General features: G+C 38.1%; 1 protein-coding gene across 6 annotated transcripts; it reads right to left on the bottom strand.

Annotated features, from left to right (window-relative positions):
• Positions 1-36,862: 36,862 nt before the first annotated feature.
• Positions 36,863-54,887, bottom strand: LOC149257363 (uncharacterized). 6 transcript variants are annotated; one of them, XR_016256732.1, is made up of 6 exons: positions 53,531-54,887; positions 53,181-53,239; positions 52,784-53,025; positions 51,264-52,311; positions 38,839-38,892; positions 36,863-38,732 (listed from the first exon to the last, which is right to left on the bottom strand). XR_016256732.1 is itself a non-coding variant. In XM_089414160.1 (3 exons), exons 1-3 carry the CDS (start codon positions 54,296-54,298, stop codon positions 38,724-38,726), a joined length of 831 nt encoding a protein of 276 aa, XP_089270286.1. In that variant the 5' UTR covers positions 54,299-54,886; the 3' UTR covers positions 36,863-38,723. The 6 variants fall into 6 exon arrangements, 1 of the variants encoding a protein (XP_089270286.1); XR_016256730.1 differs by lacking the exons at positions 52,784-53,025; positions 53,181-53,239 and having other exon boundaries at positions 36,863-37,561; positions 37,709-38,732; positions 53,531-54,885; XR_016256733.1 differs by lacking the exon at positions 53,181-53,239 and having other exon boundaries at positions 52,784-53,135; positions 53,531-54,883.
• Between the last annotated feature and the right edge of the window lie 17,202 nt (positions 54,888-72,089).

The raw sequence follows: 72,089 nt of genomic DNA, 5'->3' as shown, positions 1-72,089 counted from the left end.
CCCGATCTTGGTATGAAAGTTTGCCCCTTGCTTGTATTTACTGTTTAAAGGATTTTCATACCATGTTCTTTGAAAGGTATAAAGAATCTTATCCATCATTAAATTTGGTTCAAAATTGTTGCAAACATGTTTATAATTTTATTGAACATATTGAGAAAGTTTATGAAGATGATGATTTCATGGATGATGAGATCATGGAAGCCCTGTATGAAAATCCATTTCAACAGCAGAAAGAGAGTGATACTTATCAAGATGATCAAGAAAATTTGCAGCAGGATCAAGATCTTAGTACGATGGAAGATAATGAAAGAGAAGGTTTTATTTCAGATCTGTCCATAGAAGAAGACAACATGCAGGAAAGTCAAGTTTCAATCTTAGAATGTGATAAAGTCAAGTTGGTTATTTCAGATCTAGATTCATATCATGATGATCAAGACAACCTTGTTCTAAATCCCATGAAGGAGAGCTCTGCTGTTGAGATCATCTGGAATGAAGAAGACAGAGTTATTGAACAAAGCCTTCATGAGGAGGTAATCCAGTCATTTGATGACAAACAAGATGAAACCTTTGTTCAAGTAAGTGAAAAATCTTCTTTTGATAATTCAATGGTAAATGATAATTTGGATAATTTGGTTGCCATGTCATATTAAGATGATCAACAATGTTTCCAAATTTCAGAAGATCAGGACTGTCATTCAGATTTTTCATGTTTTGAAATGTTATTTCAAGAAGACAAAAATCACTTGAGAAAAACAAAACAGAAAGTATTATCTCCTCTGTCTGAAGATGAGATAGATTGACTCTTAAAAGGTCGGGTTATAGCCAAAGCTAATGCAAGTCTGTAGTGTGCACATGGTGAAGACGGTGTTGGTGAAGCTTCTTCTTCTTTTGAAGATGATGACAGTCTTGACATTAGCCTTATAGATCAGTGAATAGATAATATTCTCTTTCATGAAAATGATAAGGCTGTCATGTTTGATAATCTTGAAGATTGTTATCTGTTTAAGAATGACCTAGACCATGAAATTGAGGAATGTGAGTCTGAGAGACACAGTAAGCCAGAATTCACGTCAGTTACTATCAATCAGCAACCCACTGTTCTTTCAGATCAGAATAAAGGGAGTACTTGTATTTTTGCTGCTGGATCTCAAGATAAAATAGTGCTTCAGGATTATCAAGATCCCTTTGGCATTCTTTTGCAAGCATTAGAGAAGATAAATGTTGCCTGGTTCATTATCATAAGCCTTGGTTTTAGTGGTTATTGTGAGTTGCCTACATGTACATTGTTCTACCTGCTCGGGGAAAGTGAGAGCAGAATTTCATTGAGTAGCCACTTGTTGGATTGGTTACATTGGAAGGCTCACTACACATGATTGTACATATTTCATCAGTAGGCAAGTGGTTGTCATCATGATTTGAAGTTCTCAAATCTCGATGGTCTGCTGCCATTTAAAAGATTCGTAAGTACTTGTTTCAGTTAATTCAGTCTTGAGTCATTTTTTGTTTCATTCAGTTTAAAGATAGTTTCAGCTAAGTGTCCAGTTTCAGCTTTTGAGAGTCTTGTTTCAGTTTTGGATTAGTCAGTTCTACTATAAGCCTTGAGTCGAAGTTTTGTAGTAATTGGTTTTTGGGTGTTTTGAAGTTATTAACTCCATAGCCCAATGGACAAAGTCACTGCTTGCTTTCCCAGAATCTGTAGTTCTTGGCACCTTCAAGGAGCTACCATCCCCATTGGAGCCCATGTTAGTGTGGGTATCTTCATCCCTCCATCAGAGATCAAATCCGCTTGTTGTATTGCATATTAGGTATCCCGCCCACTCAGCTGCATTCCATTAGGTGCATGGATCATCCGACGATAGTGGATTTCCTACAGTTTCCCTCATGTTATCTACCTGCTGGCTCATGTTTGTTCATTTCAAAGCATATACAGTCATCTTTTGTCTTAAAGAATTGCAGAAGTCTCTACTAGGGTTTTATTGTCATTAGGTCTAGGGTTTCATCAGAAAAGTGTTTCAAAGTGTCCAATAACAACCAGCAGGCCATGAGGAGGTTCCAGCATCAATAAATTTCATCATCCAGTGCTCAGAATTGTGTCTTTCCTCAATACTCTATTTTGAGGAAAAACAGAGTATTTTTTCTTTTATGGTACAAATTTATGTAATTTGATTTTCTTCATATGTGAATCACTCCATCTGTAACCCTGGTCTCTTTCCCTAGCCCTAGTAGCTCCAACTACCTGAAAAACAAACAAAGCACAAGTCATTCATTCCATCACAAGTTTTAATAAAGTGAAAAAATTCCAAAAACAGAGTCAGAAACAAAGTCATTTTCAAAACATTGCAAAAATGGGTTTTATGAGCCAAAAATTTAAAAGCTCCATATATAAGTTATTTCTTCATTTGAAACATTCATTGTCACTCCAAGACAAAGTGGAAGAAAGGCGAATTCGTGTTGGTGAACATGTGAGAGGAATTGGTGAAAAATTGGCCAAAAATAGGGGAGCGACGCACCAGGCAGGTGGCACGGCGCACATAGACAGTGCGGTGCATAGAACCATGACATCCAGCGCAAATTAACACAGGTGCGGCACACTCAGCAGGCGCGGCGCATTGGGTTTGATGCACAACACATATAGTCGGCAAGCTGAAAACTCCAAAAACTTGCTCCAAATCGCCCTAATCTCGTGGATCATCACTTGTACAAGTAAGTTGGGCTTCCATCATTGCTTTTCATCCAAGGTTAGTGCTTGTTGATGGTGGTTGTCTTATGGTGTTGGATATAAAAAAAATAAAAAAAATCAAACCCTACCAAGGAAAACAGTGCTAGGGTTTTGTATTCACTAGTTGGCTACCAAGTTATTCCTCCCACCTCACATTCCCTTGCCCCATTATTCCTTTGATTTCCCTATTCCCTAAAGTCACAAACCCTTATATTCACTAATTCCATATCCCAAATCCTCTTTCCCAAAGTCCCAAAACTCCCAAACCCTAGTCCTATACAAAAACTCCCAAATCATTCCATAATCCCCTATTTCGCTAATTAAACCTGTCCTAACAGTCCCTAAATCCCTCATTGTTTCCCCTCCCTCATATCATTGTTTCCCTTGGTGGCAACAATCAAACACATCACAACTCACCTATTTCTCATCAAGACAGCTCTAAAACAGTTCAATCACTAGCAGACATGGCATCTCATCCTTCTTATGATTATGAAGAGGAGATCCACAGTGACTCACTTACAGAGGTACATGCACCTAGGAGGCCTCATAGAGGTGGCAAACATATTAGAGAAGAACCAACCACTCTTGCTGAATTATAGGCCTGCCCTCTTGCCATCTCTTGTTTCCAACACCAGTCTTGCTATGAATTTTGTGAGAAGGTTGCTAGCATTCATTTTCATCATGATTTGGCTCGCTTGTTTGTGCTACATTTACATGATGGTCAAGCCACTCTAGCTGGTGTCACCTTTACATTAACACCAAAATCCATTTCACTAGCAACCGGTATTCCCAACATTGGAGAGCAATGGAACAAGAGGCAACAAATTGACCGACAGCATTATGAACCATACATCAAACCGGGCTATTTGAGACAACTCAGCAGAGCATTTCCTTTCCAGTACCTCAAAGATGCTTATGCTCCTTTGATGAAATTGATCATGAGGTATTTCAGCTGTGAGGGTCGTTTTCACGTTTGTATGCTTATCATATTAGGCTACTGATGCATTTTACCAGGGTAAGGATGATGAAAATCCCTTACTTCATGTGCCGAAACATAGAGAAGATGACCACCCTAGTGCAGCACAAGACTCCTCAGCAGCAGTTCAACAGTATTTACCATTTTGCTCTCATTAAAATTGTGGTCATTCATCAGCTTGGCTTACAGGGAACCACTTGGGAGGACTTCATCTCTCGTGATTTTTTTAGAGCTCCTCAGGGACCTTCAGAGGCTTTGCATGAGATAGGTGAACCTTCTTATCAACATGAGGGTAACGAGACACAGACCGCTAGCATGCCGGTGTTTATCACCTATCAGAAGGGTACTAGACAGTTATTTGCAGCAGCAAAGCGAGTGTTATCTCCACCCAGGGTGGAAGGGGCCTCACTTCCGTCATCAGCACAACAGGTTCAGGACAAAGGCAAGAGGCCACTACAGGAGGAAGGACCATCAGGTGAGCGGGAGACTGATTTCATTCTCATTGAGGGTGATGATACTAATATGGGCCTGCAAAGCACAAATCATAGTGAAATCATTCAGGAGTGGCAGGCGGACATTGATGCCTTGTCTATCAATTTGGATAGAGCCCAATGGAAAATACAGTACTTGGAGAAAAGGAATAAATAGCTAGAGGACCAGCAGGTGATTATGGAGTTGCAAAACATTCGGGAGAATCGCCAAGCTGTCCAAAGGAGGAGAGTGGAGTTCACTTCACTTGAGCAGGAGATTAATGCCGATAGGGAGTCATGGCTTGAAAGAGCCAATATCCACTTGGAGAGGAAGTTAGAAAAGGCCATCAATGAGAAGAATATGCTTAGAAACCTATCATATCATTACTTGTCAAGGAACTTGGTGTGCCAAGCGAGAATCAGGAGTTTAAAGGCAAAGTCAAAGAGAGCATCAAGGAGGCAAAAAGAGCATGAAGGACTTCAGATATTGGCGGAGGCTTCCTTGGCCCAACACAATGTTTTATGGAGAAGACTCAACCCAAATTTCAAAAAATTTGGAGCACTTTTTGTATTTTTGAAATTTTTGGCACAAACAATAGAATTTTCTGCCCTATGCGCCACGCCACGTGGTGCTCGCTTTTGCTAGGAGCCTCCAAAGCACAAAAAATTAGCATTTTTGGATTTGGCATGAAAAAATATGCTTTACTACCAATGGCCAAGAAATTTGGACAGTTTTTGAGCCCTCAAAAAGGTCAAAAACACTCAAAAAATGACCTCACTGCCCCTATTTTGATACACAGGAAGCAATGTTGGAAGAACTGACTTTTGGGGGGCAAATGGAGGCCAAATTGAAAAGTTCCACTTGGGTTGGAAAGTAGACAGGCAGACCTTTCCAACAAGAACACTTGGAGGTCATTTGGACACCGAGAATGCCTCTAAAAGTGGGTCCAAACAAGCGCTACGCATAGAGAATCAGGCGCGACGCATAGAGAAAAATTGCCAGTTTGACCAAGTATTGCTCTGTTTCTCGCCCAGCCTTGGCCAGTTTGACTTTTTCACTTTCCTAATGGAAAATTTATGATGTAATTTAATGTACATTTATGGATCATGATGTAAATATGTCAAATGTTCACTTGTAGAGGTAGATTCATCAATTTAAAAATTGTCTGAAACTGAATGAATCAGTTCCCTTGTTTCTAGAGGCATGCTGTTCTATTGCCTAATTTCTAGTTCTTAGTTTAAAATTAGTTGAAACAACTCCTAAACATGTGAGCTCGACCCCTAGAGGCAAGGATGAGCTATGGTTGTCTATATTATGTTGTTTTTTAGTCATTAGCATGGTTGGACTTTTGAGAAAGCCTTGAGCTTCATTGTACATTCATATCAGCATTTTGGCTAAGGAATTAAGACCAAGATTTGCAACACTCTTTGGGATCCCTGTGGCATTTTGTTTTGGTATAGTGCTTTTCTCTGTAATTGTGAATTTATTTATGTGATTGTATGCCATTATCTCTTTTATTTCTTCTTAGCTAAATCAAACAAGAGTGTAACTAGAATCCATTGAAATTGCAGTGATCTACTTGAGGTTTGCTTTAGTCTTTGATGTTTTCAGCTGTTTGGAGAGGATCAATGAGTTTTCTTCCCTCTTCAACTCCTCACCTGTCTAGTCCTTTCATCTCATTCAATTTTAAGTGCCAAAAACAATTTCCTACCTTGCCCCATTGAGATCTCTGCAAGACTGAGCCTCAATCCCCGCATCCAAAATCTACCTTTCCATCTGAGCCAACAAAAACATTATTTTATTCAATCAAACTTTTTCACATATATACCTAGCCTAAGGTCAATATTTCTATCAATCATCTCAAGCCCTCATCGATCATAATTTGCTAAGATTGACCTGGAGAGAGCCCTCTCCTGACCTAGTAGGGCTAGCTACTAGGCTGAGCGTAGTTTGATGTTGGCCCTGGATCCTAACTTTTCAGCCTGAGGTAAATCTAGGCACTAACATGCCCATTCTTGATGGTCATAGTCCCAGCTCTGCAGCTAATGTAAGCATCAGTTGTGTCCAACCATGGCCTCCCAAGGATGAGAGGGTAACCAGTAAGCTTAGCCTTAGGCTAGAGAACTAGGAATTCTGCAGGGTACTCCCAAGATTCAATGGAGACCATCACATCCTCCACAATTCCCTTAGGGGTGACTGTGGAATGGTCTGCAAGTGCAGAACTCTTATGGTCTTCCTCAATGACCATTGGAGGTTGAGCTTGAGCATGGTGTCCTTGGTTATCACATTAATGGCAGCCCCAAGATCAATCAAAGTGTGTGGTATGTTAGTTTCGGTCTTCGCAGCCTGTCACCAGAGATCAACATGAGCTCTTACTATGTCTGGTTTTGTTAGATGTTTTGCACATGATTTTCAGCACAAAACATGTCACAAGTGTGTCCATCAGAAGATGCTCGGAAAAATATTTCCAACGGTATATCACGCTTCCATAACCGGTTTCTAGATTAGAAGATATGATCGAAATGAATGAGTGATTCTTGGTTATGCATGTTTTGAGGTCAGTTGCTGCGCACAATGACAAGTTTAGTAAAAAATTAGTTTCTGAAAGAATGGTAAGGAATTTTTCAAAAGTGAAAGAGGTTTTTGTTCACCACAAATCTAAAAACAAAAACCTCCTTCATTTTATGCAAAGGTGCTACTATGTGGGAGATATACAAAGATATTTGGAGCCTACATTTAAACAAAGAAAAATTTTCATATTTTTTATTGTTTAAATCATTTTAGGGCGGGGCCATTTTACAATAGATGGAAAGTAATTTTGAGAAACCCAAAGAGGTTTTTGTTAAGAAAGAACCATATAACAAAAAATTCTTTTAGTTTATTCACAGGTGTCATGGATTTGGATATGTGACTAGATCTTTACAACTCATTTTCACATATTTAAATTTTTAATGATTTTCTATTTTAGAGATTATTTTGTGGAACAGATTGCGAGCAACTGGAAATGAATTTCCCAAATTTGAGAGTGTTTTTTCTCCAAAATGACCTTATCTACAAAAAATTCTTTCCGTTTTGTAACAGGTGCTATGGTTTAGGAGATACGAGTTCATCTTCAACACCTATTTTCAGAAACTCGGCCCAAGTTTAATGTAGGGGTTGGAATTTGGCAGAAGGTTGGACTTTTGAGAAAGCCTTGAGCTTCATTGTACATTCAAATTAGCATTTTGGCTAAGGAATTGAGACTAGGATTTGCAGCGCTTTTTGGGATCTATGTGGCAATTTGTCTTGGTACAGTGCTTTCCTTTGTAATTGTGAAATTATTTATGTGATTGTATGCCATTATCTCTCTTATTTCTTCTCAGCTAAATCAAACAAGAGTGTAAGTAAAATCCATTTAAATTGCAGTGCTCTACTTGAGGTTTTCTTTAGTCTTTGATGTTTTCAGTTGTTTGGAGAGGATCCATGAGTTTTCTTGCCCTCTTCAGCTCCTCACTTGTCTAATCCTTCCATCTCATTCAATTTTAAGTGCCAAAAACAATTGCCTACCTTGCTCGATTGAGATCTCTGTAAAACTGAGCCTCATTCCCTGCACCCAAAATCTACCTTTCCATCTGAGCCAACAAAAACACCATTTTATTGAATCAAACTCTTTCACACATATACCTAGCCTAAGATCAGTATTTCTATCAGTTATCTCAAGCCCTCATCGATCATAATTTGCTGAGATTGACCCGGAGAGAGCCCTGCCCTGACCTGGTAGGGCTAGCTACCAGGCTGAGCGTGATTTGATGTTGGCCCTGGATCCTACCTTTCCAACCTGAGGTAAATCTAGGATCTAACATAGTGGCAACCATACTGGGGAAGAAAAGTTTATTTGTTTGTTAGTGTTCTTTGTTTTATAGACTACAGATGGAGCCTGAAGTTATCAAGGAAGCCTTCAAAATACTCTTGCTTTGCATTAGCGAAAATAGATAAAAGCTACTTCAGTCAATCTCCGGTCTAGTCTTATAAATGGAATATCTAACCTCCAAATTTCCCCAGTACATGTATCAAGTCAGATCTGATTGTTGATGGTGGAAAACAGTCAGACACATATGAAGACTAAAATCATCTAACTGGTGACTCCACTATTCGAAGTCCCAAGTTTCAAAGTATTGATGGTGGCTCCATTGGCTAAATGAAGGACTCAAATGTTGCTTCTATTTGTTCAAGGCATTCATGTATCAATTTTTCTAATCTTCTTGGTTTTCCTAATCAATTACCAAAGGATGCATACATTTTGAGTAATGGCCCTAAATTCAATGGGGAAGATCTGACTTTGACTCTAGAACATATAGAAAATTTTAAATCATTTGTGGACATTCTTAGAGTTAAAAAGGAAGATGTCTTCATCAGATTGTTCTTTGATTCATTTCAAGGCAAATGTAAAAAATGGATTGAAGGTTTTCCTATCATATCTATTAAGTCCTTTGCAGATTTTTGTCGTATATTTCTTGAAACATGGATGGAGAAAGAGGAAGAATTCAAAATAGAGGTGCCCTCTATTCAATGTTTTAGAGAATGGGAAGACATGTGCACGACTGATGAGGTAGATGAGAACTTTGCGTCATCTCTTTCTTCTTATTTGAAATCCTGTCAATGCAACCATGAAGTTAAGCTCAATATTTTGCAAGATTTTTCCATCAAAATTGAAGGAGATCTAACTAAATTGGAGACCCAAATACAGTCCCAGGATCTGGATTGTGGAGTCTCATTCTTTGGGGACCTTTTTCAGCAGAAGAAACAGAAGGTAAGGCTGCCCGTGGATATTTGCATTAATAGTTTGTAGCTGGAAGCATGTATTGAGGAGTTGGGGCAGCAAACAGAGTTTGGTTTCTTTGATCCTATTGCAGTGTACATGGAAATTTTTTCAGTTTGAATGATAGATCATATTGCCTTTTACACAACCAAATACATTATGTGCATGTATGGCTACCAGCCCTTTCTAGTTGTGTCTTGGTTCGAGCACTTCCAAGTAGCATCCTTGTCACAGTTACTTGATTGGTTGATCTGGCATTACAACATTACTTGATCTATCAATTTTTCAGCAAAGTAGGTTAGATTTGTACATAAATAAGTTGCATGAGGCAACATTTTAGTTTCGGTATTTCTTTATGTACAGGTTGCAGTATGTATATGTTTTTGGATTGGTATGAGTTGTTTTGGGTTTGCAGTTGTTTGACTCCATTCCCAATGGATGAGGCACTTGGTCTACAGTTTTCTTGACACCTCTAAGGAGCTGCCATCCCCAATGGAGCCGATGTTAGTTCCAGTCTTCGCAGCTTGTCACCAGAGATCAACATGAGCTCTTACCATGTCTAGTTTTGTTAGATGTTTTGCACATGATGTTTAGCACAAAACATGTCACAAGTGTGTCCATCAAAAGAAGCTCAGAAAAATATTTCCAATGGTATATCACACTTCCATAACCAGTTTCTAGATTATAAGATATGATCAAAATGAATGAGTGATTCTTGGTTATGCATGTTTTGAGGTCAGTTGCTGCGCACAATGACAAGTTTAGTAAAAATTCAGTTTCTGAAAGAATGGTAAGGAATTTTTCAAAAGTGAAAGAGGTTTTTGTTCATCACATATCAAATAACAAAATAGACCTTTCGTTTATGCACAGGTGATACTATGTGGAAGATATACAGTGATATTTGGAGCCTACATTTAAACAAAGCAAAATTTTCATGATGATGATGATGATGATGATGATGATGGTTAACGTCCACTGAGACCAAATTGGTCTATCGGACCTACAATTTTCTTAATTTTTACTTGTCTGGCTCCTCGTCTTTCTTGGCGAGACTGGTGTTGTAGCTTTCTTTCTTTTCTCTACGGTCTTCCAACTTCCTTTGTCTTGCATCTCCTTCATCTCTTCTGGTTCTTGGGACATTGGTGTCTTAGCTTGATCTATAGTCGGAGAAGTTTGGTTTAGGAGATCTGCTTTGCTGTTAAATGAAGATTTATTTTCTGCGGTATTCAAATCCTCATAACTGTTGATTTGTTGGGGCGGGCTTTCTCCTTGCTTGCTTTGAGAGTTGTTTCCTTCTTCCTTGATTTCTTGTGACTCAGAGTTTTCTCTAGAATATTCTTCTTTGATGACAGTGTAGTGTTCTTTTTGTGCTCCTTCCCACCATGTAGATCTGTGGTGGTTTTTTCTAGCAAAATTTTTCTCAGAGGCTTTTGGGCAATTTTTGGCTAGATGCCCCGTCTCAAAGCACGATCAACATCTGAAGAGGACACTTTCATAATAAAGCTTCTGGTTCCACACATAGTCTTTACTTGTTAGGTTTATTTCAGCTGAATCTGGCACTGAAATCCATTTCCACACAGATGCGTGCATAGGTGGTTCTGGCATATTCCTCTGTTTCTGGGCACCTGCAGTAAAATTTCCCAATTGCATTTCCGATGGCTTTTAGCGAGGAGAGATTCCAGAGATGCAAGGGCAGGCTTGGCAATCTCACCCAAACTGTGCTGAGGTTATCACTGCTGTAGAGGGATCGAATGATGGGTTCCATGGCTTCATGAATAGGCCTGATTTTTCCCAAAACCAAGGGCCGGAATCTAGAATACATTGTCTGCTTTCAGATTTTCAAAATCTACTATAAAGAAACCTCTAGCATAGATATTAATTTCATCAGAAATGATAGGTTTCCATACCTCCGAGATCCAATTTTGGAGTGTTATCAGCCGCGGCCAAAAACCATTTAGGGCACTTTCAGAGAACTTCAAAGCTTCATCGAGTGAGTCCTGGACCACTTGGATAGTGGGAGCTGGGGCTTCACTCACGATATGGGCAGGAGATTGCCCTCCAGAGGCGGATGAGCCACCAGTTATTTTTGCGAAGCTTGGAGCCATATTTTACGCAGATCTGCACCAGATCTATACCGCAGATTCAAACCCTCTGAGGGCTATAATTGACTGAGATCGAGGAGTGATTGCATGCGCTCTGAGCCCGTGATTTAAGTTCCAGTGATGAAACCCTAGCAAGCTCTGGAACCGCCACTGATCGCCTGCGAAAGACGAGGTATTTATAGATTTTACGGCCTGAGAACCGGTTGGAAGCCCTCTAACGACTGCAATTGACGGAAATCAAAGAGAAAACGAGGAAGATGTGGAAGAAAAATTGGATGTCGAAACAGCTCGAGCTATGGAGGTATTTGTGTATATCCGAAAGACCAAAGCTGTAGAAATCTGAACATATATATAACCGAGACAGTTCAAATTAGAATGCGAGACAGTTCAAATTTTTACTGTTTTAGTCATTTTAGGTCGGGGCTAGTTTACAACAGATGGAAAGTAATTTTGAGAAACCCAAAGAGATTTTTGTTAAGCACGATTCATATAACAAAAATGTCCTTCATTTTATTCACAGGTGTCATGGATTGGGATATGTGACTGGACCTTTACAACTCATTTTCACAGATTTAAATTTTTAATGATTTTCTGTTTTAGAGATGATTTTTTGGAACTTATTGCGAGTAACTGGAAATTAATTTCCAAAATTTGAGAGAGGTTTTACTCCAAAATAACCTTATCTACAAAGATCTCTTTCAGTTTTGTAACAGGTGTTGTGGTTTAGGAGATACGAGTTCATCTTCAACACCTATTTTCATAAATTCGGCCCAAGTTTAATGTAACTGATTCTATTTTGAAGAAAATGGTTGAGCTCAATTCCTTAGTACAAGGATGAGGAAATTTATATATTTTATGAATTTCATAGTGTAGGGGTTGGAATTTGGCAGAAGGTTGGACTTTTGAGAAATCCTTGAGCTTCATTGTACACTCATATTAGCATTTTGGCTAAGGAATTGAGACCAGGATTTGCAGCACTCTTTGGGATCCATGTGGCAATTTGTCTTGGTATAGTGCTTTCCATTGTAATTGTGAATTTATTTATGTGATTGTATGCCATTATCTCTTTTATTTCTTCTCAGCTAAATCAAACAAGAGTGTAAGTAGAATCCATTGAAATTGCAGTGCTCTACTTGAGGTTTGTTTTAGTCTTTGATGTTTTCAGCTGTTTGGAGAGGATCCATGAGTTTTCTTGCCCTCTTCAGCTCCTCACCTGTCTAATACTTCCATCTCATTCAATTTTAAGTGCCAAAAACAATTTCCTACCTTTCCCCATTGAGATCTCTGCAAGACTGAGCCTCATTCCCTGCACCCAAAATCTACCTTTCCATCTGAGCCAAAAAAAACATCATTTTGTTCAATCAAACTCTTTCACACATATACCTAGCCTAAGATAAGTGTTTTTATCAGTCATTTCAAGCGCTCATCGATCATAATTTTCTGAGATTGACCAAGCCCTCTCCTGACCTGGTAGTGCTAGCTACCAGGCTAAGAGTGGTTTGATGTTGGCCCTGGATCCTACCTTCTCAGCCTGAGGTAAATCTAGGCTCTAACATAGTGGCGACCATACTGGGGAAGAAAAGTTTATTTTTTTGTTAGTGTTCTTTGTTTTATAGACTACAAACGGAGCCTGAAGCTAGCCAGGTAGCCTTCGAAATGCTCTTGCTTTGCATTAGCGAAAGTAGATAAAAGATGCTTCAGTCAATCTCCGGTCTAGTCTTATAAATGGAATATCTAACCTGCAAATTTCCCCAGTACATGTATCAAGTCAGATTTGATTGTTGATGGTGGACAACAGTCAGACACATATGAAGGCTAAAATCATCTAACTAGTGACTCCACTATTCGAAGTCCCAAGTTTCAAAGTATTGATGGTGGCTCCACTGGCTAAATGAAGGACTCAAAGGTTGCTTCTATTTTTTCAAGGTATTCATGTATCGATTTTTCTAATCTTCTTGGTTTTCCTAATCAATTACCAAAGGATGCATACATTTTGATTAATGGCCCTAAATTCAATGGGGAAAATATGACTTTGACTCTATAATATATAGAAAATTTTAAATCACTTGTGGACATTCTTAGAGTTAAAAAGGAAGATGTCTTCATCAAATTGTTCTTTGATTCGTTTCAAGGCAAATGTAAAAAATGGATTGAAGGTTTTCCTATCATATCTATTAAGTCCTTTGCATATTTTTGGCATATCTTTATTGAAACATGGATGGAGAAAGAGGAAGAATTCAAAACAGAGGTGCCCTCTATTCAATGTTTTAGAGACTGGGAAGACATGTCCACGGCTGATGAGGTAGATGAGAACTTTGAGTCATCTCTTTATTCTTATCTGAAATCCTATCAATGCAGCCATGAATTTAAGCTCAATTTTTTGCACATGTTTTCCATCAAAATTGAAGGAGATATAACAGAATTGGAGACCCAAATACAGTCCCAGAATCTGGATTGTGGAGTCCCATTCTTTGGGGACCTTTTTTAGCAGAAGGTAAGGCTGCCCGTGGATATTTTCATTGATAGTTTGCAGCTGGAAGCATGTATTGAAGAGTTGGGGCAGAAAACAGAGTTTGGTTTCTTCTATCCTATTGCAGTGTACATGGAAATTTTTTTCAGTTTGAATGACAGATCAGATTTCCTTTTACACAACCGAATTCATTATGTGCATGTATGGCTACCAGCCTTTCCAGTTGTGTCCTGGTTCGAGCACTTCCAAGTAGCCTCCTTGTCACAGTTACTTGATTGGTTGATCTAGCATTACAACATTACTTGATCTATCAATTTTGTAGCAAAGTAGGTTAGATTTGTACATAAATAAGCTGCCCGAAGCAACATTTCAGTTTCGATATTTCTTTATGTACAGGTTGCAGTATGTATATGTTTTTGGATTGGTATGAGTTGCTTTGGGTTTTCAGTTGTTTGACTCCATGCCCAATGGATGAAGCACTTTGTCTACGGTGTTCTTGACACCTCCAAGGAGCTGCCATCCCCAATGGAGCCGATGTTAGTTCCAGTCTTCGCGGCCTGTCACTAGAGATCAACATGAGCTCTTACTATGTCTGGTTTTTTTAGATGTTTTGCACATGATTTTTAGCACAAAACGTGTCACAAGTGTGTCCATCAAAATAATCTCAAAAAAATCTTTCCAACGGTATATCACACTTCCATAATTGGTTTCTAGATTAGAAGATATGATCGAAATGAATGAGTGATTCTTGGTTATGCATGCTTTGAGGTCAGTTGCTGCGCACAATGAAAAGTTTAGTAAAAAATCAGTTTTTAAAAGAATGGTAAGGAATTTTTCACCACATATCAAATAACAAAAACCTCCTTCAGTTTATGCACAAGTGCTACTATGTGGGAGATATATAGTGATATTTGGAGCCTATATTTAAACAAAGCAAAATTTTCATATTTTTTACTGTTTTAGTCATTTTAGGGCGGGGCTAGTTTACAACAGAGGGAAAGTAATTTTGAGAAACCAAAAGAGTGTTTTGTTAATAAAAATCCATATAACAAACACCTCTTTCCATTTATTCATAGCTGTCATGGATTTGGATATGTGACTAGATCTTTACAGCTCATTTTCACAGATCTAAATTTTTAATGATTTTCTGTTTTAGAGATGATTTTGTGGAACATATTACGAGCAACTGGAAATGAATTTCAAAAATTTGAGAGAGGTTTTTCTCCAATATGACCTTATCTAAAAAAACCTCTTTCATTTTTGTAACAGATGCTATGGTTTAGGAGATACGAGTTTATCGTCAACACCTATTTTCAGAAATTCGACCCAAGTTTAATGTAACTGATTCTATTTTGAAGAAAATGGTTGAGCTCAATCCCTTAGTACAAGGATGAGAAAATGTATATATTTTATGAATTTCATAGTGTAAGGGTTGGAATTTGGTAGAATGTTGGACTTTTGAGAAAGCGTTGAGCTTCATTGTACACTCATTTTAGCATTTTGGCTAAGGAATTGAGACCAGGATTTGCAGCACTCTTTGGGATCCATGTAGCAATTTGTCTTGGTACAGTGCTTTCCTTTGTAATTATGAATTTATTTATGTGATTGTATGCCATTATCTCTCTTATTTCTTCTCAGCTAAATCAAACAAGAGTGTAAGTAGAATCCATTGGAATTGCAGTGCTCTACTTGAGGTTTGCTTTAGTCTTTGATGTTTTCAACTGTTTTGAGAGGATCCATGAGTTTCTTGGCCTCTTCAGCTCCTCACCTATATAATCCTTCCATATCATTTAATTTTAAGTGCCAAAAACAATTTCCTACCTTGCCCCATTGAGATCTCTGCAAGACTGAGCCTCATTCCTTGCACCCAAAATCTACCTTTCCATCTGAGCCAACAAAAACACCATTTTATTCAATCAAACTCTTTCACACATATACCTAGCCTAAGATCAGTATTTCTATCAGTCATCTCAAGCCCTCATCGATCATAATTTGTGGAGATTGACCCGAAGAAAGCCTTCTCCTGAATTGGTAGAGCTAGCTACCAGGCATAGCGTGGTTTGATGTTGGCCCTAGATCCTACCTTGCCTGAGGTAAATCTAGACTCTAACATGGGACAATGGTGCCATTGATGTGCACATCTACTAGAGGGCTTCTAGGGTCCAAATATTTTGGACATGTTGGGTTGTGTTATATTCTTTGCACGTAGTTAACAGGGAGTTTGAAGGGCAAAGGTAACCCCACTTTATGGGGTCCGGGGCAGCGCCCCAGAAAATTTTGGTTTTGAACCCTATGTTAGGTTGGGTGGACCCACCTATGGTTTTGTGCAAGATTTTCACACATTTTTTTTGGACGCGATGGTTTTCCGGTCCATGCCATTGGATGCTTCGGCATGTATAAATATGTATTGTAACATTGAAAGGAATATAATGAAAAATCAAGCTGGTAGTCCCGATTTTGGGATCTAGGGGAAAATCTCTGTGTATATGTGTTATGATCTCGCATTGTTTATTTTTTGTGTTCTAGAATTTGTATGCAGGTAATTTCTGTACGGGGTTAAAACCTACTTTTGGTATCAGAGTTGTTTTGGCTTCAAGGGAATGCCTTTGTTGCTGAGGGGTTTCGCTCAGACCTGTGGTAGACCCTGTTCAGTGGGAGATCTGCAAGATTAATTCTGGTGATGAAAGAAGATGGCGAGCAGTGGAAAGATAGAGATCGAGAAATTTAACGGTCAGAGTTTTGAGTTGTGGAAACTCAAGATAGAGGATCTGTTGGTGGATAAAGATCAGTGGATCATGGTAGATCCGGGTACTAAACCAATAGGAGTGTCGGTGAAGAATGGAAGAAGTTGGATTGGAAGGAAAAGAGCACAATACGATTGTGTGTCTCAGATTCAGTATTGCTGAATGTATCAGGGGAAGCTACGGCTAAGGCTTTATGGGACAAGTTAGGGACTTTGTACCAATCTAAGTCCTGGTGAATAAATTGTTCCTGCGGAAAAAGTTGTATACCTTGAGGATGAAAGATGGAGACTCGGTGACAGAGCATCTAAATGCATTTAATACTGTGGTAAGTCAGTTAGCATCTGTTGATATTAAAATTTCAGATGAAGTTAAGTGCATCAATTTGTTGTGTTCTCTACCAGATTCATGGGATAGTCTGGTTATTGCAATAGGTAGCAATGCAACTGCCTTGCATTTTGATGAAATAGTCTCATCCTTGCTGACGGAGGAGATGAAACAGAAAAATATGGAGAGCTAAAATGGTGATGCCTTGTCTGTACGAGGGTGGACCCAGAATAGAAAAAAAAATAAGTCATCGAGTGGGAGATCTAAATCTCCAAGAAAACCTATAAAGGTGGTGTGCTGGAAATATGGAAAGGAAGGGCACTAGAAAAGGGACTGTAAATCTAAAGCTCTTGACAAAGGAAAGGGATCTGATGAGGCTCCTTCTGCAGAGGTGAAAACCACCTCAAATAAAGGTGGGGATGTGTACTTGGCTTCTTCAAGTACACATGTAGATCATGAGGCATGGTTGATTGATTCAGGTGCATCCTTTCACTTCACTCCCCATAGAGAATGGTTCTGCGAGTATGAGAAATATGATGGTGGTGATGTCTTCTTGGGGGATGACAGGAAGGCTAGAATCATTGGTCACAGAAAAGTAAAGTTGAAGTTGCAAGCTGTAAGGGTTAGAACACTTCCAGGTGTTCTACATATTCCTGCATTAGCTAGAAATCTGATTTCCGTTAGCAAGCTGGATGATGTAGGTGTAAAAACAGTGTTTGAGAAGTATACCTACAAGATGGTTTGGGGAGCACTGGTATTGATGCGGGGAGTTCAGATTGGAACTCTGTACAAGTTGCAAGGTAGCACTGTTATTGATGGGTGCAATAGTTCTGTGGTTCCTAAAAGTGGAGCAAAAAATCTAGTGGTCTCTGGAGAGAAGACCATGCTGTGGCATCAAAGGCTTGGACATATTGGAGAAAAAGGCCTTCGGATACTTCATGGTAAAGGTATGGTAGAAGGTATGAGTAATAGTTCTCTGGATTTTGATTTCTGTGAAAATTGTGTATATGGAAGCAGAATTGGATGAGTTTCCCCTCTGGTAGTAAGAGGGCGAAACATATATTAGAGCTTGTGCACGGTGATGTGTTTGGACCTGTGAAAGTTCCATCACTGGGTAAGTCTGTGTACTATGTATCATTTATAGATGACTTCTCAAGGAATACATGGATTATTTCCTTAAGAAGAAATCTGAAGTCTTTGACAGGTTTAAAGAATTTAAGGCTCTAGTGGAAAACCAGACAGAGAAGAAGATAAAGGTGTTGAGGATCGATAATGGTGGGGAGTTTTGCAGTAAGGAATTTGAAGAATTCTGCAAGAAGTGTGGTATAGCATAGCAGAAGACTACTCCATATACACCTCAGAAAAATAAAGTTGCAGAAAGAATGAACAAGACGTGATGGAAAGGGCAAGAAGCATGCTCAATGGTGCCGGGTTAGGACAGGAATTCTGAGCAGAGGCGGTGGATACTGCATGTTACCTGGTCAATAAGTTACCTTCATCAGTGTTGGAGGATAAGACTCCACAAGAGGTATGGACTGGTAAGAAACCCTCTCTTTCACATCTGAGGGTATTTGGATGTGATGCATATGTACATGTTCCAAAGGAGAAACAAACCAAGTTGGATAGTAAATTTGAAAAGTGCATCTTTATTAGGTATAAGGATGGTTTAAAGGGTTATAAGCTTTGGAACCCAGTCACACAGAAGGTTGTGTATAGCCGAGATGTGGTGTTCAGAGAGGTGAAAGATGTTACTAAACATGAAGTCCAACGAAAGGAACCTGAGAAGATAGAGTTTGAGCTAAAGGAGGAAGAATCAGACTCTACAGCAGAGGAGGAATCAGAAGATGAAGAGCCACAAACTCCGATTGTGAGAAGATCAATTCGAGAAAGAAGGCAGCCTAAAAGTTATAGTCCATCTGATTTCTGTTCAAATTTTTCTTTATCTATTACTAATGATGATCCCAGAACTATGAAGGAAGCAGTAGATTCAGAGTATGGAAAACTCTGGAAAGAGGCCATGGTTGATGAAATGGCATCTTTGCACAAAAATGAGGCTTGGGATCTGGTGGAGTTTCCAGCTGGGAGGAAACCCATTGGCAACAAATGGGTGTTCAAAAAGAAGACAAATGCAAAAGGAAAAGTGGAGAAATACAAAGCTCGGTTGGTAGCAAAAGGTTATTCCTAGGTGCCGGGAATTGATTTTGGTGATATTTTTTCTCCTGTTGCCAAGGTAACTTCTATTAGATCACTTTTATCTATTGTTGTTGCTTTTGATTTTGAGGTAGAACAGATGGATGTGAAGACAACATTTCTTCACGGGGATCTGGAAGAGGAAATCACATGAAGAAACCTGAAGGCTTTGCAGCGAAGGGTAAGAAAGAACTGGTATGCAAGTTAAAGAAGTCTCTGTATGGGTTAAAACAGTCACCAAGGATGTGGTATCAGAAATTTGATACATTTATACGAGGACTTGGCTTCACCAAAATCAAAGCAGATCACTGTGTCTATTTTAAATTAATTGGTGACCATGTTATTTATCTGGTCTTGTATGTGGATGATATGTTGCTGGTTGGAAATGACAAAGAAATTATCCAGGATTTGAAGTCCTAATTGTCCTCCAAATTCGACATGAAAGATCTTGGTGCTGCAAACTATATTTTGGGCATGGAAATTAAAAGAGATAGGGCAAAGAGAAAGCTCTGGTTAAACCAGAGGAAGTATGTGGAGACAATGTTGCATAGGTTTAATATGCAGGATAGTAAACCGGTGAAGGTTCCTATTCCTATAGGTGTGAGGTTATCTGCTGAACGATGTCCCAAGACATAAGAACAGGAATAGGACATGTCACGTGTTCCATATGCAAGTGTAGTCGGTAGCCTGATGTATGCAATGGTCTGTACTAGACCAGACATTGCACATGCAGTGGGAGTATTGAGCAGGTTTATGTCAAAACCAGGAAAGGAGCATTAGACAGCAGTGAAGTGGGTTTTCAGGTATTTGTGTGGCACTAGTGATTATGGTCTGTGCTACCAAGGAAGACCAGGATTGGATAGAGTGTTGGATATTCGTGGCTTTCTTGATGCAAACTGAGCTGGAGATCTGGATCAAAGAAGATCTACAAGTGGGTATGTGTTTAACCTATTTGGAGGTGCAGTCAGTTGGATGAGTAAGAAACAATCTGTAGTGGCACTATCAACTACAGAGGCAGAATACATGGCAGCCACTCATGCAAGCAAGGAAGCAATTTGGTTGCAGAGATTGTGTTCAAGTATGGGGTTAGTATAGGAAGCTATAAGAATAGACTGTGACAGCCAAAGTGCAATTTTCTTGGCAAAGAATCCTGCATATCATTCAAAGACAAAGCACATTGATGTTCAGTATCACTTTGTGAGGGATATGATAGAAGACAAAATGATGTTGCTGGTAAAGGTGGACACTTTGAAGAATACTGCAGATGCATTAACAAAATATTTGAGCTCTAAGAATTTATCTTGGTGTAGAGAGACAATGGGCATTTCAGGGCTGAGAAAATGACTAAGCTCTCTTGTGGCCCCCTGTGGAAAGAAAACAACAAGTGGGAGAATGTTGGGTTGTGTTATATTCTTTCCATGTAGGTAATAGGGGGTTTGAAGGGCACCTGTAACCCCACTTTATGGGGTCTAGGGCAGCACCCCAGAAAATTTTGGTTTTGGACCCTATGTTAGGTTGGGCGGACCCACCTATGGTTTTGTGCATGATTTTCGCACATTTTTTTTGGACGCGATGGTTTTCTGTCCATGGTATTGGACATAATGATTTTTCGATCCATGGTATTGGACGCGATGGTTTTCGGTCCATGGTATTGGATGCTTCAGCATGTATAAATATGTATTGTAACATTGAAAGGAATATAATGAAAAATCAAGCTGGTAGTCTCAGTTTTGGGATCCAGGGGGAAATCTCTATGTATATGTGTTTTATGTGTTATGATCTCGCATTTTTTATTTTCTGTGTTTTAGAATTTGTATGCAGGTAATTTCTGTACGGGGTTAAAACCTACAGGACATATTACCTGCCCCAGCATTAAGTCAGACAACTGCCCAATCACATAATGATAGGGGCGTCCATTTTTCTTCTTCTTGGATGCTTGAAGCATTTCTCCTTAATCAACTTATTGTAAACGGGAACATCTTTGATTGCCTGGAGAAGGGGTATCTTTACACATAGATTTTTCAATTCTCCCAGAAGTTCATTTTCTTCTAGGGTAGGCTGGAGTGGTTGGGTTAATCTCTCAGGAAAGGGTGGTTTTACTTTAAGGTTGCTTTCCTCTCTTTCTTCCTCAACCTCCCTATGTGGAGAGGGAGGTTGGTTATCAAGGAGAATTCTCCCAGATCTTAGGTTTATCTCCTGGATTTCTACAGCATAAGCTGGGTATGATGTTTCTCCACTATATGCTTGTTAGGCCTACCTATTGTTTGGGTTCAGATTTTGTTGGGCAGGCATCTGGGGTTGCTTGGGTGGAGCAGAGTGCAGGAATTGTGGTTGGGTAGGTGGTGGAGGCAATAGGGCTAGAACATTGTTGAATTGGGGCCTCCACCCTTGGAGTGGGGTATTCCACTGATGTTGTGGTTGAACATAAGGTTGAAATGACTGGTTGGTTGGCTGGGAATGATACTGAGATGCATAGGACTAAGGAAGTGGTGTATACCAGGAAGGATGAGCAGGGGATCCCTAAGAAGGTATAGTTGTGGTCTGGTTGGAGTTGTAATATGCATGGGATGACGCTTGCATACCCTACTGTTATGGTCTAGGCCCAAGAGGTCTCCTTTATTTGATGTAGCAAAGTTGCTCAGTGACCCCTTGAACACCTTGATATACGACTTCGAGTCCAGGTAAAGAAGGGAACTTGTCTATGGAGTGGTTTTCTTCATAGACTGAGAAAATCTTAATACAGTTCAATGGAAATTCGTTCCTAGGATGCCTCCTAGTGCATCTAGGACAAAAGATGGCCAAGGCTCTTTCTACTTCCTCTTGCTTCCTTTTGATGTTCATGGTGTCCAATTACAAGGCAAGGATTTGCAACATATCGCTTTTGAAATCTTCCAGAATATTTCCAATTTCACCCTTGATGGATAAGTTGGAGGATGATGTACTCGCCATAGGTTGACTACCCCTACCCGTTTTCCTGGCTGACCTAGAATGGTTTCTAAAGCCAGTCTTGATATCCTCATAGGGAAATTGGTAGATATCTCCTCCTACTATCATATGTAAGGTATTCAGAAGATCCTCCCTTACTCCTCTAAGCAGGACCAACTTTAGTGACTCAAGGTCAAGTGTACACCTGGCCCTTTTGTAACTGAGCTGGAATCTTTCTTCATAGTCCTCTAAGGATTCATCCTGGACTATGGTCATCCTGAAAATCTCTTCTTTAGTATCCTTTGATCTATAGTAGTCCCTATATTTGTTGTTAAAATTTTGTTGCATCTGAGCCCAAGTTGTGATGCTATCTCCAAGTAAACCCATGAACCAGCAATGTTGCATCCTAGAGGGTAGATGGAAATAATTTTAACTTTTACTCATCATTTGTATAGACATAGGTTCGGCATATAACATCAAACTCAAATAGGAAAGTGTCAAGGTCCTCTGTGGTTAGGCCATGGAAATGAGGTAGAGCAGAGGGGCTTATATTCTTCATTTTAGTGTCCCCATTGGTCTCCTTAATGGGGAAGGCACTCTCAATTCTCTCTCTATTTCCTCTGTCATGTTGGTTTTCAGCCATTGGTTCAGTAGGAAAGGGTTATTCCTATTATTCTTCCCCTGTAGATTCTTCAAATATGTAAGGTTGATCACCTAAAGGTTATTCCACTTCACAGTCACCGAAGAAGAGAGAAGGTTGACTGTTGGATGCACTGGTGGTATTTGTCAAGAATTTCCCTAAATTGTCCCTATTCCTACTGGGCATGAAAAGAAATGTTTTTGGGTTGGTTTTTGTAAGATTTTCTTTAAAGCTAGAAAGTACTTGTAGAATGGAAAGGAAAGTAGATAATGACAAATAAAAGAAAGGAAGCTACTAGATTACTTTTGCAGAAATAAACTAATGGAAGAAACTTGAAGATAAGAAGTAGAAGAAAAGAAAGATGGAGACTAGAAATAGAAGAAAATAGTGATCACATTCTACTTAGACACCTCCCCGGCAACGGCGCCAAAAAGTGATGAGCCTAGGTATTGCAACAAGAATGTTGCAACTCCTAGGGCTACCGGCTTTACTTATCAACCTGGGATTCATACAAACTTGAAGGTGATAGTGCTATATGCACAAGTAGAAGTGAAGGTCCTACCTGTTGTCATTGTTTATCTGGAAAGAGACCCCAGGGGTTCCAAGCCAGAATTTTATAGGGTCAAAAGAAGCTTAATTCTTTGATGGGATAAGAGAAAACCTATTCTAAGGGAGAGCTACTCTACTGTAGTAATGAAGAAAACAACATGTAATGCTAAACCACACCATAACCTAATTAACCAATAAAATAGTTATGCTAAGCAGAATTGCTAAAACAATCACTAACCTAATGCTGTTATCAAAGTTGTAGAAGGTAAAGAGCATTAAACTATACTAAGGTGTAAGCAAAGAAACTTAAGCTAAATCAGTTTTCAAGCGGAAGAGCAATCGAAGGTCGAAATCAATGAAAGGAGGACTTAAGGATGCAGTGGCACATAGGGATCGTTAGATCGATCAACAAGCAGAAGATGGATGGTGGAGATCTTATCGCAGGGGCTTAAGCAAATAAATGGATGAATAGGGTTAATCAAGCATATGAATGACAAAGATCTTATCACGAAGAATTAATTCAAGATATGGGTGGACAGGGTAACGAAGCAGATGAATGGCGGATATCGTATCGCAAGGGATTAAGCGAAGAGATGGGCGAACAGGGTAATGAAGCAGATGAACGGAAGAGATCTTATCGCAAAGGCTTAAGTGACTAGATGGTTGAACAGGATGACTTGTTGAGGTCTTATCGCGGAGGTTAAGTCAAGAGATGGACAGACAAGGTAACGAAGCGATGAATAGTTGAGATCTTATTGTGCGGATTAAGTCAAGAGATGGACGAACAATATTAACCGGAGGATGGATGGCGGAGATCGTATCATAGGGAAAATAAATGTGCAGAAATTATGGAGCAGGTTTCTAAGGCGGTAAGTAGTTTCTCGCGCGCCCTCAAGGCCATAAGTCGAATTCTGAACTTTCACGCAATTATCCTTACTGCACGACACGTAGCATGAGAAAACCACTTTTCTTGCATGCTCTCAGGCAGATAACAGTTGTGCAATAATCCGTGCGAGATTGGGTGATAGTCATTGGATCAGGCGACGCTGATCGATGGTGGAGATCGGCCAAGCTAATTGGAAATCGGGTGACACGATACCCATCAGATCAGGAGAGGCAAATCGATGGTGGGGGTTTAAAGTGCATAAAGTGTTGAGGTGATGTGATAGTCGTCAAATCAAGAGATAGATCGACGGTGGAGATTAAAGCACATAAAGTAAGTGGAAGACTTCACGCTAGGCAGCAGTTGGAGAAAATAATGAATCGAACAGTGATTGTGAAGGTTTGTTGTGGATCAGATGGCAAGGAAGTGATGCATGAAGAACATGTTGAAGGAGGTTTCAAAGGAAACAATAGAAAAACCAATGAAGGTGAACAAATAATGCATCGAACAGCAAACTCCATATCTCATGCGAGAACCAAAAACCTATGTTTTTGGGGTTGCTGAAGGGTCTCTTCCTCAAGTCATGGTCCCAAAGGGAGGAGATGAGGCCGAGACACCTACACACAACCTTATGGTGATATTTTCTCCTAACTAACCAGTAAACTGAAAGAAGGCACAAATGGAAGTAAACTACATAAATGCAGCTACTGAAGCAAATGAACATAAAAACCATGAATAATCTACGCTATACTTTTGTAAGGAAAATGAAGCTACTTAAGTAAATAAAACAGAAAACCATGAGTCTATGCTACTTAAGCAAACGAATAGAAAACATGAGTCTATGCTAGCATAACAGTACAATAAATAGGAGCTTTGGCTACTCGGGTCAGGCCCTAACCTAAGAGTTTCAGCTCTCTGAGTTAACTCAAAGCTGGCTTAAAACATAGCTTATTCTCATTATGAAAACCATGGATTACAGAACAAATTGTCACAATTCTTGCAGCTCAAAAATAAAGTAGACTTTTCACAATAGAAGTCTAAATCCTACTGAGGACATAAACCTCTCTACTTATGCATCTAAAGTCTCTAACGACTTCCTTCTAATTAGGGAGGCTTGGCTCCCAACTCAAAAAAAATTGTTTTTTGTCCTTTTCACTTGCTTGTGTTAGGATATTTTGACGCATAGGAAATAGTTAAGTATAACTTGGTCTAGAGTAGAGTTAGGTAAAGTGTGTTTCTTTATTATGTACTTTTGTAACTTACAATCTGACGGTCACGATATGTTCTAGACATGAAGTGACCCAACGGTTCATTCTCTCCTCGGTATTACCGATGCTTGATCCATGGCTTAACACCCAATTGGTCCATGATCTCTATTGAAAGAGCATGGAGGGTCATTTGTAGGTTAACCGTTCATGAGAGAAGCTTATGTAAATTTTCATTCTTTTATTAATAAATTGCCTAAAGTGGCTGCATTGGCTCAGGCCGTGGATTGTTTCCCTCTTTGAGGGTTTTAACCACGTCAAGAATACTGGTTTATTGTTCTATGATCTATTTGTGAGCGGTGTCCTTTGGTGTTCTGTCTGAGAAACTTACCCTGTAAATTCCTACAGCTCGGTTGTCTTCTAGTCCCATGATTTGGTTGTTTGCAATCTGAGCTGATGGAGGAATATTTGAATGGAGGGGTAGTAAATGAGGAGGATTTACCTCCTATAATTTACTCTCCCTTGTCCCATTTGAGTCTTTACCAAGGCCTTTGCCACAGTTCCTTGCTTTTATCCTTTGTTCCTACATTTTTCCTTGCTTTTATCCTTTATTCCTGCATTACATGCACATTAGACCACAGAGCAAAATATCCAACTATAACTCATCTCATAAGCAAAATATAATCAAAGTATGTAATAAGTTGTGAGAATAGTTGGTTTGACTAAGGTAGGAGGTGAATTAAGGCCAATTAAGACCCATATAATTACCCAATGATGAGGCTCATCAATTGTATGAATCTTATTGAAGTGTGTTATTGGCTTAACTCATCACTTTGGATTGTCAACTATTTTTCTTTCCAGTTTGTGATGTCATTCATCTCGTGTGTTCCTTTCAAGTTGCGTACTATTACAGGCTTCTAAAGGATACACTTATTTTCTCCTTCCGTGTGTTAGAACCTCCCCATGCATCTCTCATGACTTGCTACAAGGTCACACACTTGCTTCTGACAAGGATATTTTGCTTATCTATGTGCGCTAACACAGTCAAGGATTACCTTTACTACCCACTACTAGGACTCCTCCTCCAAACGATCTAAGGTCTAATTGGAACTTCTTACTGGGGAGATCCCCTGACATGTTTGTGGGTCCAACAACGTCAACACATTTCCAGATGGAATCAAATGCACATTGTGAGTGTGCCCTGGAACAATGAGTTGGTAATTGTTCACTAAGAGGATAAGTGGTGTAGGATTATAGTGTTGGACATTGGGTGCAGATTCGACCTTGCAGTGGATTCTGCACTTCCTGGGAAGGAGGTGAATCCTGGTATTACTTTGATGGTGGAAGTGTGAGCCTCTGGATTCCCTTGTTGTAGATGCAGGCATCATATCCTTTTATTTTTTGTTTGAGCAAATGTGCATATGTGTATATGTGTGTATTATTGAAAATATTGTATCGAGCTGGACTTATATAGCTGCTCAATAGACATTATGAGTATTTTTTGGATGAAGCAAATTTGTATGTGTGTATATGTGGTTATTATTGTAAATATTGTAATGAGTTGTGTTATAAAGCTCCAGTGAACAGTATGTTTGTCATGTTTTAGAAAATGGTCATTGTAAATACTACAACAAGCTATGTTATAAAGCTTCATGGGTAGTATGTTTTGTTTTCAGCAGTCTTTCTGGTTATAGGTGTCATTGAACACTGAGGACGGTATTCCCCCACGGGGAAGGATTATGTAACAACATTGGTTAAAAAAATCCATGTAAATATAAAAATATAAGACCAACGTCATGGGACATGTATTCCAAGATGAATATTGGGAAAAAATACTAGTGGGGTGTCGCTTCGATTTATTATGGCTAAGGAAATTGGCAAAGGCTTTGGAAAGACATGAGGCATTTATTGACATTTTATTTATGAAAATAAAGGAAATTACAAGAAAAGGAAGGTGAAAGAGCATGGAAAATGAAGAAAATAGAGGCCTCATTGATAAAAATGCTTCGAAGGATCAGTTGGTAAGCTTTTACTCAAGCTTGGACAGTGTGAGCCTTTTATGGGTTCAGCTTTTGAGCTCTCATTTTATTCTCTCTCTCTCATAATCTTGGACACTTAGAGTTTTCTTGGAGCACTCTTGGAGAGTGTGGAATACTTATATTCTTGGAGCAAGAAGGCAAAGGAAGAGGAGGAAAGTGCAAGAGGACATCAAAATCAGCAGCTACAATGGGTTTTTCTTGTAGGTACCGAGTTGCATGTATGTTTTCCTCAATAGTTTGACATGCATGGCACATGTATGTGGTTTATTGGTCATGATCTGTCATTGGCATGGAGGATTGCCTGGATTGACAGTGGATTTTCCTAACCTTGCCATTTCCTAAAGAACCATGGTGTTGTGGGTTCATTTCTTTGTTTTTCTGGTTGGTTCTCATGTTTCATTTAGCTTGGGTTGAGTTACTAGTTCCTAGAAGCCTTGGTTGGACAAACGCTCTGGAAGCCTTGTAACATATTGGGTTGAGTTACTAGTCCTAGAAGCCTTGGTTAGACAAACGCTCTAGAAGCCCTTAGTGGGTTGAGTTACTAGTCCTGGAATCTCTAGTTGGACAAATGGTTTGGAAGCCTGACATTAGTTATGGGTTGAGTTACTGTCCTGGAAGCCTTGGTTGGAACAAACACTCTAGAGCCCTAGAAGGCTTGGGTAGAGACCAATTTGGTGATGGTTTGTGATGTCCGACCGTGAAGTGGAATCATTGTTTGATGGGTTGAGGTGGTTCGGCCTCTGGAATCCCTAGTTCGGTTTTGATGGATTGTTCCATGAGATCCCACATTCATGCTTGGAATATGGCACGAGGGTGACTGGCTAAAGAGAGATTTGGCTCAACCATGTCTACGATCGGGTGGTTCATGGAAGTACCAAACCTGGTTAGCCTTTGCATCATTAATAATAGGTTATTTCTTCGTGTTAATTCATGAGTATTATACTAGTTTATATGTCGATTATATGGTTGTTGTTTCCTTGGTATTTCTGTTGTTATTATACTGGTTATGAATATGAATTATGACAATGGCTATATATGGCTCTCATCATGTTTTTACTTGTAAATGAATTAACAATGTATCTATATCCTAATAGACGATAATGCAGTTAATGTGATAAGGAAACAATGCCTCATATACCCCTATGCTCAGCTCTATTGTTAGGACCTGTAGATTTCATATTTGTGATATGTTTGATGAAATGCATGTCATGGCTAGTAAGGGTCCAGTCTAGTCTTTGTTGATGTTTTTGCATATGTATCTCTGTTCCACTATGAAATTTCATTTATAAAGGTGTCATTGAGTTCTAGGCAGTGACCTAAGCTCTAACCCTGAAAAAGTGGCACAAATCTCAGAGTTGAAAGCATAGCACTAGAGAAAAAATTCCCTGGAAGCTCCCTTACCCTTTCTGTGGGAGCTTCTACAGCCTCCCAGATGCACCCTTGTCCATATCAAGGGAGCGGCTAGAGGTTTGATGCACTAAAACTTCAGTTGGTCTCAGGGGCAGGTTACCTGAGTGGTTGGGATGGCTCCTGGGAGTTTTATTGCTGATGTGGAAGGTGTATGTGGCATGTTTCCGTCGATTCCACTTCCTTAAGGTGACATAGGAGGTTGAATCCCATCATAGTGGCCTCTCATCGCATATTTACCCCGGTTGGGTGGTTACCTGGGTAGACGTGGGATGAGGTTGTTACATTAACCAAATGTTAAATCCCTGTAGATTGCTAAACTTCTATCTGGGTTGTGTTTTTCTTTACGAGGGCAACTATTGCACATTTATCAAGGTGTAGGAGGAGAAGAAAACTTAGGTTTTGCAACAACAAACTTACGTATAACACATTTTAAGACCTCTGCCAAGACAAACAATATATGGAGAAAGTGTCAGGCTAGGAAGTAACTCCTTAAGGCAAAAATGATTCGTGTTTATTCCTTCAAGTAAGTCTTCATTAAATACATGAGGGAGAGACTGTTCAGCTCATCTCCTGATGACTGTTCATATTACTTTATCTATTTACATTATATTCACCCAATCATGAGGATTAGGTGTCAACATTCCCCCCCTTAATCTGAAGGGATGTTGGTGAGTCCAAGCATCATTCTGAATCGTTCAAGCTTTTCTCTTCCAAGCGCTTTGGTGAAGATGACTACAATTTGCTCATTTGTGGAACAATGACGAAGATGGATTGTTTTGGCCTCAACATGATGTCGAATTAGATGATATTTAGTATTGATGTGTTTTGTTTGATCATGGAACTTTGGATTCTTGGCCAAGTTTATTGCAGAGGTATTGTCAATCATGAGTGGAGTTGATTGTACTTGTTTTACTTGCAAATCTTCAAGAATTTTCCTGAGCCACACAATTTCTTTTGTTACTTCAGCTGCTGCCATGTATTCTGCTTCCGTTGTGGAATTTGCTGGAACTGATTGTTTGTGTGATCGCCAGGAGACAGCTCCTGATCCAAGACTCATAGCATATCTTGAAGTAGATACCCCAGTTTCTTGATCTCCATCGAAGTCTAAATCAGAGTATCCAATCAAGTTGAAGTCGTCCACCTGTGTATACTTGATTCCAAAGTCTTGAGTTCCCTTCAAGTACCTTAGAACTCTTTTTGTAGTAGACCAATGTCCCTCACAAGGCTTTTGCATAAACCTGGAGAGGATTCCAACAGCAAACGAAATGTCTGGTCTGATAGTAGTTAGGTAGTTGAGACTTCCTACAAGCTGTCTATGCTTTGTTGCATCCTCAAATTATTTTCCTTCAATAGATGTGAGCTTTAAGTTTTGTTCCATTGGAGTAGTAAGAGGATTGCACTCTGTCATGCCAAACCTATTCAACAGATCTCCAATATATTTCTTTTGAGAAATAAATATGGACTTCGGATGTTGGGTTACTTCAATGCCAAGATAGTAATGAACATAGCCCAAATCAGTCATTTCAAAACTTTTCCCCAATTCCTTCTTTATGGATGCAATGTAGCTTTCATTGTTCCCTGTCATCGAATGATCATCTACATATACCACAAGATATACAACTATTTTTCCAACTTTCTTGACAAATAAAGTTGCATCATCAAGATCATAATGTTTGAAATTGAGTTTCAGAAGATGCTCAGTTAGTTTTTCATACCAGGCTCGCGGTGCTTGTTTGAGGCCATACAAGGACTTCACCAGTTTGCATACTTTATGTTCATGTCCTTTCACAGCAAATCCTTCAGGTTGGGACATAAAAACATTCTCTTTTAGATCTCCATTCAAGAAAGCAATTTTTACATCCATTTGATGGACTTTCCAACCGTTCTGAGCTGTTAGGGAAAAGAGTGTCCGAATGGTAGCCCATTTTGTTGTGGGGGCAAAAGTCTCCTCATAATCGACCTCTTCCTTCTATGCAAAGCCTTTTTCCACAAGCCTAGCTTTGTTCTTGTCAAGTGAGCCATCAGTGTTATGCTTGTTCTTGTAGACCCACTTGTAGCCAATTGGTTTGGTTCCTAATGGAGGATCAACCAGCTTCCAAGTGTCGTTCTTTATGAGGGCATCATACTCCTTTTGCATTGCTTCTTTCCATTCATTGTGAGAAGCAGCTTCTTTGAAGGAATTTGGTTCAAAATCTGTAGACAAGTTCAATTCAAAATCATAAGAAACATCCATATCAACAGGTGAATTAGAGTCATCCACATCACGTCCATTTTGTCGGTTTGAATTTCTAGTTCCTGTCTTTCCAACCTCATCAAGATGAACACTTTCAAGTGTCTTTGTCAGCCACTTTGGGGGACCTTTCTCAGATGGTCCAGGCTGCTCCATTGATTGAGTTGGGACTAAATCAAGATTGAGTCTCCCAATTCTATCAATCACATCACTTAAAGCATCATCCATTGTTGGAGTTTCATGTGGGGGAGAGTGTTCTTCAGAAGAAGATTCCACATGTTGATCTAGTATAGGAATCCCCCCTTCAAGATGTGGAATCTGATTATCAAATTCTTGAAATGATTTTGCTTTTACGAATCTATCCAAGCAATCAAGTTGCCGCTCAACAACATTGTCAGTTTTGGATGATTCAAGAAAAATTACATCTCTAGATACAACAAACTTTTTATTTACTTCATCATAGAGACGGTATGCTTTGGAGGTGTTTGAATACCCCAGGAAGATACACTTACGACTTCCTACACCAAGTTTGTTTCTATGTACCTTTGGTATCAAGGCATATCAGGTGGAACCAAAGACCCTGAGATGCTTTACCGAAGGAACATGTCCATACCACATTTCATGAGTCTTGTTTCTAATAGCATTAGATGGACATCTATTTTTTATATATGCAGCACATAGAACAACATCAACCCAAAACATTATCTTTACATTTTTGAAGAAGAGCATGGATTGTACCATATTTAAGATTGTCCTATTCATCCTTTCAGCTACACCATTCTGTTGGGGATTATAAGGTATAGTTGTTTGATGTTTGATCCCATGTTGGCGAAGATAGTTTTCAAATTCATTTGATGTGTATTCTTTTCCATTATCAGTGCGAATAGACCCAATATGAGATTGTGCATCATTTTCAATCCATTTATGAAAATCCTTGAATGTTTGAAAAGCATCAAATTTGTTCTTTAATAAATAAACCCAACACATTCTGGTGTAGTCATCAATAAATGTCATCATATATTTATTTCCATTTGCAGAAGGAACAGGCATTGGACCACATAAATCTGAATGAATGAGTTCAATTTTTCTATGTGCTCGTGAATGTGAATCATGAAAAGACTATTTGCTATGCTTTCCTAGGATGCAAGCATCACATTGCTTAAGTTTCCTAGGAATTGTAGGCAAACCAACAACACCATTTTTCTTCAACAAGCAAAGACTATCATAGTTCAAATGTCCAAATCTAGCATGCAATAATAAACTTGATGGAAGTGTACTTTCTTCATGATGAGAATTGTATGAGAAATGTTGTGCATGAGTAAAGGTTCCTTGCAACTTGAGAAGCCTTTCTTCTTCTATTCCCCTCATGACAAGTGAGTGGTCAGATGCTTTTCTTACCTCAAGCTTGCCATCAAACATATGAATGGAGTGACCTTGTTGGCAGATGTAGACCAAGGACAGCAAGTTTCTCTTGAGCTGTGGGAGATATATAACATGATGTAGAAGAAAGTCTAGAAGACCAGGCAGTTTAACCCTGATTGTGCCAAGCCCTGATGGCTTGATTTTTTATTGGTCTGCAAAGTATACTGCTCCATCAACATTGTCTGTAAATTCTTCAAAAAGATCTTTTCTATGAGTCATGTGGTAGGTTGCTCCTGAATCAAGCAACCAATCATTTTTCCAAGAAGCAAGTGAAGCATTAAATAAATCTTCATTTACTCCAATGTTACATTGTGCCACAACATAGTGAGCGGATTCAAGTGCTTTACCTTTGCCTGTATCATCAGTTTTACCTTTATGTTGGTTTCTTTGTTGCTCAATTTTGTCCCATGGTAGCTTGCATGTAGAGGCATCATATGATCCATTTCTTTTGCAACGAATGCAGTGCAAATCTGCCTTTTCTCCTTAAGAGTGTCTGCCCCCTGCCTCTAAAATATCTTCCTTTTCCTCTTCGACCACCTCTTCCTCTTGAAGAATCTTGAGCAAGATGCTCTTCTTTATGAGCAAGGCACACAGCCTCTTTAGAAGATTCAGGGGTTGTCTTCTTTCCAAAAGCTTTCTCTCTTTCAGCAAACTTTTTCACAAGAGAGTCAAAGGTGATATCTTTGAGATTACCATTTGCTTGCAATGACTCAAGATAATTGGAGTAAGTAGGATTAATTGCCTTGAGAAAAGCGATAAGAGGAATATCCAATTCAACCTTAGTGGATTTAATATCATGCATTATAGACTTTACTTCAAATGCAAGAGCAAGAAGATCATTATTTTGCAGTTCAAGATGAAGAGTTTAATCATGAGTTGAACAACTTCAAGTGTAGAATGTGAGTCATAGAGTTCTTTTAGCTTTTGTAAGGCTTCAAAGGCAGTTGAACATGACAAAATATGGCCACTCACCTCTTCATTTACAGATGCTATGATTAATACATAAGCTTTGTTGTTCTTGTTTTCCCAAATGATGAGCTCTTTGTCTGAGGTAGGTTGTACTGATTCATTATCTTCGTTTCTGACACACACTCCTTTCCACAACTCATTGAAAATGAGGGTGTGTTTTATCATCCAGGACCATTTAGGATAGTTCTCCTTGCCAGTGAGAACTATTCCCACCATGGATATGATTGAATGCATATTGTAAAAAAATACTTCTGTTGATAGAAAAATACTTCTGTTGATAGAAAAATACTTCTGCTGGAAAAAAATGCACTGTAGTAGCAATATTCTGAAAAATGAAGTTATGGTAGCAATATGGAGGAGGTATGACAGTTTCAACACAGGATGTTTAAATTCAAAGATTCCAGTCGTTATTTAGTGAAGTAATAACCATCTTTATTTTTCAGAAAATGGAAAATTTGTAATTTGAAGACTTTTCTATCTCTTTCAAGTAACAGGTGGGTCCGATGTCAGCTCAAAAAATTGGAAAATTTTAATTTCTTGAATTTATCAGCCAACATTATGAGAACAGTGAGATCCGGTAGAGATATAATCAAATCCAAAGTAAAGCGACCGGTTGTCATCACAAAACTGGCTTCTCTGGTTACTGAGATTCATTATACGGGAGTCATTTATAGCGGAGATATATATGGTGTCAGGTCACAACGGACATCGAAAACAAAAGTGTTATTTCAACATATTACACTGTGGACGGAGAGCAGTGCTCAACATTTGCTGCGCAATGTGGTGGAGGAACAACATTTGCTGCGCAAGGTGAATACTAAGAAAGCCAACGTAACAGTGTAGCAGTGTTCACCTATGTATGGAGGCCAACGGTTTGAACGCAAGACCTCGTTTGTACTAATACAAAGTCTTACCAACGCGCACAGTTTCAAAACAGAATCGCAGGACCTTCTGCAGCTTTTGGCACTCACGCTTCGCAGCACAGGTCTGGAAGCTCTAGGGATTCCCCACGCAACCCTCTCCTGGATATGGTGAAGCCTCCGGTGAAACCTTTGTGCGGTGGAATGAGAGTATTTAGTGTGTAGTGAAGACTGGGAAGAACAAACAGTAAAACAAAATGGGCACAACAGACACGATGAACTCAGAGGTTTTGAAGGAGGAAGAACCCATTCTCATGAAGAACCCTAAGAGGTTTTGTATGTTTCCAATAAAATATAATGAGGAGAGCAGAGATATGGGAAACAGTGCATAGGAAGTGAGCAGCGTATGGAAAAACAAGATGCAAAGGAACGCTTCTGGCGTTGTAGCAGAGGAACGTGGCAGCAACGTTCAGGTCACTGCGTGGAGCAGCGTTCAAGCCAGTGCGTGGAGCAGCGTTCAGTATGCAACATTTATGGACAACACTTTGTATGCAGCGTATTATGGAGCAACGTATGGGCACCAACGTTTATGGAGCAGCGTATGGACAACGCTTTTGAATGGAGAGCAGAGGAGCATAATAGGGAGTTACAAAGGGCATAAAAGCTAAAAAAATGGAGTTGGCTCTGATACCATGTCAAGCTAGGCAGTAACTCCTTAAGGCAAAAATGATTCGTGTTTATTCCTTCAGGTAGGTCTTCATTAAATACATGAGGAAGAGACTGTTCAGTTCATCTCCTGATGACTGTTCATATTACTTATTTATCTATTTACATTATATTCACCCAATCATGAGGATTAGGTGTCAACAGAAAGAAATAAAAAGAAACCAGTATTTGAAGAATGAAATAAAATCACACCTTCCAGTTACATATATATTGGTTTTGCTAATTAAGAGGACCATTTGTATTCCTAGTGTTGCCTTTGTTTCTAGAGGAATAATCCATGGAGAATTTTAGATTCTGTTACTATACTATTCTACAGAAATTTGATTTATATATGAGTTGAAGGAAAGTACACTTTGGACAAATTGTTGATACATAGACAAACTATGTACTGGTATTAACCTGTAAACATTAGGAATGTGGCAGCCACCTTACAACATCATCAAACAACCCAATTTTCTTCAAATTGACTAAGTGCAAAGGAATTTTGTGCACAATTCTGTCCCAAAAAGCATCTTCATTGAATGATTTATTTGGCTTAAACACAATTTATGCTATTGAGCTTATAGTTGGGATGTTGTTTTTCTTCTCACCAATCCTCAACTAGTTCTACTTCTTTAGTCTATTTCAAGGCTTTCAATGGGTGGATTCCCTGATGGTATAACTAATATCAACCTCAAGAATAATTATGATACATCTGGATGTTGTGTGTATTGACATATTGAGCTTGTTGATGAAATAAGTGTTCCATATAACTTGGTTGTAAGACCCATTTCCTATAGGGCCCCTTCAAGCTAGAGTATTACACTAGATTTGTTTGATATTGGAATTGGTTTTGATTATTTACCAACCTAGATCCATTTTAAATCTAGCTCTATCAAGCGCCAAGAGAGATGAAATCTCTCAAGGTGCGAACATTTCCTCAAGTTTTGCACTCCAAAGATTTGCACTCAGAAAGAGGGTTTCACCTCAAGAGATGACATTTCCTCAAGTTTTGCACTCCAGAGATTTGCACTTAAAAAGAGGTTTTCACATGGAGAGATTTGATCCTCTCAACACTTATAAATCCATATTTAAGATGGATCTAGGTTGGTTTCAATTATCTAAAATAACGTAACTTTGTTTTACATTTAAATTATTCTTCATTAATTTTCCTCTTTTCTTATAATGGATTATAGTTTACAAATTTGAATAATTTGAGTTTAATTAAATTACGCATCCATATTATACACTCATATTTCTAATAATGATCTTAATCTTTTATATCTCTTAAATATTCATTATTTCTTACTTTGATAAAAAAAATCTCACACAAATACATTTTAACAATAATATCTATTTACACAATTTATTGAAGCATTGTTTTCCCTTTAAAATATTATTATCATTAAACATTTGCTTTTAACTTAGACAAAAACATTTATAATTTACATAATTTATATATATGAGATACCAATTAATCTTTACTCGGATACATTTTATCTTACCTCACAGGAGAGCATTTTAACTATCATATCAATTAACATGATTTATATTTCAGAAATACTTATTGGTTTTACTTTAAGAAAATTTAATTCCCATAAAAATATTTTTAACTATCATATTAATTTGATTAATTTATATATATAATACTAATTACCTCACAAAAACACATTTAACCATGATGTCAATTTACTTAATGTTTGTAGGCAATATTTTAGTTTTGTAACTATTCCAATTTCATGCAACATTTGATTGTGTTTTCAGATTTTGGCAAATAACCTTATATGATTTTTTACATTATAGATAAAACAAATTTAATATTTTTGAAAAATGAGATGTTCACAAGTTTTATAGCTAGAATGAGGTGTTGACAAGTTTATTACATGGTCTATATATATTTATATATATTTAAATTTGTTTCACGTGATAACATCTCCTCTGGAAGCAATAAGCTTTTCCAGATTTATCCATCATGCAAGAATAATAAGAAAACAAAACACAATTAAGGCCCCTTCATATTTGTTGAGAGTTGGTTTTGTGTTCAAAGTCCAGTCATAGGGAAATATTTGTTAAGCAAAGCACAATAGGAATTTTCTGATTCCTCTCCACAATGCTCGTAGAGACATCTAAACATCATCTTTGCCAAAACTCACCAAGAAAAAACATCATCTTTGCATCATTGCAGCATCCAGTCTGTCATACATCTTTAGGCATCAAAAGGCTTACATCCATTACTACAAAAGTTCTTAAGCACCTGCTACTGCATTAAAACTGGGTTATCCCTTGCATACAAACACCATAGGAAAGGGTGATTTTTCTACGTAAATCATAAAATAAAATCCTGGTCTCATAATCCTCGATGGGCATGCAAGACCAGCGACAGAGTTGATGCTGAATGCTGCGACCTAATTAGAATCTGAATCCACAGAAACTTAAAATCGAGGCCTAATTGATCTGACAAATTGATGACGTAATTGGTTATCAGAACCTTGGTTATACGCTAAAGCTCCATCAGTTCTATTATCACTAACATTCGATGGTATAGATGCTGCACACTGTTAATCAGGAAGTAGTTTTCCAGTCTACTTTGATCGACTCAGGAATAGAAGATACAATGCCTTGACCTTGTATACCTATAGCTAATAAGTGGAGTCCATCTCCCCAAGTGCAGACGATATTGTCCACACTGTGTTCCTGCAGCAGGTTCCTTGAAACCTGGCTTACCCAAGTTGTTACTGCTACATAAACTGAGTGAAATCCAATTAGTCTGTACATCGTCACATGTGATTACAGGTCTCCATAATCAGTTTGAACATATGCTTGTGCAGGCTGTGCTTGAACATGGAAGAAGTGTATAAGGAACACAGGGAAGAATCTAACGAACGGCTGCTGTCAGGGATTGTTGGTCCCACCCTTGTGTTCTCCTACAGCTGTGAAGCCAATAAACCATACATATTGACAAGAGTCAGAAGTACCACATATGCACACTGAGGTACCTGAAACATCTGGATTTGTACCAAAGAAATGAAATGCTACATTCTGAGGGCACGGGGACCAATTTGACAAATTGAACTCACCACTATTAGCACCAATATAACCAAGTGGAGCGTTGATGCTATGCTGGATCAAAATCACTTCAGAAAAGGATCCAATAAGTGCGGATGAATGAAGGTTTAGGTAATACCAATGCAATCAAACTGTGATTCCTCCTGCAAACCTTCATAGGAATTCAATGGTACTCTACACCTTGACACAAAGTATCCGAAATAGCAAAAACTGAAACACTAGATTAACCAATGTTTACATCATTCGCATTCTCTTCCTCTGAATCACTTAGAACTATTAGCTCAGAGTCCTTTTGGAGTTCAGAACAAACATGCTTGGAAATTCTCTGTAAAGTCTGATTACGTCTCAAGAATGAAGAGTCAAAACCTGGCATCATTATTTGTTGAAAAGTCGAGGTTCTCACTTCCACTTTCTTCCTGATTGATACTTGGATCTTCATCATCTCCATTTGTATCATTTGCACTGTAGTTGATGGCTGGCACAGTTTTTATATTCCCTGACAAGGTCCTCACTTCCTTCTTGATTAATACTTGGATCTTCATCATCTCCATTTGTATCCGTCGCACTGTAGCTGATGGCTCGCACGATTTTTGTATTCCCCTTTTTCCATCCATGGCATAGTATTTGCTGTAGATGATAAGATAGCACCACCTAATCCCAAATAACTATCTCAATTCCTCTTTATTCCAATTTTTAAAGGCAACTGACTTTCAAATATACCCTCACATTTAACCTGGTTCAAGCTTCCCTGTTGATGTGTAATTTTTCCAATTGAAATAATGATCGATCTATCTGGCCGATGCCAAGGCTCATAGAGCCAGGCATAACCTTCGAGCTTTGGATACCATCTCAATTCCTCTTTATTCCAATTTTTAAAGGCAATACTCTCACATTTAATATGGTTCAAGTTTCCCTGCTGATGTGTAATTTTTCCAATTGAGATAATCATTGATCTATCTGGCTGATGCCAATGCTCACGGAGACTGGCATAACCTTCAACCTTTGGATACCAAGAAGCATCTGGTTTCACCTCATCTGCCATATTAGATAATCATAAAGTTTTGACAGGTTAGGAATTAGCATAAATTTGATGTTCCTTTATCATCCTGTTCCCATCAAAAAATTGCAATAAATTACTTACAAAATTAATGATGCTGTCCATTGAATAATTCTCCTTGCACATAGGACACTGCCACTGCATGCGCAAATAAAGAAACTTTCATTTCTTATTTAAAAGCAAATGAAAATTTAAATAGCAAATAGTTGGAGAAATGGTTAAAGAAAGTGTGAATATTTCATGCCAGTGAATTTTCTAGCATGTTGGTCATACAAAAGATTCTAGTTCAAAACAACCCAAATGAATACAAGGTTTGAATTTACCAGAAGATTTTCTACGGGTTAGACCTGTCCGGAAAAACCCCAATACTCGAGAGAATCTTCTATAAATTGCCAAACAGAAGAAAATAATAACACAACAGCAATTTGGTCTATAAATAAATGATTTTGACTAAATCATGATTCAGAGACATCAGGAGTGTTTCCTAAAATTTCAGAATTCCACAGAATAAGCTTTTAAGGAAAGTTTAAAATAAGACATACACAACAGTCAAGCAGTCAAAGATATGTCTGAACAAATAACACGAATAAGCTTTAAAGCATCAAAATGTCCAAGAAAATAGAGATCAAAATCATGTTTCGACAAATCACTGAAGTTAGAAAAGAAAAGGGCAAATTAGTTTATACTTTAATGATCTTTGAACATTTTGTTCTATAATATATCAGTGTTAGATAGGGATGCACTTCTCAAAACTTATTTTGACACGCTCTTCAATAGCAATGCATTTTAATACTTCAGATAATTCTCAAAATACTTTGTAATGCTAAATAAAGAAGATAAATTATAAAAGTCAAAGGAGAGGCATAAAAAGCACTTGTAATAAGGATAATAAACACAAGTTTACAAACCCTAATAAGAACAAAGGTGATGGTATATTGCCAAAGGACATATCCAATTGCAAAGTTGTAGGGAGTGATGATCTTGGAGGCAAAGGGATTGGTCAATTCTCCAAAAGTTATCAAACGTCATTGGAGGGGAAATAAATGCCCTCAAATAGTCACCTTCAATGCCACCTCAGGGGGATAGTGGACACAACTTACCCTATCCATAAAAAGAAACCAGGAGACTCACCATTTCTTCGATGATAAGTTAAGGGGGTTTAAGTAGCTACTTCCAAGTTCCATGGTCAAGTTCTGTTGGAGTCACTAGAAGAGAATCCAGATTTTCATTATGAATTTTTCTCTTCAAAGAAAGGTGAAGTTTAATCTTTAAACCCACCAAGAGGTTGACTAATATACTCCCAGGCAACAACACCAAAGGCGTTGCCTCAAAATCTAGGGCTCACAAGACAAAAACTAGACGAAGGGACAACAATGAGGTGTGGCCCACTGTCACCATAGCCACTACCTCATGCTCATTTATGTACTTTCACCACTAGGGAGGCTTGCCCTTATTAGGTCATCCATGAGAGATGTTAAATCCAAGGGATAAGGTGACAAGATAGGTTTGTAGAGGACAACTCTTCCTAAGAACAAGGCTCATCAAGCATGATGGGGCAATTCGCGTCCTCTAATGAGGCCTGTTCAGGGGATGAATGATATAGAGCTTTAGAAATAGCAAGCCAAAAGGATCAACCTAGAGTCACAAGGCAAAGAAAAGGCTTCCAAACAATCAATACCTTCAAATTAAGGAACGAGAAGGGAAAACTAGGGTTTTTCTGGAGCAAGATCTACCTAGGACATAAAGAATTTAGCTTTGAAATGGATAGATTAGCCACTACAAGGGGTTAATTTTGATGCAACCAACACTCTTCCAATGTTGAATCCTTCCACAAGTCAAAGTCTTCAACCCTAGTAAAATTTCATGCCCTAGCGCTAGCTAGCATCTTATCCTCAAGGGGTCAAAAATCAGATTTAGAGAGACATAATGTGATTTAGGTGAAGTAGTTACCAAGGCTAGGGTCTAGCCCTTGGGATGATGGAGTCTATGGGAGTGTAAAATATGCTAAATTTTGGCAAGGAGTAAGGGAATAATAAAACCCTAGGTTTCAAAACCCTAGCTATCACTTTTGTGAGGGAGCAAAGTCAATTGGGAGAGCTAGTTTAAAGATTCACCAATGGGATTGCCATTCACATTCTATGGGTGAGTAATGCATACAATGCTATCATCTAGATTCAATACAATGATTTTCAACAATAACTAGCAAATTAGAAACCCTAGATAATCAACCATTCCATATATTAGACACCCACAAAAAAAAATATCAAATCCAAAGTACACTTACAAGATAGAATGCATGAACAAGCCTTTATTGCTCCAAAATAACATCTTCGAGACCAAAGAAATAGCTCCAAATAGAAAAATACACTATAAAGTCACATCTCCACAAGAAAACAAAAAGATTGAAAATCTCTAAGAGGGCCAAAATAAGTCACAAGTGATGATGATCCAATACAATGAGCCTATCCTCTATTTATATGAGGATTAGGACTAATAGTAAGCCTAACAAAGACCCTAAAACAAGTTTGATGCTAAAATGTCCTAGAATTACAAGCCAACAGACTAGCTATATCAAAATGTGCCCTAATTTGTCCACACATGTGAGTTGCAGGCACTCTCATGCTAATGTCATCAATAGTAAATGCTCCAAATGCCATGTCCAAGGGTGATGAGGTGTCCAAGAAGGTGTAGATTCCTGTGAAGTTCATGATTCGAGAGTTGGGGTCCTAAGATCCAGTTGGGGTGCCACAAAGTGGTTTCCATAGGTCTCCAACTATTGGAAGTGGCCTCCTCCAGTGTTAGGGCTTCCTTTGGTGCAACAAACCCTCCCTAGTCTCTTAGTGTGAGATCATCCTCATCTGGGCTCTTAATCAATTGTTTTCCTTCAAGTTGTGTCAAGACCAACCTGGGGGCATGCTAGGTCTAGTTGTGTCAAGACCAGCCTAGGGGCATGCTGGGTCCAGTTGTGCCATCCTTAAGAATCCTCAAACTTGGGTCAAATTCAACCAATGTCTTGGGCACTGGGGGTGCTTTGGGACATATGTCATTGATGATGTTGCTAGGAGGCTCCTTACTCTCAATGCTTCACTTGTTTGTGCCAATGTACTCCTCGAAAGGGTCGGGGTGCATGTGGGGAGGGTGCCCAACACTTGGGCTACAGAACCACCTAACAAGAACAACATGGATTCTAGTGAAAGAAACTAGTCATTAGGGACAAAGATCAATAATGCATCTTAGTGAACCAAACTTGAATGTGAAGGAAAATTTAATACTTCAAACAAGGATCCCTTATTAAAATCAGGGCCCTGAACTTGCAAAGGTGTTTTTCCCTAAGTAGGGGTGGCTAAAGGTCAACCTTATTAGGCGCTTCCAGACACTAAGGGGAAGTAGCATTTCCCTAGTCCACCCCTCAATTATTAGGTGTTAGTGAATAGTAATGTGGCAACAGAGGGGATAAGACTTAATTGCCAAGTGTCATGGTCAAGGGTGCCAAATGATGGGGGTATCCACGTCCTGAGTGTATAGATGTGAGGAGGGAGCATTCGTAAATGCATGAGTTACCATTTCAACCTTGGTTTTTCCACCCCTCTTGTGTGCCTTTTACTTCTTGATTTTCCCTTGTATTACCACTTATAGCTCAAGGGTTAGAGCTTGCTTTGTATGAAGTAGAAATTTTATTATCCCTTTAAGATGAGTCAATTTATCGCTCATCGGGGTTGGGACATGCAAGGGCTCCTCTATGATAAAATGGAGCAACATGTGCTCAGGAATTGGGTGATAGACATATTTGGAAGGTAGAGTTCATGCTAGGATTTTTCCCACCCGCTAATTCTTCTATTCTTGGCCATCTTTTGCATTTTAACATTTCTTTTTGTTTCTTTTAGTAGCATCAACCTCCCGGAAAAAAAATTTGGGCCCTACTCAAGGTATGTGAACATATGAGTGCCGAGTCTTGAAGAACCAATGACAAGTTGTACCCAAAGAATGGAGGAGAGATATGGACTTGTAGTGTAGGATGGAAGGTGTTAAGTGTGACATAGGGAAGATGGAACATGTTATCTCAATCATGGTTTTCCAAGTGTGCCCCTCCTATAACCTAGTGGTCCTTAAGGAAAGTCCCAACGGACTAGGATCAAAGATTAACCCCCCAAGTAAGGTGAGAGATCAAGAATGCAATCAAGGTCTGCTAATCATCCAGATCACCCCATAATCCATACTAAATGCCCAAAGACAAACAAGTATAAGCACTCAAATGCAAAATGATCAAAATACCTTGTGAGTGGTTGCCCACCTTTGCCCAAATGCTAATCTAGATGGGTAAGAAACACATCGCTAATGCAAGTGGGGGAGATATATGGCATATCGTCAATAATGGTGGCTCTCAGGGGTTGTTGGTTTTCTGGCTGACCGGTTGGCTATCAAGTGGAGGACAAAAGTTTTCTCCTATGGGGTTACCCATTTTGTTGGGTCACATGTATTTTTCTTCATAGGGCCATTATCCTAGGAACAAAGCCCTTGTATGCTATAGACTTTAATTAATGAAACAAAAAATTTTGAAGGGAAGAAATTATTTGTACATGTGTATGAGATTGGTGTAATCATTTCCCTTCAGTTGTTATATTCTATTTAAATGTTAAAATCTTACACATTTTTTTGGGTCAATAGATCTAATCTATTGGGAAGCAATTAACCAAATCATTGGGGTTAGAAATTAGCATGGTATCAAAGCACAACTTCTGAAGACTAATCTATAAGAGTTGCACAAGAAGATTGATCCACAAAGCACAAAAAGAATCAACCAGAAGTTAATGTACAAGAGATATTCGTGCAGGAGTCAAAGATTGTACAAATCAAGCCATAGGCAGACGCAGCTAGGCAAAAAATTGCATTCAAGGTTGGCCATATGTCATACAATGCCTAAGATAGATATCAAAGTGGTAGTTGTCCAACTTTGTAGTAAAGGCTAACCATATGGTGATTGAGAAAAAGAAAAAGGGGGTGGGTGGGTGGTGGGGGCTTCCAGCTTCCACTAAGGTTGTATGGCGAAAAACAAATGAGTTTGAAACATAAAAAGTGGATTGTAGCCATAGGCATCAAGTGCAATTGACAAAAAAAGGTCGTGATGGGCTAGCGCACGAGCTAAAAGTAAATAAATACAACTTCTAGCTGCCAATCTGCGTGTAGAAAACACGAAAGGATTGTCACCAAGTCCGAGACATGTAAAAAGATCCCAACAATAGCCAAGTTAAGGGATGCAAACACTGAAAGCCATTAGATCATGTGCATGAAGTCGTTAGTGTGCAGGGGTAACCATACACTATTATACATAGCCACAGAGTTCCATATAGTAGCCACAAAAGCCGAATGATGCGTGGAGGTTGATAGAAGAGAAGTTTGGGCTGTAAATTCATACTAGTTTGTACATGTAGTGTAGTAGCATGGTGACAACAACTACAATGTACAGCGGGTACATGGGCATGATATCTATAAGTGCCAACAAAGCTATCAATGCAGCCAATACTGATTAGTGGAGGTCATCCTTCAGAGGAACAGAGGGAGACCTTACCAATTGAAGGTTTGACATAAAATATTTTTTTGTGGGGGTTTTCAAAGGACCGAAACACATAATCATAAGAAATCTTACATATCTACAAACCAGTAGCATTCTTTTTTCTTGTGGGTGCTATGACTTAGCACAAGAAAGTTATTGTCGAATCTAGAAATGGCAACATCTAGTCTTAGATTTGAGGATAGGTTGGATGGAGCATCTAACTTCTTGCCTTGGGAGGCAAGGGTTACCTTGCTACTGAAGGAGATATTGCCTTCCTCACTAAGAGGGAGTGTTGATATGGGGTTTAATGGTAAGTTTCGCTGGGTGAAACCCACGAGATGGAGGTTCAAATCTCATTGAGTATATGGCCTATTGTGTCTTGGCTAGAAGAGTAGGTGACCCCCGAGCAGACATCTCGGCTCTTGTTGAGGCATAAGTTAATTGCTATTGTGTGCGGCTTGCAGGCTGTTGCACCTAGCCTAGGTTTATAGTGGCAGCCAGTTGGATTTGATCCTAGGCCTGTTCAGGATAACTCTCACCAGTTACCAATTATCCTAGATTAAAAAAAAAGAATAGCTTGGGAAGGTACTTCCAAAGAAGCCTGTGTTTAGGCATGTGAAAGTCACCTAATTGACCCTTAATCTTAGCAATTAATTAATTAAAGTAAATGGCTTTTAAAAGATACAGTGAGTTAATATAATGAAATACAATGGTTATTTACATAAATGAATTAGATGAATCTCAATCATTGATCTAAAGTGTTCTTGAGATCTAATCTCAACCATCAATCACTTTGGAAATTATGGTTGTGGATTCAATCAATAACTCGAACTTTTAAAAAGAAGGCTAGTCTAAGGGAGAATACACATCTTTGAACACAAAACGGGGAGTGTTAGAACTCGGTGATTGGGTGAAGGATATTCATTCCAGTGTGCAGGGTGTGAAGAAGAGTGAAAGGGGCGGTAAGCGATGGGTCCAAATCAGCTAGCAAATCGAAGTACAAATGGTTTGATCAATTGAATTAATTCCAAGTTCTTGTTGCATTAGTATTTTTCCTCAAATGGCCATTACCCCAAGAAGGGAGCCCTTGTATGTTGTAGAATTAAATTAGAGAAACAACAGATTTTGAAGGGAAAATTTATGTATGCATGTGTATGAAATTGGTGCGATCATTTTGCTTTTGTCGTTATATTTTATTAAGTGTTAAATTCTCATCCATGTTTTTAATTTAGTAGATTTAATCTTCTAGGGAGTAATTATCAAAGGTTGTTGAGGTTAACGAACCAAAGCTCATACTTGATGAGATGAGCAAGAGAGTTGAAGAGGGAATATGTTATAAGTTTGATGAAGCCTTAAATAGAGATGAAGACAAATAAAAATTCAAAAAGGACTTGAAGATGGATAAACAAAGTTGATAGATGGTACAATAATTCAGTTTCAAAAGGGGAAGGAATAGAAGATATAACAAGGCTGCCACAAATTTCTTAAACTTGAAGTAGAGATCATGGTTAAAGACAAAATATGATAGTATTATCTCAGAAGTGACCACAATCAAAGATCAAGAACATAAGCTAGGGCACGGTACTATACTAGAAAGGAAGATTAATGATAATGTTGTGCATGATGGAGAAAAACCTTAAAAGGTGGAACAATATTGATATCCTCATTACTAGGAACGCCTATAATGAATACAGGAAAGTGCATATCAGTAACCTCATTCAAAGAAAATAAATGGAAGAACCAATGGAATTCATGTACTCAAAAGCCAAGGAACAAGTATATGATAAAACTAAAAACTACAACAAATTGGAAAAATGATGATAATACATGGAATAAAAAGAAAACTACCTAGTAGTGTTAGATTATCAAGGATTGGCACCAATAATAATTACAAATGGATGGATAGATAATTAAGCATGGAAAGCACTAAGAAAAAATAAGAGGAATTCTTACTATTTGAAATCATCTTAGTGCTTAAAGGACAAATCTCTTAAGGAGGGAGGGCATGTTGTTCCCTTATCACAACATAATGGGTCCTATGGATCCATCAAGGCCAGTTGAATCATAAAAGTCAATGTAATGGATCATTGTGGTGTCTTTTATCATGTTAATTGATGCCCCTAATATTATTTTATCATATTTTAATGTACCATCCATGATTTCTAGCTTTATGACTAATGTCTATTGTATATATTTATAGTGCTTTTCCAAGAAATATAACATAATCCCTTCCATTATTTAAAATAAGGAATACATATGATTTTTTGACAAAACATTAAGGTGCATAAGCTCAGTTATAGAGTTCACAAACAAAACCTCCATAAAACTCCAAAATAGATCATCGAAAATGAAAACTACCCATTATATAGATTTTTCAAACCTCTCACAAAGCAATCCCCATCGTAAAAAGTCTTACAAGGAGAGAGCTTGGATCTTTGCAACAAGCTCTCAATAGGTGTGACAAATGTGGATTTTAGTGAAGCTTAATTTGATTTCTTTCACGTGTTGAAAACTATCAAATACACCTATATTTCTTTGCGTTCTAATTCCCCTTAGCCATTCCACCACCAGTAAATAGTATCCATAAATATCGATGAACCCGAGTCCTCCTTCCATGGATAATTTCATCAAAATAGATAAGACCTTGATTTCTTCATAGCCATAGGTGATTGTGCGCCACTGCACAAAACACACTCAAATTTGATTTTGTGGAAGTCAGAAAGGTGAACCTCGATATTTTGAGGTGCCTTCAAATACACATGAATACTTGAAGTCTCTATTCTTGGATCTACAACAAATCAATACTTTTTCACCTTTGTTGGTTTCTCAAACAGTAGATAGGCTCGTTTAAGTTTGCAAAAGATTTTGTATGGTTATTTACATGCTCCTTGGAATAGGAACTCATTCCTAGTTAGCAATACCACCCATAAAATAAAACATGGAAGAGGTCGATGTGCTTCAGGTCTTACCTCTTGATATTCCAACCAGATTTCTGATGTTTCTTCTGTGTCTTCATACCATACCCCTTTGCCACTAGTGATAGATTTTGTAGCAATACATACCACTTCAGTAAAATAACATTGAACAGAAATCTGATTGATGCTTGCATAATTTTCCATAGATAATGGGCAACTCCCAGGACTCTGCCAGCTTTTTTTGTAGTATATCCCAGATCAAAGATTTTATTGTTTTTTTTCGAGGAAAAGTCGTAAGAAATCATGATATTTTAAGGGCGGCTAAAACTTTCAAATATGCTGCCAGTTTGAAATATCCTTTTCCTCCTTTTTTTAAGAGCTGCAAGGTATCTTAGATTAACCTTGTAGTCATTTCCTATTTCATTTTCAGCCCATACAAGACTGTTTGGTTTATCTCTTAATCTTATATAATCCAACTAGGGGGCAGAGACATATCGGTTCTACTGTAGTGCCAAATCCTTGTTGAGTCCTACCCGGCTTGCATCCTCATTGTTCCTGTCATAAAATGCTTCCAAATAAAACCAATTTTAAGAAATGTAAGAGGGCAATCAAACGTTGTGAGATGCTTGACATATGGAGGCCTCCTATCTATGAATCAGTTCGTTCCAATATGGACCTTCTGTCCGTTTCCAATTAGCTAGGAAAGACGATCACCAATGATTGAGAAGTCTTTTAGTACCTCTTTCCATACTATAGATCATCCAGAAATCGATTTTCTAGGGTTTCTTATCCAGTCCTCCAGGATTGATGGTTCAATATATTTCCACTTCATCACACTCTGCCACAAAACTTCAGTAAAGAGGACTCTCCGCATTACCTTTGTAGCCAACGATTCTAAAAATGGAGAGAAAACTTTGAATCCCCAGCTTCACTACTTCTTAGGCCTTAATGGTGTTTTCCATTTAACTAAAAGTATGCCACCATATTCTCTCATTCCTGCCCAAACATACCTGGAGCACATTTTCATTATCTTGTTTAGTATGTCTGTGGGTATTGAAGGAAAAGACGTCTGATAAATAGGTGTGAACTCAAACTTGTCTTTAACAAGGGTCAGGCTCCCTCTTATGAATATCCACCTGTTATATAAAAAAATGGCCCTTTTTCAGTCTTTAAAAATAGTCATAGCCAGTCTTTGTAGTAGTTATTTTCCTTCAAGTGAAAACCCAAATACTTTGTAGTCTCTTCAAATTCTGTAACTTTAAATAGAAACAAAATCTTAATTCTAATAGAAGTTGGACCATCAATCTGGTGCAAGGTTATGGTTGAATTTTAAAGGTAGGTCTTTATTCATGTAGCTATACAGCATTGAAGAAGAACATTTCCTATCATTTTTGCCTCCCGGGAAGAACCATAATATCCTATACAAAGAGTATATGGGTGATAGTGAGTTCTTTGGTCACTTGAATTACTTTTATTTGTCATCCTTCGTTTAGACTCTTCAAAATTCTACTGAGAACCTTTGGCACTAATAAGAAGAGTAAAAGTGACAGGGCGCGTCTTGACTAAATCCTCTCTGTGGCTGGAAAAAATAAGGTGACCCATTTATAAGGCAACGTATGATATTGTAGATATGCACTTACCTATCCAATTGACAAAGTGGATATCAAACCCTATGTGAAGCATCAATTACAATCTTAAGAAAATTGAATCCACTCTATCATATGTATTTGAGAGATTCAACTTGATGACGGAGGAGGTAGTATTCCTTGATTTAATAGTGTGGAGCACCTTGGGAAATTCCCACCATATCAAAAATCTGCCTTCCTGGAAGAAAACCAAACTGCTCATCAGAGATGATAGCCTTCAGGCTATTACTTTGGCATAATTTTGTAAACACATCTGCATAATCGTTAATGAGATTTGCCAATTTGCGTGAAAGAGAAGGGGCTTATTCATATTGAGGTTGTTCGCAATGAAGGTGGAGTTGAAAGAACGAAAGTCATTCCCCATGGATCTTGGTTCTTCAACAAGTAGTGACAAGTATTCCCTTATCTCTTTAAAGAAGCCTTCCAAAAGCTCAATGGTCCAGCCATCTATGACTAAAGATTTATCACCTTGAAAAGAGTTTTTATACTTTTTAAAGATACTCCTCACTTACATGGGCATTGAGTGAATCATTTTGCTCATCTAAGAGCAATCTGTTCAAAAGAGAGATGTATAGGAAAATTTCAGAAATATTCAACTTATCTGGCTTCTTGTAGATTTTCTTGTAGTGATCCACACGCACTTTAACAACATCTTTAAAGAAAGACAGAATGAACAAGGCCATTGATGTCATACACGTGAAAAAAGGTAAGAGTTTTATTCTCCTCCTTTCAACCACTCTGCCTTAGCTTTTTATCTCCATAATGCCTCTTCCCAAGCTAGAAATTTGCTTCTATCTTCTTCTAGACTCGCATCAGAACATAACATTTGTTAGGTCATCATGTATGACCTCTAGTTTATCTTCCGCTTCCGTAAGGGCCTGCTGGTTCTGAGAGTTTTGTCCTTTAAAGTTTCATCCACTGCAATGGCTTTAATCCTCAACACGTTTATGGGAAGGGCCTCGATGGCTTACTCTCTAGAACCTATATCATAGGGGATCCATTCAGCTTTAAAGAAGATGATTCAGGTGCCCAGAATGGTGAGGAAGATCAACCATGCACACATGGTGCTCCAGTTGTGGTTCTATGTGATAATCCAGACTCATGCAATGAAAGTATTTTGAACCACTTTTCATCAAGCTTACATGGATACAAGAAGACCAGATACACACAAATTTAGCATTGTCCAGTATGATGTAATATCTCTTCAAGCGAATGAGATCCTAGTTTTCAAATCCATTCATTGCATATCCTAACATCATTGCATTCATGACAACCCAACTCATCTAGGCCTTCTATTATAGACGTGGTGTGCATCATTTATGGTCTTGCGTTTCAGACACGTTATAAGGAAAGCAACCACAAAACCATCAGATTGAAATCCATATCTAATTATACATTTGTGGCAAGCTTTTCATGTCTCGCAGCTACCAAATTGACACATGCAAGAAGCACACATGAAAATCTGTCCACATATAGCTCCATGTCAGTCAATTACATTTCTGAGAAAGTGCCAGAGCTTCCAACTCTACACATATCCCACAATCATTGCATTCCATGAGACAACATCCTGTTCTGCCATTTCTTGAAAGACCTTTACAAATATCTGGGATACCCATTCAGCAAATATCTAACAACCAATGCATTCTAGGAAACAGCATTATATTCAGGCAAATTTCCAAACACTGTCCAAGCTTCATGTCTAGTTACATTTGACAGAAGATGTCTAAAAGGCATCTCCAGCTACAACATCAGAAAGTAACCAACGTTTCCATGACATCGACAAGAATTTTCAAATTTGCACACAACAAAGAACCGAGTCTTTCCTGAGAAAAGGAGGCTGAATTGGTTGAGCGGCAGGTTGTCTTGTCTAGTAGGCAGTTTGACCAGGTGACCAGGGCTACCAGTTTGACTTTTGTTTAGATGTATCAGGGCTGCCACGTGAGAGCTTTCTGCGCCTAAATTAAGAGTTGCCCGAGTGCATTATTATTTTGAAAGCCTCTTTACAAGTATTAGGCAATTCCTTGTTAGAGGCGATTCCTTGCTGAAGTCAAGAAGATTAATTGCTCAAACCGAAACGTGAAGAGTCGTCCCAGAAACCTAATTCACCCAAAAGCTCGTATACTTCATATTTCTCAATCTCGAATTGAATTGTACTGCTTTTATTAATAACCAAGTCCAGTCGGTGGACTAAATTCAAAATCTCTCCCTGCAAAGTGCTCAATTTTCAGCCTAGTTTCAGATCTTTTAAACAAGCATCTTTTTAAACATGAACATCTTTTCAAAATAATCCTAAATACTAATATATATTGATACGCAGCATCTACACATGTAAGAAGTAGCAAGTAGCAAGCAAAAAAAAAGGTTCAGATCCAACGTTCGCTAGATTTGAGACAATACCTGAAGCAGGACGTTGTTGTTTTGATTTGGAAAGAGAATTCACATATTCCAATCCCGGCACTCTTTGAGGACTCGAATTTAAATCGGGAGTCTTAAAAATCAATGAATTTGTTGATGGTGGAGCCGCAAATGCTTCATATTTTTGGCTTTCCAGTGACCTATACTTCGGCTTCGGTTTCTCACCAGAATATAGGTACAATGTAACTTCCCGCAGAGACCGGAATCGAAAGCCGGTAGATTTTTGGACATAATACTAAAGTAAACAACCATTTTATTGGTGTAAATAAAAATGAGACATATTACCCTGCTGTCGCGCCAGATTCTCGGTATCTTATCTCCGTTATCCATCCTTTACGAAACCACTGGGGAAGCTTTTGAACAGTATTCTTTTTATTTTCCGGTGCTTTCTGACTCTTCGTTCCCTTGCGCTGGAATCGCAGTACTAGGCTGTATAGCATTGTAACGGCTCTCAGTAGATTCTGTCAGGGTGTCCTCTGGTCTTGAGAAATCTGTCTTCAAACCTGTAATATTCATATGGTCTTCTCTGAGTAGGCCACTTTTACTGATCACATGGGTACATTGATCATTTTCCAGTTCAGATAAATCAACCTGACACAATTCACAATCCTTTTTTATGGCTCCAACTGGGGAAGACTGCTTTGAAGGGAACTCATTATCTGAGAGTCTTCCATTTCCAAAAGGTGAAAAACAACTTATCTGCATTACTGGCACAGGTAATCCCTCCACAAACAGTAGCTCAAATTCATCAGCCTTGTCATCCTTATAGTCCTTACTGTAATTTATTCCCAGTTGATCACAGCCTATTTGCAGCTTAAATGGTGATACTTTGACTTGATAATTATCTCCAATCCGGGGGGTAATATGTGGACTATCAGAATCGTCACTGGAGTAAGTAGATGCTGATGACAGTAATGGACTTCCACATATTTCATGAATTGGCTCACTCCCATCATTGCTTTCATGAAGAGATGACTGCATTTCCTGTATTGTGAAAGCCAGTCTCTTCATCTAATGACAGTATAGAGATCTGAGCAGACAAACAGTTTTTTTAGGAGCCGAGCATTATCAAGTTTGAGGCCATAAACAGCAGTAGCGACACACTAAAGTACTTGAAATGGGAAATTGGTGGATAACAAAATAGACAAACTTAGATTCAACACATCAAACAGTGGTTTCCTTTTCCTTTAGTCCTAGCCAAATCTGAAAGCATAATAATTGAGTTCAGAGTTAATCTACGTATGTTTCATCATTAACACAAGATAAGCTTATTATGGTACAAATGTAAGGATCAAATCAGAAATTCCTTTAATTGATTGATTGCACAGCTCATAAATCTTGGATAGACTGAGGAAATTCAATACCAAACACTGCTGTAAAAGAAGAAATCCATCTTGACTAGCAACCATGATTTCAATCTTGCAGATGACTTGGAGCTAAGAGATTTATGGGAAAACCATTTCAAACCACCTTCAAACTTGGATTGAGGACTGTTCACTTACCTGCAAACAAGAAAATAAGAACGGTCTCATACAGACAGTAGGTGAGCAAGGTTTCACTCTTGTAAGCCCAGGGGGAGGCCGAGGATTGGTATCACCACTCCAGACCTCAGGGAATGGCTCCCAAGGTGCCGTGGCTCTTCCTCTGCTTCAGAAGGTGCCACATTATCTGAACTTTTCCCTGCTTTTGGGGTGGAACTTTTGGGGTGGAACATGAGCGAGGAAGCAGAAAACCAAACCCCCATCTGCAGAAGAGAATGAATCAAGACCGCTGTAAGAGAGCCTTTTCCAGGCTCCCATGAAGGCTATTTTTGTCAAACGGTTGGAGTATCCGTAACGCCTAGCTCAAAAGAACCTGCAGAATTGATGCCATAAGAAAATCTCCGTAACTGAATCATACCAGATTTTAATCGGATGGTACACGTGATTTTGGGCAACATACAAGGGAGCAGCATGTGCCTACGCAAGAAAATTCCTTAAAGTTCATAACGCAGATTTTAAAAAGCAACTCTTCTTACTCAAAGAATTGAGTTCACTTTTTTTAATGCTGTCCACATGTTTCTCATCATAGGTTAATTTGTCATTTAGGTTAAATCTATTGCAGAACCAAGAAGATTAATCTGATCCAACTGGATTATGAAATTCAGTTCATATGTATCAGTTAGGTTAAATCTATTGCTGTATTATTAACGACAGCATACCATTTTTACGTTTACACAACAAATTGAATTTTTGACAAGAAAATTTTACCTCTGGGATCTCATGTTTCAAATGCTCAGGTATGTCAGGAAAAAGGCGTGCCAACGATTCCTTTTGCCGCCATCCAGAGAAAATGCGCTGGCCTTGGATACACTTTCTGCTTCTTGTCTTTCTAGATTCTGCCCATCTGCAATATGACTCTGTATTGAAGAACTTGCCGTAATAGTGTGCTAATATATCCCCCATTTCTTTAGTTTCCACAAATCTTTTCACTGCTTTAAGATTTTTCCCAAAAGTATACAGCCCAAATATGAATAAATCTTCCTCACTTTTACTCCAGGATGCACTCGGGCTGCCGGACAATATCATGTAACCTTTTGAGCTTGCGTCTTCCCCCATATTATGTATTCCTTTCTGCTGAACCTGGCAATTGGAATCAATGCAGTGCTTGTGTAAGTCCAAAAAACCAACTTTTATCTTCTTGACCATCTTGCAACCAACCCTGCCCCTTTTTCTTCGATGCCCATCACAATAGGAAGAAGTATCAAGCACAGTATTAGCTGCCACAGTAGATTCTGTCAGGGTGTCCTCTGGTCTTGAGAAATCTGTCTTCAAACCTGTAATATTCATATGGTCTTCTCTGAGTAGGCCACTGTTACTGATCACATGGGTACATTGATCATTTTCCAGTTCAGATAAATCAACCTGACACAATTCACAATCCTTTTTTATGGCTCCAACTGGGGAAGACTGCTTTGAAGGGAACTCATTATCTGAGAGTCTTCCATTTCCAAAAGGTGAAAAACAACTTATCTGCATTATCCCTCCACAAACAGTAGCTCAAATTCATCAGCCTTGTCATCCTTATAGTCCTTACTGTAATTTATTCCCAGTTGATCACAGCCTATTTGCAGCTTAAATGGTGATACTTTGACTTGATAATTATCTCCAATCCGTGGGGTAATATGTGGACTATCAGAATCATCACTGGAGTAAGTACATGCTGACGACAGTAATGGACTTCCACATATTTCATGAATTTGTTGATGGTGGAGCCGCAAATGCTTCATATTTTTGGCTTTCCAGTGACCTATACTTCGGCTTCGGTTTCTCACCAGAATATAGGTACAATGTAACTTCCCGCAGAGACCGGAATCGAAAGCCGGTAGATTTTTGGACATAATACTAAAGTAAACAACCATTTTATTGGTGTAAATAAAAATGAGACATATGACCCTGCTGTCGCGCCAAATTCTCGGTATCTTATCTCCGTTATCCATCTTTTACGAAACCACTGGGGAAGCTTTTGAACAGTATTCTTTTTATTTTCCGGTGCTTTCTCACTTTTCGTTCCCTAGCGCTGGAATCACAGTACTGGGCTGTATGGGAATGACTCTGCTCAACCATTGTAACGGCTTGGTTGTCCGGCTCAAATCCCTGAAACGGAGAATAAGAAAATATGTACACACAATTAATTAAACGACTTAAACGGTGATAACAGTAAAGAAATGTTTAATCTAAAAGCTTACAAACAGGTTTTAGGAAGAAAACTGTTGATTTCATGCTTTGAATAAGGAAGAACTAATTTTTTTTTTTCGGAAAAAGTGTTGATTTCAAAGGAAGAACTAATTTTTCAAAGTTATTTTGGAAAGAGTTCCAATCTAGATATAAACAAACTGAAAATAATATTAGAGCTTCTCAATAGTTTGGTAGAAAAATAATGATATTAATAGTGTTAAATATTAATAATATTTAACACTATAGTACAACAATTTACTTGAACCTGCAACATTTCATCTCAAATTTCATTTAGGACAAGTATATTCAAACTCTGATTATTAGTTGATTTCAAGTCTTGTTTTAAGGCCTTTTTCCTTCTGTGGTTTTTTACTTTGCTTTTGATTATTGCTTTAGTATTTTTCAACTTCTCTTAGCCAAATAAAATACCAAATATTCAAAAATATCTCATGTTATGATCCATAGCCATTGAAACAGAGGTGACGTAAGCATCTTCCACTTCAACAATATAGTCTCACTCGTGTGTATAAATTATTGAAGAAATAAAATCAGTAAACAAAATAAAAATAAAAATTATAATTTCCTTGTAAAAAAAAAATATAAAATTGATTTAATAGTAAAAAATTTCTAAAAGTTAAATTATTGTGAAAAAAATTCATAAAATTGAATTAATTCCGTTTCTAATTTTTCTTTGTCTCTGAATGACTAACCTCGAGTGACTTACTAATTTTGAAAAATAGAAACGCGTATGCAAGATTGTGCTTTGTGTAAATGGAGAGAGAGAGGGATTTACGAACAAACCTGTAAATGGCACTCGCACAATCGTGTAAACGGAAAGAGAGAGGGATTTACGTACAAACCTGTAAATGGCACTCTCATTTTCAACGGACAAGCCAAGTCATTACACTAACCTAGCCATTGACTAATTTAAATATTAAAAAAACAAAAATAAAAATAAAATAAAAAAGTAAATTTCAAAAAAACAAGACACTGCAAAACGAGTATGGTCATCCATATACTCATGATTCACCGGGAGGGGTCGACGGGTTTGAAATCCCTTTCCTTTCTCATCAAGGATATATTTTGCTTTTACAATGAACAATATCTATGTGTGGGGTTTAATGAAGTTTTATCAGGTTAGATCTAATAACTTGTAGACTTAATAGAGTAGATAAGAGCCGTTCAAATTTATGAGGTATAATTTAGTAGATTTATATATGGTTTAGCTTTTAGTGGGTTTTAGGCATAAATTTATGGGGAGGAGTTGATGGTGGGTGTGTCTAGAATCCATTAATACATATGTTGACCTAATGAATTTCTATATGTGATATACATATAGATCTAAAAGCAGATCTTAGAATTTATCTAATAATGCATAGATCTGAGCTAAGAATGTGTAGATCTAAAGTTTAATACAATTTTTTTTATTTAGATTTTTATTTTTTCAATCGTCAAGATAAAAATCTAAATCCAAATCACAATCACAATATACATATGTTACTCTACAGATAAATTTCTTCTCAATAACTTACTTTCAACTTGCAGAGGAAGAGTTTCTTCTCAATAACTTACTTTCAACTTGCAGAGGAAGAGTTGTTGTCGCGCAGTCCCTCATATATTCTTTGCATTCATTCTTTTCTCGGCCTTGAATGTTAGGAGAAATAATGCATCTCGCTTTATACAACTACTCTTTTTCCGAGTTGGGCATTGTTCTAAGAACATCATCAAGCTTTGCATATTTCTCCTGAGGTACAGAAAGAGGTACCGCATCTTTCTCCTGATAATCAGAAAGAGGTACCTCTTCTTCCTCTTCCCCTATTATTTCTATTTATAGCATTAGGGTTTTCTTCTTATACTTCAATATCTTTACTCTTTTTATTCCTGATTAGGGTTTTCTTCTTATACTTAATTATCTTTATTTTTTTATTCTCGATTAGGGTTTTCTTCATATACTTAATTATCTTTATTTTTTTTATTCTTTATAAATATGATTGTCCACGAAACCCTATACTGGGTGTTCTAAAACATCACGTTATTCTTATACTAGAGTGTTCTAAAAACATCATGTTAAATTGTAATTGGTGTAATTGTAAAATGCTAAATTTACAAAATTTTAAATCTATGTTGCTTAAAATATTTCTAGCTAGTTATGCACCTTTTATTTTTTATTTGTAATGGGACTTAGACTTATTGGCATCATGCTCACTTCCATGTACCTTTTGGCTATGCATTTACTCCCACTATAGTTGTTGACATCAAAGTTTTTATTAAAATGTTTGAGTTTTTGTCACCATATCCTTTACCCCAGTATTAAAGAAATTAAATTTGTCTATTAACATGTTCTTTTTCTTATAATTGTTAGTTTATGCCTCTAATTAGTTCAAGACCTATCATTTCCATCAACAAGGTTTTATCATCATGCAACATGCAACCACATTTTTAGAGTCCAATGGTTGGCCCTTCCACTACCACTACCTACATGATTAATATTTTAATATTATTATGCACAATTAACTAAGTGGTTTCCCATCTACTTTGCCAAAAATAATTTTGAATAATTCAATATCCAATTATTGATATTTAAATATTATTGTACATTGCCAACAATAGATTTTGAATAAATTACATATCCAATGAGACTTATTTTGTTTTGTTTATTATGTGTTAGGTAATGATCGACGTTGTTAAACATAGTCATGGAGCAATCAATTAAATTATTGATTGTGACTTGTCTAAGTTAGCTCACTCTTTCTTAAGAAGACATACTAGTTTTTCACAGGGTTGTTAAACCTAGTCATGGAGCAAGCAATTAAAATCTTGATTATGACTTGTCTAGGTTAGCTTATTCTTTCTTTTGCTAAAGAATAAGAAGACATATTGGTTTTTCATATATCTTAATCTTTAAATTTGACGCTCTTGATTATGACTTGTTTGGGTTAGCTCATTCCTTCTGTCACCTAGGAATAAAAAGACACACTTGTTTTTCACATATCTTAATCTTTAAATTTAGTGTTTGCTTAGTCATTCCAATATTTCATAAAGACTTACCTTAAATTTATTCATAGAAAACAAAAAAAGGAAATGGATTTTTACACTCCCTAGCTTATGGGAATGTAATTATGAGCATACGAAAATGGTTGCAATATATTTATCTTATTAAAGATTGCATTTCCTCTTATTTTTTTACCATAGTATATGGCCATTTACAAATGGCAACTTAATAGTGAGTATTTTCTTGTCCCTCCATCTCCTTTTCTCATAGTGGGATTAAGATTAACAATTATCTTTATAAAGTCCCTAGATGGAGTGGTAGGGATGCAAAAGGTGGGGAGGTGTGTTTTATCCTTCCCACCAGCTTACACACCTAAGGGAGGTACCAACACACCCCATTAAGTCATCATTCATATCAATCCGAAGCATCGAAAGCCACACTCAGTTTCTATACTCTGCGTGATTGACAATTAATTTATGGGAGCAAGGGATGTTGATGAACATGGCAGATGATACCAATGGACCAAATAAATTGAATGGGAGGTGTACTAGGTTGCAAGGTAAGCATGTCACCTCGAGATTTCACACCGGGGAAAATCATAATTGGCGAAAGGGGGCATGCATTCAATTTAATACTACACTCATGGAGTTGGAAATTAACTATTTCGTTTGGCATTCAAATCAATTATGGGACACCTCCTTGGGGATGAACACATTGTGTTAGCTAGGCGCATGGAATATCCTCTTCTTAGGCTACCAGAGGAAGAGAGTCATTGGCATCCTCTCCTCATCATGCATTCTGTGAAGGTGCATGGGAATTTTGAATTCCACTTCTAGGGGATTCTAGAGCACATTAGTTTCATTCCAACCTTTTTCCTCAACCTCCCTAGCGATTTTGAAAACTTAGATCTATTTATGGGAATATCTATAATGGTTTCATGAGAATGCGGTCATGTTGAAGCAAAACTTTTCATACAAGATCTCTTCCCTCCTTGGCAAGCCACCTCCAAAAGAAAGAAACTCCAAGAGGCATCGAAATGTAATTGTGTTTGGTTTGTTTGTTAGTAACTCTGAGAGATTATTAGTGGGGACCTCTATCTCCTCCGATGGGTCGCGAAGTCTAGTCCTACTAAAGATTTTTTACTCCCATGCTCCCCCTATTGGCATCACTATTTGTTGGCAAGGATCCCCAAACTGGGTGCTTCGAGACCTCAAGGAGGTAGAACTTAATATGTCAAGCAGAGTCTTGTTCGGCTCATCAATATTCAATTTCCTTTCCAATGATAGACTTGTCTGCTTCTCGGTGAAAATGACACCTATCACTTGTGGCTCTAGGTGGCTCTTGGTCAACATCTCTAATGCGATCTCCCTAACTACCAAGTGACATGCCCCGTCAGTGAGAAAGGGTACAACGAGGTGTTTCATATTACCAGGAATGGGGTCATTCTACAACGTAGGTGTGGGCTAAGAGCTCAACAACTAGATATCAATATATCACCCCTCAATCGGTTCAATGGAAAATCACTCAAGTAGAACAAAAATTAACAAATGAAAGGTGCACTGTCGCAGATACAATATTTCTAGCAGAGGTGGTAGAGCCATTCACTTGCATAAGCAATCATTCCTCCACAAGAACGATTCCTGATGACTTTGTCAGACAACGGTATGCATACATATATATATATGTATGTATGTATATATATATATATATATATATATATATATATATATATATATATACACACACACACACACACACACACACACACACACACATATATATATATAAACATCAACATAAAAAAATCATTATCATGTCAGACAATGACATACATACATACATATATACATGCATTATATAAACATTAACATAAACATGATCACAACATAATTACCAAATATCATAAAGTCAAGGTTAAGAGAATTCCCTTTATCCATGCACAACATGCACGACATTGAGAAAAACCGTTCCCAAGATAGCCAAGGATTCAGATGCCTCACATCCATTCACTTTAACTTTCCTGTTAGTTTTCTCATGATTGTCCTACCACCATCCATTTACATTAACAGACCCAACCAAGTTAGTCGACTGTGATAGTCTTACCTTCATCTTCCCTTATACATGTGTGAACTTCATCTAAGCCTTTTGTGACATGTTGGGTTCCACACAGATCTCCCAGAGTTTCGTCAACTTTCTTCTTTCCTAACCAATTCCCAAGGCCCTCAAAGCATAAAAGGAAAGAAAAAGAAACAAACGAGAAGAAAATCATGAAAACAAATAACAAAACGACACCGCAAGCAAAGTGGCACGATTATGCACTAGACATAACAAAATTGCAAATCAAGCGCAAGCAAATGACAAGGTATCGAAAGCACAAGACTCTCAACAGACACCATGACTCAATCCCCATGGGTTCCCTGTGCTTCCAAGGGAAAGCTCAACCTGAGCCTTCTTCAAGATTCCATGGAAATTTCTTTGCCATGCAATTCTCTGTATCATACTTCCATAACACATAATTGTCAGTGCATAAATAAATGTAACAATATACCAATTATCTTACCTTGTTGTGCCAATCACACTTCCTTGTAACTAAACACACATGTCAACCACATTTTCCAAAGATCAAGAAAACATATCTACTAATTTGAAATCAACCTTTACCAAGACTAACAATCATGTCATAATTCATAGTCAACTTGTAGTCATTAGACATAATGCTACAATTGTCACCTACTTACACTCAAGTACATATCAGTTATCTCAACACATATGTGTGAGTAAAACCATCTTAAAACAAGATCATGCCTTCAAGAAATCTTACATACATATAGTCATATTATGAAATTCATCAATTCAACCAACTTTCAAACATACCTTGTTAAATAAATCAACTAGGTGACATAATCAAACACTCAAACATCAAATAGATTACATAGTCAAACTCATACCTTAATGTCATAACTCTAACCAATCCTCTTATTTAGCATGATACTTATAACATCAAGATCTTAATGTAATAACCCTAATAATTAACTAACATGCCAATCCAATTTAGCATGATACTTATAACTTCAAGATCTTAATGTAATAACCCTAATAATTAACTAACATGTAACTACAAGAAGTTAACATATAACATGCTCATCAGCAACATATAACATAATAATCATGTTAACTATCATAAAACAACAATAGAAATGCATACAACCACAGGTTACTATCATTCATGACTATCCGACATGTGCATATGACTACACTAATTAACTAGCATGTATCATACATGTAACCATAATAATAATAGAATGACCGTCATATCAGTAACCCTAATGCTTACAACAAACATTAACCAACATACCCGCATGCTCACCATACAAACGTGTATGATGATATGATCTTACCCTGAAGTCCATTGTTGCAACTTTACTTTAATGATCTGCATCTCCTGCTCTATCTCAGCCAACACATTAGTATCATAACATACCAATATTATTATGATGATCTAATTACATACAATGACCTCAAAATGCATCTTTGACCTACCATACATGCATAACCATAACCATGACAATGCATGCATAAAAACATATAGACATTGACATGCATATACAACCATACACTCATGACGACACATCTCACAACAACACCATCAACCTTCACATGGAAACATCACTACAACCATGATCAACTCCATGCAAATGCAACAAGCACATGGACTACAAGCATAAGGAACACATATGCAATCGACATGAATGCATGACCAACACACCACCCATCCAGTCCAAGGGGTGAACCATGCTCTGATACCACTCTGTGGTATCAAAAGAGAGTGCAACCCACTCTGATACCACTCTGTGGTATCAAAAGAAAGTGCAACCCACTCTGATACCACTCTGTGGTATCATATATGATCCAAAGAGAACAGAGACCAAACATCACCCAAGGAGAAAATATCCATGCTCTGATAGCACTTTGTGGTATCAAACATGACCCAAAGAGAGTGCAACAATCTCTCATACTACTCTGTAACAACCTCATCCCACATCTACCAAGTGACCGACCAATCGGGGTAAATATGTGACGAGAGGCCACTATGGTGGGATTCAACTTCTTAAGTCACCTTAAGGAAGTGAAATCAATGGAAACACACCACACAAACCTTCCACATCAACAATAGAACTCCCAAGAGCCAGCCCAACCACTTAGGTAACCAACCCCTGAGACTAACTGAAGCTTTACAGCATCAAACCCCTAGATGCTCCCTGTATATGGACAAGGGTGCATCTAGGAGGCTCTAGAAGCTCCCACAACAAGGGCAATGGAGCTTTCGAGGACCTTTTTCCCTAGTGTTTTTCCTGTGACTCTAGGATTTGTGCAACGTTTTCAGGCCCAGAGCCTAGGTCACTATCCATAACTCAATGATATAACCTTTTAAACCATCCTTATACCCAATAAAGTTGCACCTTTCAGATTTACTATCCAACTTGGTTGTTTTCTCCTTTGGAACATGTACATATGCATCACAACCAAATACCCTTAGATGTGAAAGAGAGGCTTGGGTATAGACCAATTTGGTGATGGTTTGTGATGTCCGATCGTGAGGTGGAATCATTGTTTGATGGGTTGAGGTCGTTTGGCCTCTGGAAGCCCTGCTTGAGTTTTGATGGATTGTTCCATGAGATCACACATTCATTCTTGCAATATTGCGTGGGGGTGACTGGATGAAGAGAGATTTGGCTCAACCATGTCTATGGTCAGGTGGTTCGTGGATGTCCCAAACCTGGTTGGCCTTTGCATCATTAATATGAGGTTATTTCTCCTTGTTAATTCATGAGTATTATGTTGGTTTATATGTGGATTATATGGATGTTGTTTCCTTGGCATTTCTGTTGTTATTATGATGGTTATGAATATGCATTATGACAATGGCTATGTATGGCTCCCATCATGTTTTTACTTGTAAATGAATGAACAATGTATCTATGGCCTAATAGATGATAATGCAACTAATGTGATAAGGAAACAATGCCTCATAGCGAATCTCAGATAAGTATGAGACCCCTATGTTGGAAATAATACTAGGAGGGGGGAGGAGGGGGTTGAATCAGTGTTTAAAAATCAATAACTTTTTCATTTCATAATCATATTTGTATACGCTACTTCATTGCATGGAACTCGTGTGTGCATGCAATTGTTATTAAGGCAACCAACGTATATCCAACGAACTTATGATTTAGTTAATTCATCATATGTTGGTCTTTAGTCAGTGCATTAGTACTTTATTAAACAGTAACCATGTGCATTAATAACATAATAAACCATGACACATAAGCAACACACATGAACACCAAGATATAAGGTGGAAACCCAATGTGAGAGAAAAACCACATGTTGATGTCGTCTTTGTCTTCTTTTAATATAAGAAATACCTGTTTACAATCTTGTACTGGTGTAGACTCATACTAGTACGCAGGCACTCACCTGCAGAAGGCTACAACCTTCTCTCGTTCTTCAGCTACTACTGGAAGGGAGCTACAACCCCCTAGCTCTTGTACTAGCTGATATGTTTACTAGTATGTAGGGGCCGGCCTACAGAAGGCTCCAACCTTCACTCATTCTCCAGCTGCTATTGGAAGGAAGCTCTAACTCCCTGGCCCTTGTACTGGCTGATATGTTTACCAATATGTAGGCGTCAGCCTACAGAAGGCCACGACCTTCTCTCTTCCTCCAGGGACCACGTTTCATAATTTTTCAGACTAGATACTCCTAGTACCCAACAACATAATATGAAGGCCACATTTCATCTAATTTTCATACTGGACCCATCAATAACATTGAAGCTCAAAATCAATCACCACTGCAATCAAACTAATCACTGAAATCCATCAATGTTGAAGCAAATCACAATCAACCAATCTGAACAATTAGATCACTATCACCAGAACACGGAGTTGAGCCTAGAACTCTGCATCAACAACCAGAACCAACTGCAACTTCAAACATCATATTTCATAATGCATACACTACTTCGAAGTGCCGAACCAACGTGTATATGTGCTTTCACCAAGGCGAACCTACGTATAGATCTACAAATTCATAACTTCTACTCCAGACTTCAGACATACTCAGATTATAACATTAAAAGAATAAAACATGTGTTAGCAACCAAATCTACACTATCCATTATCAGACCACATAAAGATAATTCATTTCAGGTCTTATGATCCTAATCCATCATTAGATCTGATCCATCATCAACCAGTTAGGTGAATCCTTAGTTCAGATCAAGCAAAGTACCATAAACCCATAACATGCATATTTTCTTTTGATCTAACTCTTCACAAGATATTCATTACTTGCACACTTAACCATTTGACCTTCTCCTTCTTATATACAGATCATTTTCCAATACCTTGGACCAAAACCATAGTTATGTTATTGATATTCTTTGATGGTATCAATATTCTTTTTCGCGCTCATTACCATGGGTCAATACCATGGTAGGAACCCCTCGTATTCATTATCCTTAATTTTCCATCCCATACGCGCTTTACCTTCTGTGAAAATATTTGCGTACGTATAGCTCCTTTTGTTCTGTGAACCCGAATGTATACGCTACTTGGAAAAAGTGAACCAACGTATACTTCTTAAACCATTATCTTTCTTCAATCTTTGGAATCTGATCTGTAATCCTTTGTTGTTAACATGTTGCAGTGTGAACTGCCATCATTCATCAGATATGTGAGTTGCCATCAAGGACAACACCTGTATCATAATGCCAACAATCTCCCCCTTTGGACTTGATGGCAACAATATTGGTATTTATTACATCAAGTTGTAGAACCTGTTAGATATATCAAACAATACTAAGATACTCTCCCCCTTTGACATCAAGGGCAAAGGGCGGACCAATATATTCTCCCCCTTAGAGATGCACTATGTTGTCCATGCTCCCCCTGAGCACATGAAGAATCTGTAGAAATATTTTTTCAAAAGAATAACATGACCCTATAACTCAACTATGTGAGTATGACCTTCCTTTCACCAATGACTCATACATATATCAATCACCCAACCAAGTGGGGATATACCAAATTTGACATGATTTGAAAAGTCCTTACATGATTGAATATAACAATTATTACATCATAGGTCTTTACATGACATTTACATCAATTGATATACAAGATATTTATAACAAAGACCAATGATTGAAACAAGACCATATTAGCAACTATCATACACCATATATGATCTGCACCATAAGCATCTGTCAGCAGCATCAAGATCAACAACCTATATATGTCCATCATCAAAAGAGTCATCTGAATCAAAACCACTATGTGGATCAAGTAGTATAAGTATCATCATGTACCAAGGTCTTCTATTATAATGCCAACAATGCATTATTAGATGCATATGCTCCACTTGAACCTGTGCCAACTGTTCATTGTCAGATCTGATCATTGCATTTGTTAGTAAGAATCATCAAGGCATCATCATCAACGAGTTATTCATCAAGTCATTAACAATTTATGAGGGCCAAAATCACTTCTACATGTCATCATCAGATAGTAATCGTCATCAATCAGAACAGAAAAGATAATTGATAATTGACTGAACCATATCAGACCGCTTTGCCTGAGTATGTCCCACTGCTTCTTCATCAAACCAACATATACATGACTGTGCAGCTTATAACTCTAGCATATACGCGACTTGTCTTCATGATAACTGTGTATGAGAATTGGAATTCTGAAGTTTCACACTTTCATCTCCCCCTGAGTCTGTTATGTCTGTATATTGAGCTATGCCACATCTTTCTGACTGTACTTCCTTCTTCTTCCATAGCTTGGAGTGTGATGATGTTTTCTCCTTTTGGTATGTTGGCCGAAATTTGCTCCTACATTCTTTTGTTATATGCCCAAACTTGTTACAAGCATAACATCTTCTATGTTTCATATTCCCTCTATCGTAGTCAATGGCTTTGTGACCAAACATATTGCAAGAAAAACAATATCCCTTAAAGTACCTAGAATATGATGATCTTTCTATGTGACGGTTATTTTCTTGAACCATTCTATTTCTGCATCTGGTTGCAATATGTCCAAAATTATGACATCTAAACAACATTATTCATCAGAGGAAAGAACCAATTATCGCTTCCATAGTTAGGAGTAAATGATTTTCTTTGAATACTTTCTTTCCTTGGTTGTTGAGGGGGTTGACCTCTTATCTCCTGGTTGATCATTTCAGAATTTGCATTAGAGTTCCTTTCCTCATCTTGTGAGCTATATTCACCTCCAACAGTTTCATGAAAACCAAGAGTTTTGATGGTAGGATACCTTTGACTACTAAGAATATTTCCCAAAATCTTAGTACTACATTGAAATTGTAACAGTTTATCCTTTTCTTCTAATTTACCTTTTAAGATATTTTCTTCAACCGGATATTGCTCTTCCTTTTCCAGATATTGCTTCTTCATGATTTCTTCAACCTTTCTTCCTTCTTCCACTTGTTGCCTTAATTTGAGAATCTCATTTTCTTGTTCTCCATCTGCTTGAGGTAGTTCTTCATTCTACTTATTTGAATTTTCAAGATCTTCTTTTAGAGAGACGATCTCAGCTTCAGGAATTTTTAGTAACTAGATCTATCTTTAAGTCTCTTGATTGTTGTACTCTTGTCATTTTCTTCATTTCTTAATGATGTCACTTCATCCTGCAGCTTTTGACATTGATCTTTCTTTTCCTTGTATTGCTTCCTTACTTTGTTTCCTTTCTCCAACTGAGCTTTTAATATGGTAACTTCTTCTTTGAAGGCACACTCCTTTTGTTAAATAGATCTTGTTGATCTCTAATTGTATCTGCAAGTATTTCAAGTTCCACCTCTATATTTTTTTCACTATCACTTTCAATATCTTCAACATTGCATGAACAGAGAAAAGTATCACCAGAAGACCAAAAATTTGTACTTGATACTTTTTTTGCTTGTTCATCTTCAATATGTGGTGATTCAGAATCTGAATACTTGCTTCCACCTAATGGCCAATTGTCTCTCCTGTTGTCACTGTTCCTTTGAGATGTCTTCTTCTTCTGAGGTGCTTTCTTCTTTAGCTTCTTTCCCATTGTTTCTACGGATCTCCTTCAAGTGATCAAGCTTCTACCAAAGGACCTCCTTTGATACCAATTTTTGGAAATGATACTGAGAAAGGGGGGGTGAATCAGTATTTACAAATCAATAACTTTTTCATTTCACAATCAAATATGTATATGCTACTTCAGTGAATGGAACTCGCGTGTGCACGCAACTGTTATTAAGGAAACCAACATATATTCAGTGAACTTACGATTTAATTAATTCATCATATGTTGATCTTTAATCAGTGCATCAGTACTTTATTAAACAATAATCCATATCAAAGGAGCGTCTAGGGGTTTGATGCACTAAACTTTTAGTTAGTCTCAGGGGTTGGTTACCTGAGTGGTTGGGATGGCTCCTGGGAGTTCTGTTGTTGATGTGGAAGGTTTGTGTGGTGTGTTTCCACTGATTCCACTTCTTTAAGGTGACTTAGGAAGTTGAATCCCACCATAGTGGCCTCTCATCACATATTTACCCTTGATTGGTTGGTTACTTGGGTAGATGTGGGATGAGGGTGTTACAGAGTAGTATCAGATAGGGTTGCGCTCTCTTTGGGCCATATCTGATACCACAGAGTGGTATCAGAGCATGGTTATGTTCTCCTTGGGTGATGTTTGGTTTGTGTTCTCTTTGGGTCATATATGATACCACCGAGTGGTATCAGAGTTGGTTGCACTCTTTTTGGGTCATATCTGATACCACAAAGTGGTATTAGAGCATGGTTCACCCCTCGGACTGGATGGGTGGTGTGTTGGTCATGCATTCATGTCGGTTGCATATGTGTTCCTTATGCTTGTAGTCCATCTGCTTGTCGCATTTGCATGGTGTTGATCATGGTTGTAGTGATGTCACCATGTGAAGGTTGATGGTGTTGTTGTGGGATGTGTCATTCTGAGTGTATGGTTGTATATGCGTTTGTTATGCATGTCAATGTCTATATATTTTTATGCATGCATTGTCATGGTTATGGTTATGCATGTATGGTAGGTCAAACATGCATTGTGAGGTCATTGTATGCAATTAGCTCATCATAATAATATTGGTATGTTATGATACTAATGTGTTGGCTGAGATAGAGCAAGAGATGCAGATCATTAAAGTAAAGTTGCAACAATGGACTTCCGAGTAAGAGCATATCATCATACAGGTTTGTATGGTGAGCATGCAGGTATGTTAGTTAATGTTTGTTATAATCATTAGGGTTACTAATGACACTCATTCTATTATTATTATGGTTACATGTATGATACATGCTAGTTGATTAGTGTAGTCACATGCACATGTTGGATAGTCATGAATGATAGTAACCTATGGTTGTATGCATTGCTATTGTTGTTTTATGATTGTTAACATGATTATTATGTTATATGTTGTTGATGAACATGTTATATGTTAACTTGTTGTCGTTACATGTTAGTTAATGATTAGGGTTATTACATTAGATCTTGATGTTATATGTATCATGCTAAATTGGATTGGCCTATGCAGATGGTTAGGGTTATGAAATTAAGGTATGAGTTTGACTTTGTCATCTATTTGATGTTTGAGTGTTTGATTATGTCACCTATTTGATTTATTTAACATGGTATGTTTGCAAGTTGGTTGAATTGATGAATTGCATAATATGACTATATATATGTAAGATTCTTCGAAGGCATGATCTTGTTTTAAGATGGTTTTACTCACACATATGTGTTGAGATAATTGATATGTACTTGACTGTAAGTAGGTGATAGTTGTAGCATTATGTCTAATGACTACAAGTTGACTATGGATTATGACATGATTGTTAGTATTGGTAAAGGTTGATTTCAAATTAGTAGATATGTTGTCTTGATCTTTGGAACATGTGGTTGACATGTGTGTTCAGTTACAAGGCAACGTGATTGGCACAACAAGGTAAGATAATTGGTATATTGTTACATTTATTTATGCACTAACAATTATGTGTTATGGAAGTATGATACAGAGAATTGCATGGCAAAGAAATTTCCATGGAATCTTGAAGAAGGCTCAGGTTGATCTTTCCCTTGGAAGCACAGGGAACCCATGGGGATTGAGTCATGGTGTCTGTTGAGAGTCTTGTGATTTCGGTACCTTGTCATTTTCTTGCACTTGATTTTTAGTTTTGTTATGTCTAGTGCATGATCATGCCACTTTGCTTGCGGTGTCGTATTGTTATTTGTTTTCATGATTTTATTCTTGTTTGTTTCTTGTTCTTGACTTTTATGTTTTGAGGGCCTTGGGAATTGATTGGGAAAGAAGAAAGTTGATGGAACTCTGGGAGATCTATGTGGAACCCAATAGGTAATGAAAGACTCAGATGAAGTTGGTGCATATATAAGGGAAGTTGAAGGTAAGAGTATCACAGTCGACTAACTTGGTTGGGTCCATTAATGTAAATGGATGGTGGTAGGTCAATCATGAGAAAGCTAACTTAACCTTGACACAAGATGTGGCACCAGCCAGGGACAAACCCCAATGTGGGGAAACCCTTGATCAATTCTTCTTATATTCTTCAATAGTTCAACAGAGAGATAGATAGTACAAATACATTTGAATTCAATACTTCACTTGCCAAAATACGAGATCATACATCAGAGATCTTCACCATGAAGATGACACAATAGATCTAATGACAAGGACTGGAGATATGCATCAGATGATAGGTCTAGAACAACTCAACCAATTACCTCAAAATACTAAAGCTTTCCTTCCATAAGACTCTCCTTCCTTTGTTTCTTCACTAACCATGACAAGGTTGCCCATCTGGAAACTTGTATACGTTGAAAGGACTAAAGCATATCTTGGAAAACCTGATTACTGGTTAGGGCACAAACTCAGTGTGCTACAAAACCCCACAGTCCACCTATAGACAATGACTAGCCTTCATACAATCCTCCAATGAAACACTGCATTATAGGATTTCTTACCTTACGAACGTAGCTCCTAAAAAGGTCTCCAACTACTGGCTACGACCTGTGGCCTAGCCCAACAGTGGACTAAAACTTAATCCCTTCAAATAGTGACCTGATCAGATCTTAAACTACAGTCCATTGCTCATCCTTTCAGCGGCTTCTTCTACTCTTCAAATCGTGCTCAAGAACAACATTAACATGCCCAAACAGCCATGCTGTCACCTACAGCTACGGGGCATTAACACAGATCCTTCACATTGTAGTATAACTACTTTGTTGCGGCTAGTGTGGTGCAGGTAAATTCTCAGTGTAGACACAAAAAATTCCTCTAGCTCGAGAGAGCGGGTCTAGCCACAAACAAATAATCTATGGAAAATCTCCTTAAGCTAGAATCAATTAAGAGGGCCTACCGCTTAGAACACTATTTCGCTTGGTGATGGTATTGCTTCCTCACTCCAATTATCTTTCATTTCCTTCCTTCGAATACCTGAAACAAGAAAATAATGACAACAACAAACGTGACAACATGCAATATTGTATTCAACCTACTTAATAGGTCAAGGAACATTAAGCCATAAAGATGTAAAATGACACTTCATGTAGGAAATCAATCGATAGTTGCATTAATATAAATCAGAAAGAGATTACAATCGGTGCCTTGACGTTGTTGGTCTCCTCTGATGTATCTGAGTTCCCACACTTTTGCTAGCACTTCATGGATAGCCCCAACAAATGGAAGTTTAAGGCCTCTTTCCCTCTAGTCTCAAACCAAACCAAAATCACACTATTCTCCCTCAAACACACACTAGAAAGCTATAAGCTATAAATGACTTGCTGGTTATTCACACTTGCTCCAAAACTCCAACTAGCTTTTGCTTGGGAAAAAGAGAGGCTTATATAGCTTGGATGGATGGGAGGTGGTTCCTCTCATCATTGGAGAAGGTATTATCTCTTGAGTTTGTTCCATCCTAATAGGGAAAGGAGCCCAAACTGATTTCCTCGGCTCTATCTGGCCCAACCATCTACCAGACTTCTGTTACGAAGCTTCTAGACATGGAAGCTTCAACTCCTTATTTAAAAAACCTTCCAAAAGAGGATCGGCGCGACTGGAAAAGGGCTCAGTCGATCCGATCGGCATGAGGGTTAGTTTTAACCTCTGTAAATCAGCATGAGGAGAAAACTAGTCAGTAACGTCGGTATTGTAAACTAGGATAGAAGGAAGATTCTTGGGAAATGATGCAAAGGGGAATTATTCTGCTCATGAAGAGGGACATATTGGGAGTTTCTTAATGATGGGAAAGCATGTCGGGTACACCGTAGAGGTCCTCCACGATCGTAGACAGAGATTACAGGGAAAATGACAAAATTTTGTGTAACAGATGCCCCTAAGCATGAAGGTCGAACTAGAGTGAGGGGTGAAATGTTTTATAATTGGAAGTGGGTAACCAGAGTCCGTCATTGGAAAACCTACAAGCAAGCATAGATACATATACATCACTGAAAACTCTGAATAATGATACATGAATCATGGTATGGACACAACCATCCAGAGAATGATCATGTAAATGGATCCAAGGTATGGGCGCAACCATCCAGCAGAAAGGATCATAATGAAACCAAGGTATGGTCACAGCCACCCAAAAATGAGAAGGATCACATATAACAACTCATGGTATGGTTGCAGCCATCCATCTAAAAGAGACATGTATATCAACATGACCATGTCACATCGCCTCGCAACCTGGACTTGTGTAATCTTAGCCCAGGGTCTTGCGCTCCAAACGACCCAATCAAAGTACAAATCCTAACATGTGAATGAATGTGTTGAAGTCAAACATGCTAGGAAGTCGCTTGATTACCGGTCAATGATGTGAACCATTAACAAGCGCGAGAGAAACTACCAATAATGACAATGGCTCCCAAGGTATTAGCAACACAGTTCACAGAATGTGAATAAAGAAAGTGATGTTGAACACCCGTGAAATCACCCGATTGATGTGAACTTGTTGTTGAGTGTGAAGAACTTGCCATTAGGGCATTCAAACTC

The sequence above is a fragment of the Pinus tabuliformis genome, chromosome 6, assembly GCF_031772625.1.
Source record: "Pinus tabuliformis cultivar Carrire ecotype Pingquan chromosome 6, CPIR1, whole genome shotgun sequence".
NCBI lineage: Eukaryota > Viridiplantae > Streptophyta > Pinopsida > Pinales > Pinaceae > Pinus > Pinus tabuliformis.
Note: the sequence above shows the minus strand (reverse complement) of the source record. Positions and strands in the feature narration are given on the sequence as shown.

Coding starts and splice junctions, on each gene's coding strand:
- LOC149257363 (XM_089414160.1), bottom strand. CDS start 54,298: ATGCAGATAAGTTGTTTTTCACCTTTTGGAAATGGAAGACTCTCAGAT. Junction 38,893..53,530: donor TGAAACATGAGATCCCAGAG/GTAAAATTTTCT, acceptor TTGCGCATGCAG/TGGCAGTGTCCTATGTGCAA.